Raw genomic sequence first — 72,089 nt, 5'->3', positions numbered from 1 at the left:
TCAAATTTAATTAAACTGAAATCGAATCACTACACACTAGACACTAGACTAAGGCCTGGAGGTAATCAATGTGTCTTGAGTAACAAACAGCCTAACCCGGCATTGTCTGTGGCCAGACCTCCTGCTCAGTATGTGGCAACAACGTGTTCCTTTGATTATATAAATAATATATTAATCTTGAATTCTAACAATTCTTATAGTATTGTTGTGGCAAATACTGCGCATACGCGCACAGTCAGAAAATAATAGTTGAATTAAACCAGTAAATAACACAATTTTGCATTAAAAATAAAAACCTGTAACAAAATCAAGAAAGTATACAGTTAAAAATTGCACCAAATTTTAAGAAATACGTATGTATAGAATTATATAAGTTAAGTTAATCATTATATAGAAATGTCTCCCAATTCCAGTTCTTTTAATAATAATATGTAATGTTCTATTAGCAACAAAAAGAAAACATTAACAATGTTTATTATTTTACGTCACGCCAATAACGAATTAGATAGTTGAATATCGATTAGTAAACTCCATCAATCGTTATTTAGTGAATATAAATTCAGTGGTATACTATGTGTTTATGTATTTAATAGAGTTTTAAGTAAAAATCATGATTGTCAATTTAATCTTCTGTGACAGCGGAATAACTCAAATGGCGGTATTTAGTTCTCAAGAACCTGGATAGTTGAAAATTGAATAGTTTTAAAACTGTTTTATCATAACTAGTATCTTTATATTATTACGTCCAATTTCTTTTGAATCACGTAGTCAATTAGTCTGTTTAAAATTTGGCACTTCATTCAAAAAGTGTATAATAACAGCTTTGAGGCAATTTCATTTTCTTAAATAAAAAATTGTATTTCTTACTATTTTGTTTCATGATTTTGTTACATGCTATTAACTCGGATTTTGAGTATTTTCAGTTTGTATTATTTTGTTAAATTTTAACCTCTAATATCCTGTACTCTCTCATGCGATTATTAATACATAATAAGATATACAGGAATAAGAACCTAACATTCACTCTAAATGATTTTTGGGTGCTAGAGACCCCGACTGGTCTTGCGAATATATTTGGAGTAATTGTTAATGAACTGCTGGGATTTTAATTCCTACTCTATTAATAATAAAGTTTGCGGACTCTACACGATTCTTATACAAGCTTGAAAACTAGACGGATCACCATATTACAGAACTGACCAATCGTGGAGCGCACCTGTAACATTCAAGAACAAATAATTGAGTTGTGAGCTTTGATGTTGTACACATCCCGTTATCAAACTACACCAATAAGCGCCATTATGATAAAAAAAGAGAATTTCAGATTATAAGCCTAGCTTGTCGAAGATTGGTCCTGAGAACTGAAGGTTGTCGATCATCACCCACTAGTGTTCTCTTCTGAGAATCAATATTCGTCAACTGTGAGGTAACTGAAAATAACATTTCTCACATATTTTCTATCCTATATTATTAATTGGAACAATGTTTAATTTTATAATACCGAGAGTATTAATCTGGGAACTAGGCATTATTACATTTAGGCATAAGCCTATCTGTATTTCAATAAACTATCTGGAGAAAGTTCAATATTTATTTCTATTAAATTTGTTTAGTAGAGTTATTATTCATTGGGATTAACACTTATAAATTAGGGTATGTACAAGGTAATCGTGTTATTTTTGTCCTTTACATTGATTAATTCTGTGCTTCAAAACAACAGTTTAGTGCCGTATCATTTATTTTATATTGCAATAATGAACAACTTGTAGTAAAAATGTTTATAAACCTTTACAGATTGGTAGCATTTTATTTTATTTTTCCTGAAGAATGCTATTAATATCAAACATAGGAATTTAGAATTAAGTTTTGCAGAGTCCTGGTTGATGGTGGAGTTTTTGCGTGGCCCCGGACACCAGCATCCTTATTGTATTACATGTACTGAAGACTAGAAAGGCTGAGTGGCGGTGCTGCTCCGCCATCACTGTAACGTCCATATTATCCTATTGTTTTGTAATTTACAGACGTTATACATTTATATAAATAATTTTTTAAGAGTATCATACTAAGGCTCTATACCTAGTATAATCTTTTTATAAAGCCTAATAGACATTGTAAACGTCAGTCTAGGCCAACATCAATCAGCTGTGAAGGACTTATTTACCATTCCACGTACACTAAACTGTCGTGAACTTTCTGAAACAGACGGGGATAATTTCTTAATTCTCAATCCGTGACGTAATGCAAATAAGGTGGCACCTTTTTTGGAAATAAATTCTTAGCAACATTCCAACCCCACCATTCTTTCAGTAGCACTTTTATTACCTAATGTGTAAGTTACATGTGGCACTTTAAGCGTGGGGCCTTGATTTTATAGTAATTTTAGTGGAAATTGGTTGAAAGGTTGCATCATGTCCTCAAAAACCTTAATCCTTACGTAAAAAAGAAACTATAAATTTTTAAATTAACAATGGAGAATCTTATAAAACTTGCCAGAAGGGCTGAGTTGGGTCGTTTAAGATCAGTCACACATCATCCGCATCAACACCCTCCTCAAGTTACTGAGTCTTATTTGACTTGGAAAGCAGCTGTATGGCAGACGACCAATCTTGATTCTTCCCTCAAGGTTTAGAACTATCCCAACTTAAGACATAGGTTCCTTTCTCTGAGGAAACACGTTTTTTGATATGGTTATGGATCTCCAGGTGTTTAAAACCAAATACAGAAGGAACAGTTCTCTTCGGCCCAAAACTTTCTAAGGATTATTCTAAATCTAGCTAATCTCCAGACCAGTCAAGCTGTTGTTGTGTTTTATTGTATTTTCTTTACCCTTGAAAAAAATATGATACATAAAAAATTATTAGGATTTTATTTGAAATTACGGTTTTATGGCGGTGTTTTAAAATAATTTCCAGCAACGTTTAAGAGAATGCACAGGTAAAGGTATTGAGAAAGTTGAGTTTTAAACCCCTAGTTAAAAATATTGTCACCTTTTCAATTATTTTAATGAGTAAAAACAAAGACGTAAATGAGTTCGTTCTTCCTATGCTGCCATATACATTCAATCTTTGAATTGCCTTTCAGAATAGGATGCAAATAGTAAATGACGTGTATTGTCGTAGATGTGATTTGGGTTCCGAAGACGATCAAGAAATGCGTTTCGCAATGGAGGGAATTGAAACTAAGAACTAGTCCACAAAATACTTTTCAGAATGAATCACCAGCTCTTGGAAGTTCATACAGGAGATGCGCAGTAGTGAAGAAATATACGTATTACTGGCTCTCACCAACCGACAATTTATCGATCATCCATATTATTATTGGATAAGCCTAATATCTCGCGACGATTGTGTGGTAACTTTTAAAATTTAATCAAATTTCCCCAAAAAGAATCGTTCCCCTTACCTATAGTCATTCATATTTTGGTCCGTCTCTGAGATGCTCGTTTAATCGAAAATTTGAACAACCAAAGTGCTTACTGTCAAATTCCTCTTGAAGAGTGTAGCATGGAGAAGACCCCAAGTCTAGCTCAAGCTGTAATACAGTAAGTTAAGTTTTCATGTGAATTAAAGCTATTAAATAATCCAATCTTTCACTGGATTGGACATAAATGGACATAACGTAAAACATACGTAAGTAACGTTTAGTCGCTTAGCGTCCAACTTATGCATACCTTGTCTCCCTCTCACCCACAGTTTGTATACATATTTTGTCTAATTCAGTTTCAATAGGCGAACAGTAAAAGTTTCGCTTATCCATATTATCAGTATTCCTCTTTTATGGATTATCGATAAGCCTCTAAATATTGTCTACTAATTGTTTCTGGTTCCTTTTAAAAAGACAATTTTAGAATATTATGGAAAATCTGCATACTTTTATATAATTCAGGTGATAGAGTTTGAGCCCAAACATGCACAAACATGCATTCTTAAGTTATGAAGATATTCAAATAAAAATAATGTGCACAACAAAACAATTCAACGTGAATACTTGTCATTGTTGTGATATTGTTTATTAATATTATTTTACGCTTCCATCCTAAGAGATGTCACGTGTCCTTTAACGAAGAAAGACTATAGAACTCGAGAAAAAATATTGGGTAAATATGATTTTCAAAAATCAATTCTTTGTTGAGTGGTAATTTAGATTGCAGAAATTAATAATATGACAAAAATTTAAAAATGCACCTAAAATAGTACCATTTGCCAAAATATTACCTCTATTGTTTGTTGTTGACAATCTCAGAAATTAATGGTTTAATAGCAGTTGTGCTGTTAAATAATATTTTACATGTACGACATCGTCTTGTTGGCAAACGTCCAAGTCTACCTTTGCTATTGTCATATTGATCCACAATTCAAGGTGACTTCTTTTACATTGCACTGTTCTGCTGCATTAAAATTTAGGAATGCAATACTTTACAGTACAATGCAGCTTTACAATGCTGAAGATATGTCTACACTTATGTATACTGGACGTTGCTGTCGTATTGATCGACTAGTCAAAGTTATTTCTTTAACATCGAACTGTTCTGCAGCTTTAAAATTTAGGAATGCGATACTTTACAATGCACCTTTACATTGCTGAAGATATGTCTACACTCATGTATACTGGACGTTGCTGTCATATTGATCCATAAGTCAAGCTGACTTCTTTAACATTCGGCTGTTCTGCAGCATTAACAATTAAGAATACGACACTTTACAATGCAGCTCATTAAACATTACTATACAATGGGATCCCGCTGATGGGTAGTGCTTTACAACTAATTAAAGATAAGTATATACATGAGAACATATAATTATGGTAAACCTCCTTTCTCGATTGCTACAGTAAAGCTATTTTCCTGATTGTTAAGGTAAAGCTGTTTATTTTCTTTGGATGCAATGTAAAGCAGTAAATCTTCTTGGAGGCTCCCTTTTTCATCTTCAAGATTTATCTCTGAAACCTTATATGGAGATAGATTTTTTTGCATGCAAATGACACGGAAATTCAAACCGATCTTTTATAGATGGTCAAGATTGCATCGAACAGAACTGGATATAGAGCGAAGTATAAGCGCATATATATTTTATAAGAAATACATTTTTTATTTCAAATTGTATAAACTTTATTTTTTCAAGAAGATAGATAAAAAGAACGAGTATCGGCTCGGACAAATTACCCATACAGACAATAAGCGATAAGACGTAAGATAACGCTGGCCGCGAAGATAGACTGTGCTGCCAATCCTGTAGATTCCGACTACAGCATTCTACCGCCGGCCACACTATACAACAGAGAAGGATTACACTACCACGACACTTCATTGTAACAATGTAGCGAGTTATGGTAAAGGCCAGTTGCCGGAACGTTACACCTCATCACGGCTCATGCTGTTGGTGCTTCGGAGTTTGATTTACCAGTATAGTACTTACTATTTAGTGGGAAAGTGTAAGAAAGTCGCTTTATCAGTTAAGAGGAGAAGAAATATAAAAGAGAATACACTTGGTTCATCCCAGTAACGAAACAAAGCTTATTTACAGTGCAATAGTCGACGAAGAAACAATTTTCAATTTACTATAAAATGTCAATCGGGACTTTTGGTGAACTTCTAGTCTGAGCTTAATGGAAAGATGAGATTTGTTTAAGATAATCAATTACATAATAAAACACTTTTCTATCTTTAGTAGTTATTTCTATGATTCATGTTATTGATTGTACACAGAAAATGATGAAATAGTGTAGATTAGAAATTAAAGACAGTTTTTAATTAATTCTGTAATTGCATAAATTAATAAATTGCAATGATTTGTTTCCCTTCTAAATTTTAGTATACAAGTCTTTTTACTTGAAACACTTGTCGTAATAAGCAACATAAATCATTAATCTTTATAAATACATTGCTAAACTATATCCAAAGGTAGACTAAGGTGTGAGAGCTTTAACTTAGAATTTATTTAAAATATGCTTAAGGATAAAGGACAGAAAAATGTGTTTTAAATATGTGGAAAATTAAAGTTTAGAATATAACTTATGACTAATTAAAGGCCATCAAAATAAGTAAAGCCCTCGTAATAGTATTTCGATTTTTGTGATGACGAATATGTTATGTATACTTACTAATAGAAAAACTCAGCATGTTAAATCTACATATTGTATCTAACTATGTATTGTAATGTTGTTTATCTAGATTTATCAAATTTACGTTAAAGTTATGTAAGTAGATTTATTTCAAATATTATTTAAAAATGTGTTTAATATTCTGAGATAACTAAGTTTCCATAGTGTCGAGTTTTAAGCAGATTTCCATTATATATACATACACATGTGACCTTGAGAACACGATAATTGCTGAATTTGTTAAATATCCAGACTAAACTTAGTACAAAGGCACTTGCACATAGCTTGGATGTGTTCGTTAGTCAGTTTTATCCAATGAAAAATTTCAAGATGGCGCTCATTCTATAAAATGCACAATGGATGATCGGTACAGCCTTTTCCATCAACAAGCTATATACCTGGCAAACGATAGGTTCCAGCTGAAATCCACTAGCAGTATTTTAAGAGTTTTAAAATTTTTGCATAAAAGATCCTGTAACTTTGTCTTACATCTCCCACTCGATTAAGACACGAAAACAACCTCAATCTCCCAACTTTGTTCCAAACTCCAGAAAATAAATAAACACTATGGTACCTTTACTCCCTGGAAAACCTCATCTCCGAGATCAAATTATCTTATGAATCCCCTTATCCTTGAATTTGTTAATATAAAATGAGCAATCGATAGTTTTTAGGCGTCTTCTAGAGGGTGCTCGGACTAAGGTAGAATTTTGCCACATTTCATGTTTCTAGCATAACAGGAAGTAGGCTCAAGTAAATCAGAAGAACCATAGAGGGTTTAAATATAAAAGTGTTTGGAATACCTGAAGAAAGCAACCAAATGCGATAATCTTTATTAGCTAAAAACAATAAAGATCAAGGTCAGGTTGTTTTATTTAATCTAGAAGATACTCCCAGGGCGACTAAGGTTACCGGGATTTAAAAGGTTCTTTCCTTGAGGGAGTCGAGTCATTTATGAGAATAAGTAGACCAGGCGTAATGGTTCTTCATAGGGCACAGTTTCCTGGGTATTTAATTAACCGAGGGTATAATCCTTTACCATAGGATTAAATCTGCTGAAGGTAACATTGTCAGAAGTCGACCAAATATTTTTAATGGATATTAGCTAGTTAACAAGGAACTTTTGTGGAGTAATATGATCCACACTTAGATACCAATTCCTCATCCATCACGTTTTGACCACAGGGTAAGTTAATAAACTAATAATGCATCTTTAAGTTGACAGCCTCAAGTGAAATATATGTTTCCACTGAGCCAGAAGGAATATTTTAAATTTGAAAGTACATTCATAATCGATTTTTAGTACGTATATAGTACTCAAACGTATCAAACGTAATTAGTACTTATGCGTCTAATAGATTCGCAACACTGTAGCTATAAATCGAATAACGGCAGTAGACTATAACTTGGTATTGTTAGAGTAGCACCAGGTTTAGTGTTTATTTCTAAATTTACGAGCTGTTTCAATCTATTGTTTATGGGCTTGACCTATTTGTGATTCTAATGAAACTTGTAGAAGATATAGTATAATATGTAACATACATCCTAATAATGTTATAAATGCGAAAGTGCTCTTGTTTGTTTGTTTGTTTTAAATTCACGTATAATCTATTCAAACTATTGTACTGAAATTTTACATGGACATTCCTAGGGTCCCTATCACGAAGAAAGCCTTCTAATTTTGTAAATCCATTCGAGCTCTGTCCCAATGGTCTTTAAAAAAGCAAATATCCTATCTTGGTCTCTAAAGTTAAGTAATGTGAATTCAAAGAGCCAGTTAAATGTATTCATCTGTTATGTGTAAACATTGTATTATGGCATCACAATCTTATGCTGAATTATTTTAACCAATATTTGAAATTTTTTTATATTTATAGAGCGAAAGTATGACAAAAGTAATAATATTTCTTACTTTCAAGATCTTGGCAACAAGGCAAACCGATCGATTTATTCTGGGTCACAAAGTAATGCACGAGGCACCAAATGAAATTTTTATGACATAAAATCGTCGAGGTGACATCGCATCCATTTCTCACTGATGAAGTATACAATACTGATATAATTCCTAGACTGGACCGAGGAAGTAGTGTGATATTGTGAACACAGGAAGAAAGAACTTTACTGTATCGTGTATTATCCTTACATATGATAATGGTAACTGTCATTATGTAAGTACTATCGTTAGTATTATCGATGTTGATTTTAATTTTAAATAACAATATCTATATCCATTCAATTTAGAAAAATAACTGTTTTTAACTGCAGCCTCATCACAATATTATGTAGGTCTATTAATATTGATTCTCGAGGTGAAATAGCAAACTTCAATTTTTCGTTGGAAATATGATTAATCAATCAAATTAACAACAACAGATAGAGGTGCAAAATCGGAAATAAGATTACACAAACTTTTGCTTAACTTCTGGTCCTCTTAATCACGAACACTGAAAATGGGTTACCTGATGCACGATATATGATTAATTCTACTTTTAAAATATCATAGAACCTTATCATATTACATCACAAGTGCTTTCACTAAGAAAACTATGAACTTCCATTTTGCAGTTCCTCTATAGTTATCTAAATAGTTTAAGTGTTAACAGAAATCGTGAGAGCTATTCAAACAAATACACAGATTGTTGCATAGAAATTGCGGGCAAAGCCATGTATGTGTGCTAGTTTAATATCGTATTTTTCTCCGAAGAGTACAAATGAATCTATCAGCTGTTAATTTAAACTAAACTAAATAAGATTTGATTGCATTAGTACATTGCGGACAGTTTGCAATAAAATCAATTAAAAACTTTCCACAAACTTACACAGTTTACAATACACGTTGTCATGGATCACACAGGTGTTTCTTACAATCATTTCGTTGTCCCTCTGTCTGTCTGTCTGTCTGTCTGTCTGTCTGGCTGTGCTTCCATGCGATAACTCTTTATATACATGTCCAAGAGACTGCAAATATAAAACAGCTCCCTCTCGTCCTTTTGGATTTCATTTTCTATTTCCTCTCGTATCTTTTAATTTCCTCTTGTCCCAAGAAGAACCCTATTGATTTTGGTGTCAAAAGGTCAAAATTAAAGATAAAAACGAACGTTTTAACATTGCTATTCTACGTAGATAACGGTTTATTATCTGAGTGATAGCGAAGCCTAATGCTCGAGGAGTTGGATACAAATATTTTCTCTCTGTCTATCCATACGATATCTCGAGAAAAACTTACATTTAGATTTGAATTTTTACATGAGATTTCAGGCTTATGTAAGGAACGTAGATTTGATGACTTTGCATGTCATTCTATGGGATTTTGCTGATAGTTAGTGAACATTTTTACATTGGTCTCATGGTTAATCAAGACGGCAACGAGAAAATCATAACGTAAACTTAATAATAAACAGACTGAGTACCATCAAATAACATATAAACATGTGATATTTGTAGATTAGTTGATAAGACTTTTATTACATTCTACTGTGTTCTTCGATATTCTGTAGTATCAGTTTATTTGTTAGGCAAGATCCAATACGACACACAGGCTTCGCTCATACCTACTGATCATTCTATTCTCGAAATATTCTGCGGACAGACAGGTGGACAGGCGAAATCAGAGAGGAAGAAGTTTTTACATCTTCCAGGACAGAAAGGTACTGGATAAACAGATACAAGATAAAATCCTCCAGCATTCTGAGTTATAGACTAGTTAGTGTATGTAAAGGCACATGCTCATATTAAAACATGACGTGACTTAGGTAAAAATGACGTTACATTCAGTCACGAAAGTCCATAGTACAAGTCGTCGTTGAGATATCGTCACAGATAGATAGAAGATATCTTTTGCTAGAATCATAAGTGATAGCTAAGCATAATATATGTTATTTTATCCTGGACGTTCAACATGTGATATAATGTAACATATAATATGAAATATTCTGAGATTGGATTGAACTATATAAATTTTTTTATAATTTTCAACGTATTTAGTTTTTTACATTTTCACGTATTTTTACTGAGTTTTTGTATCTTTCCACAATTGGAAAATGTCAGGAAAAAAAAGTTATCGTTCACAATCTTCATATTACGAGAAATAAACTGCACTATGCACATTATGTGCATTTCTGTCATGAAAGTTTCTTAATTTACTACTAATTCAGCATTTAAATTGGTGGTTGAGTGTTAGCAAAATTCTATTACTCTAACCTCTGGAAGCATTTTATTTCTGTATGTCTGTCTGGTCGCACGTTATCTCGAAAACGAATTGACACAAAGAACAGGCAAAAATGCATTTCATTATGGGGCACGAAAACTCCACGGGATTTTTGCTAATATTCTACTAATATTTTACGTTGGTCCTATGGATCAAATCTAGAAAATAGCATACCTCGAATAAATGTTACAGCAAACTGATTACAACCATATGAGATTTTAACATTTTAATTTATAGAGTGAAAAGTAAAAGTCGGTAAAAATACTTGATATGTCACCAGAAGTTTATTATTCAATACTTCTATGGAACTAAACTTTATGAACAAAAGTGTAAATGTATCATGAGCAAGATATCTCGGGGAAGTTTTCCTCTGTACACCTTATTAATTTTTTTTATAAAACCTAATTGATAAATATACAAACATGAGTTCTATGATGGAGCAAGTCCAACCATGGAATTAGACTCAGCACTATTGAAAAATTACACTCAATATGCTTACATTATTTATCTTTTTCATGTTTGGTGGTAGGAATAAAAAGTTCTGTTCTATGTGATTGTTTGTTCGTCTATATGTCCACAGGACATATAAAGAAATAAATACAGTAAGTTATAGACTTAAAATTTTGCCTGCAAACTCAGCGAAGAGCCTGTTTGCCACAAAATATGGTGTGGTTTACTCATTCCTTCTAAATAAAGTTTTCTGAAAATAGTTTAGTCCTTAAATAAAGTATAATATATAAACCTTTCCATTCGTTGCTTTTTCCAATGTAAATTCTATCTTTTTGTGTTATATCTGAGAAAGTTAAACCGAAATCAATACTTTCTTAACAAGATTTTATAATTTATTTCTTCTTTAATGGTTTGTTATTTTTAAGTTTTTCATAGTGTAAAGGAGAACCTGTTATTGCTTTATCAAGAGTAGCCATTTTAGATCTTAAATTCCCTATGCTATTACTTTCCTAATTTAGTAACTTCTTTTCAAATGACTCTTAAGCAAACAACGTACATGATAAATAAATACATATATTTTCATTTGCGTTTTGATTAAATAAGTTATAACACAATAAAGGGCAACTGAAGGGACGAGGCTCTAGTTACATTAATGAAGGTCCACTCTCCAGCAAAGGGACATAATCCTCCTAGTGGTGACGTCACAGCGTGTCTTGTTTAAACCATTTACACTTTCACATCAAACTCTCTCATATAACATTTGCATTTAAGGTACACTTATGTTCTCTAATATTTCAAATATGTGTATTTAAAAAAATATACTTTACATTGACATATTAATACAATCTTTAAATCATATCACTCTCACTACTTTTCTTTAATTATATTAAAAAAGAAATTGCCCTTACTGCGTGAATTATTTGCTAAAAAAAGTTGACTAGACAAGTGAGTGGTTCTCGAATTATACAACACGAGTACCGTTATTTGTAAACTACCAATAAGAATACAATGTCAGGAGGTAGATTATTTGTGATATAAATCTGATAAGCTTGTTGGATACAAGGCGAAATCAAAATAGATGAATACTATTGATCTTACTTTAAGATTAACAACTATCCAACGATGTTCTATGGCAGAGGTTTAGAATCAGTTTGCCATTATTATTCTGTTCTATTGGCTCAAAACTCGGTTGCATACTTTTCGTTATGTTGTATATCTATTCCATCACATTAACAACTATCCAACGATGATCTATGGCAGAAGTTTATAACTGGTTTGGCTCGGTTATTCCGTTCTACTGGCTCAAAACTAGGTTGCATACTTTTCGTTATGTTGTATATCTATTCCATCACATTAACAACTGCCCATCCATGATCTAAGGCAGAAGGTTATAACTGGTTTAGCACGGTTATTCCATTCTATTATCTCAAAACTCGGTTGCACACTTTTCGTTATGTTGTATATCTATTCCATCACATTAACAACTGCCCATCCATGATCTAAGGCAGAACGTTATAACTGGTTTGGCACGGTTATTCCGTTATATTGTTTCAAAACTCGGTTGCACACTTTTCGTTATGTTGTATATCTATTCCATCACATTAACAACTATCCAACCCATTAACAGCAGTCCAACGGCGATCTAAGGCAGAAGTTTATAACTGGTTTGGTACGGTTATTCCATTCTATTATCTCAAAACTCGGTTGCAGACTTTTCGTTATGTTCTATATCTATTCCATCACATTAACAACAGTCCATCGATGGTCTAAGGCAGAAGGTTATAACTGGTTTAGCACGGTTATTCCGTTCTATTGTCTCAAAACTCGGTTGCACAATTTTCGTTATGTTGTATATCTATTCCATCACATTAACAACAGTCCATCGATGGTCTAAGGCAGAAGGTTATAACTGGTTTAGCACGGTTATTCCGTTCTATTGTCTCAAAACTCGGTTGCACAATTTTCGTTATGTTGTATATCTATTCCATCACATTAACAACAGTCCATCGATGGTCTAAGGCAGAAGGTTATAACTGGTTTAGCACGGTTATTCCGTTCTATTGTCTCAAAACTCGGTTGGACACTTTTCGTTATGTTGTATATCTATTCCATCACATTAACAACTATCCAACCCATTAACAGCAGTCCAACGGCGATCTAAGGCAGAAGTTTATAACTGGTTTGGTACGGTTATTCCATTCTATTATCTCAAAACTCGGTTGCACACTTTTCGTTATGTTCTATATCTATTCCATCACATTAACAACAGTCCATCGATGGTCTAAGGCAGAAGGTTATAACTGGTTTAGCACGGTTATTCCGTTCTATTGTCTCAAAACTCGGTTGCACAATTTTCGTTATGTTGTATATCTATTCCATCACATTAACAACAGTCCATCGATGGTCTAAGGCAGAAGGTTATAACTGGTTTAGCACGGTTATTCCGTTCTATTGTCTCAAAACTCGGTTGCACAATTTTCGTTATGTTGTATATCTATTCCATCACATTAACAACAGTCCATCGATGGTCTAAGGCAGAAGGTTATAACTGGTTTAGCACGGTTATTCCGTTCTATTGTCTCAAAACTCGGTTGGACACTTTTCGTTATGTTGTATATCCATCTCATTAACCATTATTTAGGCATGTTTTAAGGTGTATCTCAGACCTAGGAAGCTATTTCAGTAGAGAAAAGTCTCTACAGCGAAAAGGCTCTATTTCGTGATAGCATTCTGACTATACTTCGCCATACAAAACGTTTCCGGTTCTACGAATCGTGCCATAGCTCCATTTCTCGCAAGCCTGTCCACCCTCAAACCCCCCTCGTGCCCCGGCTGCCACATCAGACTGACTTTGGGGGTAGATAGTATAAACAATGCCAAATATCCTAGGACAAATCGTGCCATAGCTCCAGTTCTCGCAAGCCTGTCCACCCTCAAACCCCCCTCGTGCCCTGGCTGCCGCACCAGACTGACTTTTGGGGTAGATATCATAAGTAATGCCAGATATCCTAGGTTACTTTAGACACAAAAGTGCAGCTTCTGAAAGATCTCAGTGCAGAGTTTATAGGACTGACTGATAGGATATGGATCTAAAACATTGTAGTACACTCATCGTGGATCTGACGAGACACTGTGAATACCTCTTTAACTAGATCACTCTATATTTTGCATTGTAAGGATCTATGATGGAAAGAGTTCATTTTGAGCTTCTTGGTCATCGACCTTTTTTGTTCATTCTCAGACGAACATGATCCAGCTTCCAGGCGTCAATTCAGTGTAAGCGTCAGATACCAGACGTTGCACTAAGACGAAGGTGACTGGAGATATACTGAACATTTACAAATACAGGATCGTTAAAACGATTTTTTAATCCTTAATTAATTTTTAATAAAGAACATTCTGATCTTTCACACATATATGCACTTCATCACTTGATATAGAACAGTCTGTCCCTTGTCCTAGGAAACACAAGTCTTTGAGGCTCGTATATCGAATAATCTGCCAGTTGTTCATTCACAGTTTGAAATAATAGGTCAATATAAACCAAGCGTAACACCATAAATCTCTCTCCGGCAAGTGTAACACCATAAATATCTTTCCGCTTTTATGCGGAGGTAAGGATATCGAGGCATATTTTCAGATTTTGTCAGCTGTTCATTGACATTTAAACAGAATAGGCCAATATAAACCAAGCGTGAAACCATAAATCTTCTCCACTTTTATATGGAGGCTCGGATATCGAGGCATATATTCAGATCAAGTCAGATGTTCATTCAAAGTTTGGAAGAAAAGGTCAAAATAAACCAAGCGCAACACAATATATCTCTTTCGGCTGTTAAGTGGAGGCTCGGATATCGAGGCATATATTCAGATAATGTCAGATGTTCATTCATAGTTTGGAACAATATGCCAATATAAACCAAGCGTAACACAATATATCTATTTCCGCTGTTACGCGAAGAGTCGGATATTGAGTTATACATTGAGATTATGTCAGTTGTTCAATCACAGTTTGGAAGAATAGTAGGTCAATATAAAGCACGCGTAACACAATAAATCTCTCTCCGCTGTGACAGAATATAAGCTTCTCATATCCTCTGACCGTCTCAGAGCTCAAACTGAACTGAATAATTCAGAACGCGAACCTTTACATTCTATGTTCCACCACTATATCAATCTCCTTTACATTTATTTTGTTTGGCCTATTGCAAAACTTTTTTCACTTAGATATATAATGAATAACAGCAACATACATTATGTGTACATTGATTTATTGCCTAGTAATGAGAACAACGCAATGAGCTTAATAATAAAGTGTTTCGTCCATTCGGTACACATGGGGCGGAGACGTCTCAGGCAGTAGTAAAAATATTGTAGATTGCAAAGTTCAAGTGCAAGTTTAATTGCGGCAAGAAAACGTGCAAGCAAAACTTCTAGATGTTAAGTAAAAATATAAACGAAGAATATAATATAGATGGCGTCGAAGGACACACTACGAAGTCAGATCTGGCCTAAATTATCAAAAAACTCCATGAGAAAGAAGAGAAAGGGGAAAAATATAAAACTAAAAGAAGAATCGTAGCAGAATCAAAATTGCAAAAGAAGAAGAACAGTCTCTTCAATTAGCCATTTATCGAGACAAATTATAATCACGACAACGTGATCTCGTCAGAAGGGCATTGCCACAATTTATATTTGCATTGATCTGGAAAATAAAACAACATTTTAGGTAAGGAAACATGATTTTTCCGGACATTTGCCATCGTTCAGTGAAACAAGAAATCAGTAACACTACGTTTCGAGATCTGCAATCTGATCTCTTCTTCAGGTAAATAACTAACTTAATTACAAACTAGGTTAAAATAAACATATCATACCAAAGCGTTGTGGCACGCCTAAATCAGGAATCAGAACCACCATGTTGTGTGTCAACTTCACTAACTCTAAAAGATGTTCTTAATAAACAACTATACTCTAATCATTAAACCTGACCTACAGAATACAGGTCACAATACGTCTGCATTCGTCTACCAACCACCTACGGCTGACCAGAGGGCACTAGCCAATAGCAATCGTCACGGCAGACAAAAAAAAGATGGCGGAATTAAAAAACATAGATCTCGAACGTAGTGTTACTGATTTTTTGTTTCACTGAACGATGGCAAATATCCGGAAAATCCTGTTTCCTTCACAATTCTTCCATCAAAAATAACCTTCAAACAAAGAATTTTAGGTAAGTTACTTTAGTATTTACAAAGTTACTTTATAATACATTTGAAACAGTTGCATTGTTTGAAAGGGCTAATTTAAACCACGAAAAATGTTAACTTTACTTACGGACAAGACACGCGAGGCAGTTCCCGGTAGGCGAGTTGTCGCTATGAAGTTTAATAGAGAAAAGACCATGTCTTAAACTTTAAGTTAATTGTACACGTACCAATTATAGCCAGATTGTAGTTCAATAAACATCGAAAAAATAATAATACAAACAAGCAATTAGTAACATAATGGTACGTACAAATATATATATATATCTAAATGAATGTTTGTGTGTTTGTCCTTTATGGAATCGTAAAACTAATTGACCGATCATTACGAAAATTTGTATGTACGAGTATATGTATTTTTCCACGAAGAAGGTTTCTATGTTATGTCTATTGATGTAACTATTGATGTACTGATACACTCCAGGTGGCGTTGCCAAAGATAATAGTTTTCAAAGTGCCTGCACATTATAAACTGCAATTACGAGACAGTTACGAATATTTAATAGCCAAACACTATGTGAAGGCGCTAAGTTATGATGTATATTTGTCTTGAAGATAAATTTCTGGTTGAACTTAAAGCTTGAGTGTTAGACCACTTTATAATAAACACATGTACGTGTACAACGGCTATAAAACATATACAGATTTTCTTGATCGTGGCAACAAAGCAAACTCTACATCGGCGTTGGAAATATAATTTACTTGAGCCAGAAGTGCACATACACGGGTAACGCTTACGAAAAGCGTGCGAAGCCGCGGGAAACATCTAGTTAAATATAAAATTAACATATAATACAATTAAAGCTATATGCTTAATAAGAAAAGTCTTTACTGACTGAATGATTGATTTATGCCTAACAAAAGCCACGAAAGATGTAGATTCATCTTATGCCTTAGAGGCTTACTAAGGATGGATTTTATTGTTAGAATTCAGAGCTTCACCCACCTGGCCTCTAAAGTTGTGAATCCTATAAGACATTCATTATAGCAAACAGGTTTAATGAATTGAAATAAACTGCAAAAATGTAATCAACTGTTCTATCTAAGCATTAATATATTAAAAACAGTAATATTTTAAATTAATTTAAGTTCCATTTTAAATTTCATTAAATTTGTAGTCTTAAAGGTATAGAGTGCGCTTGAAAATAATATCACTTCATATTTCACTCCCTATTGTAATCTTTGTGGGGGCATTGAAGGTTATTTTAATAATAAAATTGGAAGTTTTCTTAAAGATATAAAATATATAAGATAGTAAATATTAAGTTTGCAGTGCTTGATCTGTAGTTTGTAGTTCTAATATCAAAGATAAAGTTAATATCTACCTTTTATATAAAACCTAACTTAATTGTTATTTTTCAGAAGTAAGCCTCTCAGATCTGTGTAAGTATACAAAGTGTCTCACGAAGATGTTTATAAGTTTGATTTTATATTACTTGCCCATTTATGAATCTCCAATTACAGTTTAACTGATATTGAAGTTCGAGAAGTGGCTTCTAATGTTGAACAAAAAGTAAAGTGGTATACGTGGGCTATTGCTTTAGGCAACATTACAGAAGCAATTAGACAATTTCAGGTTGTTATCCAGGAGTTGAAATAGCTATAAATTTAGGGATATAGTACCTAATTAGTTTTGTGTTACAATTATTATTTAATTTATAATGAAGCAGAATAGGTGCAAGAAAATTTCGAATGGTCGTCATTTCGAATAATAAAATAAAAAGCTTATACATTTTACTATTTTAAGTCCGGTATTAATTATTAACCTTAAATTTATATTCCAAAAATCAAGATGAATAGACTTTATATGAATGTTTTGAAAATACAAATCGGATCTTTGTCTTTTCAATTCAATTTAAAGGCAAAGGAAGCGTTCGTTTCCTGTGATCATATATCTGCCAACCTTATAGCAGAAATATGATTAAAGGGATGATAGGGCTATAAAACCGTTGGCATAGGTCTGATGTAAGGGTGGAAACGGTAAGATGGCAGATTGTACATAGTTGAAATAAAAACGCAATTCATTAATTACGAATTCAATTAATATGAATTTCCCAAAATGGCCATTCAAGGTATTTTGAAATAATGTACCTTAGATTTACTCTATTGGCTATTGCATAAATTGCATTTAGTAACTATTTATACTTAAAATGTTTAATAACTAGTTTAATATTAGAATTTGATGTTCCTCTACGCTCGCTGTAGGACCAGACTTTCAAGATAACATGTCTCCTAAATAAATTCTATAATATGTTTTGTCTTTATTAAAATGGCCATTTCCAGCACGTAATCAGTAGTAAGCTTAAGTATTTACACAACTTCGACCCTCAACATGCATGATATGTATGAACAGTAAGTATGTACTCGTACTTACGAAATCCAAAACTATACTTTCTAATGACTCTTTCACATTATAGACAACGTAAGGTAATACATCACGATATTACAGGTCATCAATAATCTAGCTCGTTCTCGTAAAGATTAGAAATAGTTTTTAATCTGATTTCTAACATGAGACAACTTTCTTACTAAAACTATAGTCAACCAACACCAAAATGGACATTATAAGTTAGGTTACATAAATGCATTGAGTAAATAATGTATATTAGATCTTAGGATTTTAATAAACTGATACAACTAAAGATGGTTGGAAATTGTATCAGTGTCAGGGAACAATAGCGACAAGAATACATGTCAGAACCGGCACCGAATTTGTCTCTTCGCGGTATTGTTTATTGTTGGCATGCTTCTCTACCTTCTATGGCTCTCGAATGGAATATTCCGCAAGTATCTTACAACAATTTTACGACATGTCAGGACCAAAACCGAATCTGTCTTCTCCCGGTATTGTTTATTGTTGAGATGCTTTCTCTACCTACCATGGAACTCGAATGGAATATTCCTACAACAATTTTACTGCATGTCAGGAGCGGCATCGAACATTTCTCCGGTATTGTTTACTGTTTACATGCTTCTCTACCTTCCACGGAGCTCGAATGGATTATTCTGTTAGTATTCTCACAACTATTTTACTACTGTACATATCAGGTTCGGCACAGAAATTGTCCTTTTCTAATATTGTGTAAATTTGCCATGCATCAACCACTCACCATAATAAGTTGGTAATTCAGGTAATTTTCGGATTTAATTACTTATAACCAACACTAACAGCTAAAAAATTTTTAAAAAGGTGTAATAAAAGTATGATAATGTTTATATTTCAGACTTTCATTCTAGCAATGTTTATCGTAATATTATTATAATTTCACAGGAAGGATTATGACTGATAGTACTGATAGTTTTTAACAAATACGTATTCTATAAATAACCTAAAAAGAAATAAAATTATAAATGACAAAAAATCCTAAAACCATTTAATTATTTTTTATGCACAAACAAACCAAACCTTATAATAAATTAGTACGTGTATTATTTTGAACTGCAGCATCCTAGATCCAACGGGAAATCTATGTAAATTCTCTTTTTGAATGACCATAAATTAATATATGTAAATGTACAGAAAATATAACTATTAAAAACCGTCCTACTGGTGTAAAAAATGTTATAAACAAACAAATGTGTATTTTTTAATCAAATAAAATTTGTAAAATACTGTATTATCAACTTTCTTATGAATACAAATTCTGTCTAGAATGGAAAAGATTCTGTTTCAAACAAATAAAATGTTATAAACAAACAAATGAATATTTTTAAAATTAAATAACATTTGTAAAACATGAATACATTGTTTATGAATACAAATTCTGTCTCGAATGAAATCAATTTTGCTTTTTGTAGTTTTTTTGGTTAATTGTACTAACTGATGACGGTTTAAAACCGAAACACGTTATGTCAATAAAAAGATTTAATATAAAATCTGGATTATACATAATTAATTTTATTACATTAATAAATCTTTATATTTTATTATCATATTTCCAACAGAATATCAAATTATAGATGATCTTTTTTATTAATTCCTTAATCTTTTTATCGTTTATACATTTGAATAATCTATTAGATGAATTAAATTATATACCTTTTCACTCCACTCAAATTATTAAACCAAATTTACTTTTAATTTTCACTAAATTCAATATGCGTTCTTATTATATTTTCAAATTAATTTAAATTGTGTATTCTTTAAAATGTAACTCTCCAGTTTCTAATATCGTTGGATTTCAGTAAGTTCTTTCCTTTTTTTATATTTCGATTCTTTTTTGTTTATCTATTTTTCTCATGAATTTATTTCTAACTAACAAGTATTGTTTCACTCTGAGATTGCATAAGAATAATATTAATAAATTCTTGCTACAAGGCAATTTATCTCCGATCTGACTAGGTTTCAGAACAACTCCGATAACTGCAGTAACTTTGTAATGAGATTGAGGAAACAATGGAATTAAATTATTCGCCGCACCTTCGAAATTGAAGTTAATTTCGATTAACATGTTATACAGTTATAATTGTAAACACATATAAATATTGTATTTATAAGTATGAATAAATTTTGGTTATGAGAACCGTGAAATAAGATTTTAGAGGCTCGATTAAGAAGGACCACTTCACACTAGGCAGTGAAGACGCCGAACACACTGATTTTAACAAGGTTCACCAGGTTACACATAATGAGTTTATGAACAGTGCATATTCAAATAAAGTGCAGAAAATAAACAGTTACCTTTGTTTTCATGAGAGGTACCTAACCGTAGACTGCTGTTGTTGAGGGCCAGGTTGTGATCAGGAAGTGTGGAAATAGGCTGCTGTCTTGTAGGCAGGAGTGAAGACGGAAGATGTCCTTCACGGATTCACTCACGCACAATACGACCGCAAACGAATAGTTCATAACACTGTGGCCAGTCCTGTAGAGCACGGTAGACGCGGGTGTCCGGGAACAGAGACGTTCTGGTAGAGATTGCCAATCCAGAGCACTGACTTTAATGTTAATGTAAATGTACAACAAATAGAGATAAACTAATATTTAAGTGAGAGAGTAACACATGGGGCATAAAGTCACGTGTTGAGTAAGTATGGTCAGCTGTGGCTAGAGTGCTATATAAGTGCCCCAGGCGGGACTGAGCGTACACTGAGCAAAGCGTGCAGTCGCTTGCAAGGTGAGCAATTGATAAGTCAACCGTTGTGATTGGTTGGTGAGTGTATAGTAAACAGCTGATTCGTGAAACAATGGTTCATTGGTCTGTCACTGTACGTGAATATTTTAATCCAGTAAGGAATGGTATTGTAGGCACTAGGCCGCAGAAAGAGATATAGAATTAATGCAGTATATACAGTTTAGTAAAATAAAGGCAAATATAGAGTATAAATTGCCCAAAAAATATATACATAATTATTGTTCAATAAAAGTAGCCTTTTCATATTAGGCAATAAAAAACAAGTTATTTAAGGCAATAATACTTAACAGTTGTAGTATTATTATCAATTATTTATTATTAATACAATTACTATCCATAGTATTTCTATAGTAATATATTAGCACTTAGCAGTCTTATGCTTATGAGTTTTTTGTTCATGGTGAACAATACTCATATAACTGCATACTCACATTAATATGAGCAATTACAACTGGATCGATGAAATATTTTAACGACTTGAATTAAAACCAAAGCCAAACAACCCCTTGAAACATGTCAACCAGTTTATGAAAAATCTGTTTTTTGCTTCTAATAGTTCTTGTCTGGTTTATATAAGGCTAAAGTCAACTCAGTTTAATGTGGGCCTATATTTTGTTTACAGTTTAATGCTAACCAAAAGAGTTTAGCTGCGCTTTGATTGCTTTGTTTGGTTTTGATTTTTCGAAAATAGTACATATACATATACATATACATATATATATATATATATATATATATATATATATATATATATATATATATATATATGCGGTTGATATACGGTTATATATATTTAAAATGACAGTTAAACTAAACCTCGCATATATTTCAGTATAACCGTATATTCAATGGAATGATGTAAGAGGATTAGGATGAACTAGACTAGAAATGGACGTTTCCATGTATTACTGGTTATATATGACACCGCTTGTATTGTGAAGTAAACAGCTTCGATACACTTGCCCACTACGGACTTGGTATCCATCTGGTAGATTATTTAAGTAAATGTAGCCATACCGAACTTTTAATCAATGCTGATTTTACAAGGGGGAGTCAGCATCTGCAACCTCTACTCTCAAAGTTTAAGATGGCTGTACTTATCTACACTCTGTAGCTGCAACCTCTACTCTCAAAGTTTAAGATGGCTGTACTTATCTACACTCTGTAGCTGCAACCTCTACTCTCAAAGTTTAAGATGGCTGTACTTATCTACACTCTGTAGCTGCAACCTCTACTCTCAAAGTTTAAGATGGCTGTATTTATCTACACTCTGTAGCTGCAACCTCTACTCTCAAAGTTTAAGATGGCTGTACTTATCTACACTCTGTAGCTGCAACCTCTACTCTCAAAGTTTAAGATGGCTGTACTTATCTACACTCTGTAGCAGCAACCAACGTTTAAGATGGATACTCTTATTAAATATCGATACTATCGAAAACAAAATTTAACCTATAGATACTTATAATTAATCATTACCAGCTGTTGTTATTTCGTTTATGAAGGGGAAGGCTAGTGACAACGGCAAGAACAATAGCGATGAATTTGCAGATATTTGCTCAAAATGTTTTCATAAACAGTGAGAAATGTTTTAAATGGCTACAAGATAAGGAGCTAAAGGAAGCTAGCTCCTTTAAACCTGAGGTGTCCAGTTTGTAATGAGGGTTCAAGAGTACTTTAAATACAGTTTAGTTGTTTTATACAATTTAAAAAACAAATTCTTTTCTTTTACATTTAAAAATATAACTTCTCTATATTAACAATATTAAACCTAAAAATTAATTCAATTCGACATCATTGTTCAAAATTTATTCATACTAAAATCGAGTTTGGAAATAAATCTAAAATGAAAATCATATTTTTCGTTGTTGGTTAATGGCTGCAAGAACAGTGACGTACGTGTCTTCTTTGTTTCACAAGCAGTCACATTTATCCTTAAAAATACTTAAGGTTAGTATTATTAATGTTATTGTTTTGTTATAATTATATTAATTATATTTTAATTTGTACATTACACTAATATTCATATATTAATTTCTAAGATTGAACAATAGCCAAATCATATTTTTTTAAATATCTACTACGTTATTTGGTTCAACATTCTGCTTTCAGTTCTTTGGATGTTCATGAATATCGATGAATCGATATCATTCGATAATCACTATTCGATTGTATTGGTGGCTGCTTATTATACTGCAGTCTAAGTTACCTGTAACTGACTTGTTGCAACAGGTCAAACCGTAAGCACTTTGCCCAAAGTTTGGAAATGTAATAGCTCAGCAGTTTGAGTTCTGATAACATTATTAATCTCACTTCTTAAGTCTTAGTAGATTAAATTTTATAAATTAGTATTTAGTATAAAGTAATAGTAATTTGTAGTTCATTTGAATTTGGTTGAATATTAAATTTGTATCGCCAAGTAACCGTGGCGTAACCATTAAACCTTCTATGGGGAGTGTCCGGTACACCGGGGAGTCGGGAGTATGGAAACCCTCGATATCAATAGGGGGGGGGGGGTGCTCCTCCGAGAAAATTTTGAAATACTAGGTTATAGAAATATTAATATAGTACGTCTAAACTAATAAAAGGAGGACAAAAATCATGTCAGAGAGTATAGTTTAGAGTAAAACTACTCTTCTTCCTATCACCAAGAAATTTAAAGGATAGTTAAAACATTCTGAAACAAATAAATTTTATTACTTATATTTAACTAAAACTAAATTTAATTGTAACGTTAACAAAATATTGATACAATAATAGTTACTAGGAAAAGACAAACATGGTGGTTTGTTAAAGCTTTAATGTTACATCCTAATCTTTCATAAACAAATGTACAAAATTGATATCATTGTGTATACTTATTTCAACATTTAACAAATATAACTGGAAATCATATTGATAAAGCATTATATTTTTCATAATATTCCTTAATTATGGGTCAATTATTATTCCAATTATTTAAAAATTGCAATCTCTAGTTAGCCACTCATTTTTATGTAACCGTTACGGAATGTACGAGTGAATATAAGACAGTGAATAAGACAAGCTGTCACTACTCAAACTTTCGCATAGAGATAATCAGGACATTTCGCTTTGTAATAAAAATAAATTCTGATTTTATTTTTTATGTTGCGTAACTGAAATACAAAACAAAAACATTCAATTGACAAATCTGCTTATCAAGTCAAACACCACAATTTGCTAAGTACAATAAATTCAGTCTTCATTTCTCATGCAGCACATCGAAAAATATACATGAGCTGTCCCTCAAAAATTTCTATTTCGGGTTATTCTTCAAGTTCTGTTAAGTCCCATCAATTGTGTCCTTATTTTCTGTGTAGTGTAACCTAAAATAAACATGAATTATATGAAACTTTCTTTCTGAAATAATAAGTACTTGGGATTGTTTATGAAGCCCATCGGGTTCTGTCAGAGTGAATGACAATACCCTTCGGGTGTTTGTAAACGTAGCCAACTAATAATAGCGTTAATAGCTGCACTTTTTCCTGTATGGAGTCTAACGAAAAACCACTCTTTTAAATGAAGAGTGATGAGTCTGTTGTCTTCATGTACACTCGATACGATCTATATCATGTGCAAAAGTTTTTACAGATTTAATTAATAAATTATATGGAAGAAAATATATACGAAAGATATTTCATAGTGTAAGTGGCATTATTAAAGCATAGGTAAAAATGTAAAATGTAATTTCTCAAGAAAGCAACCGTTAAAATAAGTATGGTACATACAAACAGCTAATACGTAGGTTTAATAATCAGCCAAAGAAAAAATCAGTCTAATACAAACAAAAATTTTGCCTCATGATTCAATGCTGGTTCAAAAAACTTGTAAAGAAGGAAAGTTTGGAAAGATGTGAACAGAACACTGAATTCTTTCCAAGAAAATGTTATAACATGAACAATTAGGATAAAATTCCGAAAATCACCAACGAAGTCAGGTATGGTGAATCTTACTTGGGAGGAAGAAAAGTCTGAAAACGCAGTAGTTTATGAAGAGTGTGTGTAAATATTTGAATAAAATTTAAACGTGAATTTGTTACTGGACTCTGGCAATAACCTAAGTACGAGATATTGAGGGAGAAAATGTACAATTTATTATTACAAAAATAGACTAGTAATAAAATTAATCGGCTGAAACTCGAGTACAATGTGTTTTCGCCGGAAAAAAGTTGTTTGTACTAAGTGAATGCCGAGATAAGGTTAAGCTAGAAAATCTATCCTAGAAGATGTCAAATATTGTTATTCAAGATTTAAATTAGCGCGCATTATTAAGGGCAATTTTATTTAAAATATGTATATTCTCGTTCATTTAAAAAATAACTATTGTCGATTTGACTGTGAACATGGAAGAATAATAATTGAATAGCCAGAAACCAATTGTAATAGATACCGCATGAATCACAGGGTTTGAAGCTGTAACTAAAGAAGTAGTAACATGTTCAAGACAAATTAGGGAAGACTATTGTATATGTGTACGATATTAAGTTAAAATATGATGTAATTGTAAAATTAGGACCCTACCCTTCGAATCCAATAAAATTAGTAAACAAAGTGTAATTTATGAAATATTGGATCTCTAATTGGATCTGTAATTTAGTCTAGCCTAAACGAGTAAAAGAAACTTGTGGTAAGTAAAAATAAATAAATTACAGAATAGAAAATGTAACTGAACCTGCTAGGAACTTAAATACGAGGCACGGCATGCATCTGTCCCAGCGAGGCAAGAGAAAACTAGCTGGTTTGATACAGCGAAGCCTCGCCAAGATGCATAAGCTCACCTCGAGGCCTTCTCCTAAGGTGCCACCTCCATCCTCGGGTGAGCCGCCGTCATCAACTACGCAGTTCTCCGAGGCGTCACCACCGCAGAGCCGCGATGTCTGCTGATGCCGTCGCCGGGGTGCCGACACCGTGGTCCCTGTGTGCCGCCCAGCCCGCCTACACCCTGGACATCACCCCACAACAGCTACGCGGAGGGCAGTGAGATCTTCACCCTCATACGAACGCTCTACAGTTGTTGTTGATGAAAAATCAAACTCTGTTTTTTTAGGGACCCCCACTTGGAAACAGCGGACAAAATTGACAGGCAAAACCCAATTAAAACTAACAAACACTAAAAAACAAACTGAAGTAAGACTGCTTCATCAAAATTCTCAATTTGCAACCAACAAACTGGATCAAATCCAACTTATGTGCGAGGATCTGAAAAACCGATCTCCTTGTATTAACCGAAAGTGGTTTCAACATGGAGAAACGTCGCACTCTGCAAAATTCCAAATTACAAATTGGCTTCCGCGTTTTGTCGAACTCACTCCAAAGGAGGAGGCGTTAGTATTTTTCTTAAACAAAATTTCTTGTTTACCCCCTTTCCGATCCAAGAATTAATCGAAAAAGATTTTGAAGCAGTCGGGATCAAACTTCAAACGCATCAATCAAAATTAGTCGTGATCGGAATTTATAGGTCTCCTAGTGGGAATGTAGACATTTTTGTTTCTAAATTCGAAAAATTATTGACATGCCTGACTAACCAACGTCAGGAATTTGTCGTGATGGGGGATTTCAACATTGACGCGTTGGACAACACTCAACATTCCACAATTCGATTAGTCGATTTACTTAGGTCATTTGACCTGGAGTTACTAGTCAGAACTCCGACGAGAGTGACGGCTACAACACAATCTGCTATCGACAATATCATCACCCAACCACCTCAAGTGTCGCGGTGTCTGTAGTGAATACAGCTGTCTCAGACCACTATGGCCAAGAAGCCGTCGTTAGTGGGGTACAACTCAAAAGGGAGCCCAAAATTAAACAAACAGTAAGAGACATAAGGCCAGAAAACATCGCTCACCTCAACACTTTCTCTTTCTAAAGAAAGATGGGATTTTCTAAATTCATTCCAACCTGTAGAGCAGCAGTTTAGATTGTTTAACGATACTCTAAATTTCCACATTAACATTTGCTGCCCTACAAAAATGATTAATGTTTGCGAAAAAACTTCCAAAAAACAACTGGATCACAGCGGGTATCTTAGTTTCTAGAGAAAAACTAAAATTTTTCTCCGAAATTTACAAAACCACTTCAAACGAACAATTTAAAACTTTTTTTCAAGAATTACAAAAAAACATACAGGAAAGTGATCTAAGCTGCAAAAGCATATGATTGGTCTCAAAATCTATCTCTCTTCCAAAAATGTTTCAAAAAACAACTTGGGGCATCATTAATAATAAAACGAAAACTCATAAATCAGTCAAAATTAAAATTGGGGTCTAGGCTTGTGGACGATGAAACGGAGATTGCCGATCAGTTTAATAACTTTTTTGCATCCGTTGCTGATGGGCGGGGTCCCCGGCCATCTGAACCTCAAGTACGCCCCTTGCAAAGACAAAGCCCCACATCGTCAATGGTGTTGGCGCCCGTCGTTGAGGATGAGCTTCACCGAATTATTCAGCAGCTCCCAGCCAAAAAATCAAACGACCTAAATATAATGTCTCCATGGCTCATAAAAAATGCTGCAAGCATTTAGTGAGACCCTTAACCCAATTAGTAAATTATTCATTCCAAAAAGGAGTGTTTCCCTCTCTCCTGAAAATTGCTAAAGTTATTCCTATTTTTTAAGAAAGACGACCCCAGCTTCAATTACTAACTATCAACCTGTCTCAATTTTGCCAGTGATAAGCAAAATTTTTGAAAAAGCTATTTCTTATAAGAATGCTTCATTTTTTGGACAAATACAATCAGCTCTCAAGTGAACAATTTGGTTTCAGAAAGGGCAAATCGACAACAGACGCAGTTGTGAGTCTTTTCGATATGATTGTAGAGGGAATTGAATGTCGAAACCACACAATGAGTGTGTTTTTAGACCTGTCCAAAGCATTCGACTTGCGTAGATCACGGTACACTGCTCGACAAACTTGAGTCCCACGGCATTCGAGGCGTGCCTCTTAAATGGCTTAGCTCGTTCCTAAGTCAGAGATCCCAAGTTTTTGTCCAAATATCAAATAAATCATCCAAACCAATAGACCTGAGATATGGAGTCCCTCAAGGGTCTATACTCAGTCCTGTGCTTTTCCTGCTTTACGTGAACGATATAAAATCATCGCTTCTGCATGGAAAAATTGGTGCAGTTTGCCGATGATACGACTCTTTTTTTCAATGCAATGTCAAGCGAAGTTTTGGAACAACAGGCTTTTGTTGACATCAACAACTGTGTCCAATACTTCCACAGCCTCAATCTAACAACAAACACTTCAAAAACCAACGTTTTAAATTTTGCCTTGCGCACTGCAGGCAACCAGTGTGAGCCGGCCATTTTGTTAGATGACTCCACACTGGAAGAAGTCTGCTCTTCAAAATTCCTAGGAATGCACCTCGATCGAGGGCTGACTTGGAATGAGCACATTGACCATGTTTGCGCAAAAATCTGCTCAGGCATTTTTGTTTTAAGATCTTTAGCCAAATACTGTCCGAGTCAGGTACTGATTACGGCGTATTACGGCTTGATTTATCCCCATCTTGCCTACGGAGTGGTCCTTTGGGGAGCTTGCGCAAACACTCAGTTTCAAAGAGCATTCAGACTCCAAAAAAAAGCAATTAGAGTAATCGCCAAAATCAAATTTAGAGAGTCGTGCAGGGAAGCTTTCAGGAAATTGCAGCTGTTGACTCTGCCGTGCCTCTACATTTTGGAAACAACTTTGTTTTGTGTGAGTAAATGTGCCTTAACCAGAGGCCAAGACATACACATGTATGAGACGCGTGGCAGAGCAAACAACCGGACTGGGAGACACAGAACGGTAGTTTATGAACGCCTACCCTCGCAAGCGGGTGTGCAGTTCCTCAACAGACTGCCCAATTCAATTAAACATGCCCCAACGCCTAAGGCGTTAAAGACTCGCCTCAAACGCTTCTTGGTGTCTCAGGCATTCTATAATGCGGGTGAGTTTTTGGCATTTGACTGGGAGACCGCCCAATTAGAAGACTGACTCTGCTGTGCCAAGTGGGCTGCATTGGCGAAGAATGAAAGAGGCGTGATTGTAAAATTGTAAGTATGAATGTGTATTGTGTGTATGAATGCTTGGAATTTTAGAAACCCCGTATTGACGTTTGCCATACAATGTATATACAATGTCGCTGCAATAAAAAGATTTTGATTTTGAAATAGTTTGTACCAACAATTGCATGATTTTTTCAGTGTTTAGTGTTACAGAATAGTCAAAAAGCTATAACTATATTAGTGTTTCTGAAAGGCCAAAACATTTTACAGCATTTTCATTACCTTTTTGGAGTTAAAAGTTTAAAAGACTACCCTTTGGGCTATCTATGGTTCAAAGTGGGCTTTCAGCATGTTTTGAATATAGTATACAGAAATTAAAGTGCGTTCTGTATAAGAGGAACATTATTCACACCTACGTGAAGTGTTAAAGTGTTAGTCACTACAATGAATTTCCAATGTGGAAAAGGTAAAATTTTGTTATCGTGAGATTAAATTCCAAGGCCATATCGTAAACAAGGTTGAATTAAAGACTGACCCTGATAGAACTGCAAATACTCTATAAAGTCCTAGGATTAAGGTCAAAAAAGGTATTGGCAGGTTTATAGGAATGACTTCCTATTTTTCAAAAGTAATTCACAATTTTGCACAAATACCTGTTCCATCAAATGTGACAAGAAAGAAAAGTGCTGAATGTTTTTGGACTGGAGTATGAAAAGGCATTTCAAACTTTAATAAACTGTATTATAATCCACTAATTTTTCCATCCCCAACTTCAATAAGGATTTCTATTTGGAGTGTGACACCAGGAACATAGAGCTGACTCCTGCATACTAAAAAAAGATGATGACGGTGAGATGAAAGATAGGCTATAGACTATTATTTAAGGAAATTTAATAAAGGTTTAATAATCAGTTGTGTGTTCCAATAATAAATTCACGGGATATCTAGAAGTGCGTCGCTTCAAATATCATCACTGACAATAGTGCACTGAGCTGGGTATTGTCAAACCACAACAAACTTGGTACACTGGGGAGATGGGGAGAAACAATATTATCTTTAGTGTACAGCACATCAGAGTTGAATATAGTATGACGACAGATCTTTCAAAGTTGTTTTGATGGTGAAATTTTGCATAGTTTAGTGAAAGATCTGATAAAAACTGTGTGGTTAGTGGACTTGTAAATAAAGTACAGCACACATTTGATTGTAAGCTTGAATCATTGTTCCATGTGAGTGTAGCTGAACAACAATTAAACTACAGCTAGTGTCAAAAATAATCAAATGACTTCAACGTTGAGAGAAACTTAATCAATATTATCTAAAGAAGAATATCTTAGTTAAATTCCAAAAAAGAGAAAAGCAAGTTAGTTGTACCAAGAAACCTTTTCATAATTTTTTTAATTTTACCACGAATAACAGTTTGGATGTCATTTTTCCATAAATAAAACCACGTCCAATATAATGAAGAACTTTTAAAATCCCGAATCGAAAAACCTTATAGTTAAAAAAGTTGCCAAATTTGATGTTTGTTTGATAGGTGAAGCGGAATTAGAGGGACAAAGGATATCTACATTTCATCTTCAGCGAACGGCCGATGCAGAAGATAAACATCGACTTTTTTGGACTACTACTCAAGAGTTCGTGTTCAACGAGTAGTACATCCTGGTGGCCATGGATGACTACTCAAAATTCAATTGGACGCTTCCACTTCGAAAACTTTACTTCAAGTAAATTTTCCAAGCATTAGAAGACAATGTATTTAAAAACTTTGCTCTGTGTTAGACAATAGTTTCGGATATCGCGGAGTCTTTTACTAGTGAAGAACTTAGGAATAAACTATTTTAGTGGGGGAAAACAAATTCAGACTACCATACCATACAACCTCCAAGATTTAACAAATGTGAAAAATATATCCGAAATATGAGTAACATTTTACAGTGTGTGTATAATTAGGGTAATAAAAATAGAAAAAATGGTACAGAGAATTATACAAAATACAGCAAGGTATTAATTTATGTTTGAATAGTGCTACGGGTTACTCGAGTTGAACTTGTATTAAATTACAAACCCTGTAATAAAGTTGGTATAATAATGAGGGACTAAATTTCATTTACAACACGAACTTGGTGTTAATGAGTGCAAACTATTAGCTGATATGTTATTGAATTGAGGAAAGCAATATGAACGGAATTCTAAATTAAAATGGCAACTTAGGACTCATATAGTTTTTAAAGAGGGAGACTTTATCTATTGCAAGATTTCAGGTTACAACACTCAAACTTTAGAGCAAATATGAGAGACCATTTAATAGTGGTAATGATATCAAATATTTTACGCCTAATAAAACGTTACCATTTCCAGGATTTGAAAGAAATTTAATATTGAGCCAATACAATGGCATTTATACACTCAATTCAAGGAAGGAAGGAAAGTTATTTTCTCTTACAAGAATATTTCAGGTGGATTGAAAATTTAAATAACTTATCAAAAGAATCCATTATTATTAAGATATAAGCCCATTCCTGAGTATTTGTTATTATTGTTTTTCTCTTACAGAAAAGAATCCAAAATAAATAACACGAAATGGAAAATGATAAAACATGAAGAGGGCTTTGTTGTACAGGAAAACAGTTTTAATGTTAAAAAAATATTATACTGTTTCACTGATCGATGATTGAATATAATAAAAATCCCTTCCGTGTTTTATATTACAGTGTATATTTCACACAACTATGGACGTGATCTGAATATTAACTGAGTGCAAGTGATTGTTTATAAATAATGAAACTGTTTTTACTCTGTGTTCCATGTATTTATTTATGTTTGTAGAGTGAAGAATCCTCATGTTTTCCCTTCTTCTTGCAAAAACAAAAATAATTAAAAATTTCATTTACTGAACAATAAAATTGAAACAAAATCCTAAAAAAGTAGTGAATTTCATTGATAAAAAAATTAGAAACAAATTATTCTATAGATTTAAATCAATTTTCAGCGAAATAAAATTAATTCAAAATCTTTTATCCCTGACCAGGCAATAAATTTTAAAAGAATAGTGTTGTTGAATTTAGATTTAGTGTGGGAAAATGTTTTACGTAACAATAATGCTGGAGAACTACATAATGTATGAGATGACACGATAGCGAGGCTCACGGCATGCTGGACTTCACTACTGGACAAGGAACCACGTCTGTAATCGCCGGGGAATTTCTGTCAACTGATTAAGGAAAATCAATATTAGGTGACCTATATAGAACACACGTGATCACTCCTGAACTACCGGACGTGTCGCATCGGACATTAGAGGATTAAGTTTACTTACTAATTTCACTGCTTCGAGACAGATAAAGTTTACTTCCATTTTATTGGCATAGAGTTTTTTGGATTCTGGTTGTTATGGACAGATTAAAAGTTTTTTGCTAATGGATATTAAGTAAATGTTAAAGGTAGATGGTTCTATTAGCTCCTTAATACAACCAGTATGATATTTCAGTCCAATGAAATATCATACGCTAATTCAGTTTGTGAAGCTCTATTTGTGGAACTGAAGTTTGACAATTCTACTAGGCTCCTTGATTGTTGCGTCTACATACCTCCTCACTCATCCTCTCAAGATTATTTTAATTTCTCTGCTATGCTTGATGAGATCATTGCAACCTCTAGAGAATTTCAATCTATCCTTATAATTGGGGGACTTCAATCTTCCTGATTTCAACTGGATGTCGGACACTCCACAGGCTGCTTCTGCCTCACACAGAACCGTCTTGGATATGACCTCGTCGCTTGGCATTAGGCAGATGAGTGGAGTTCTGAATGTAAGAGGAGTTCAGTTAGACCTAGTGTTTGCCACTCGGCAAGATTTCTCTGTCACTTTCGCTAGTGATCCTCTTCTGCCATTCGAAGACTATCATCCTCCCCTTTGTTTCACAGGCACCATGGGCAGTATAAATCCCCTTATTTAACGCCCACAATATGTTCACGATACGAGGAAATGTAACCTAGAGAATGTCAAGAATGAAATCTTGGGCGGCGCAATTGTTATTGACTCCGACTGCAAAGATGTGAACTGTGTCTTTTCCAGTTTCTGCTCTCAACTCGGTAACTGTATAAAATTGAATTCCCCCTTGAAGAGAGTTGGGAGCTCCCCGTTTCCAAAATGGTTTATCAAGGAGTTAAAAGACATGGTTGTCCTCAAGAAAATATTGCATGCACAATATAAGAAAACCCTCACGGACTTCGACTACTGTGCATTTAGCAGTGTGCGTGATCAATGTAAGATCCTTTCTAGAGCTTCTAAGGCTAACTACGTCCACTTTGTTGACTCAGCTATCTCATCTAATGTAAAAGTCTTTTGGAGCTTTGTCAACGATTTAAGACGAAAATCTTCTGTTCCGAGTGAGATGAACTTCGGTGACTCAGTGTCTTCCCATCCAGGAACGATGTGTAATATGTTCAGCACATTCTTCTCTTCGGTGTATGCGCCTGCTGACAACAGTTCACCACCAACAAAGGCATATGAGACTCCTTTTACCTTTTCCGAGGTCTTAGTTACTGCTGAAGCAATCAATAAAAGGCTGAAAGCTCTCGACGCTTCTAAGGGACGCGGCCCAGATAACATTACTCCTGGAGTCCTGAAGCATTGCCGCGCCGAATTAGCCCCCATCCTTCTCTTTTTGTTTAACCTGAGCTTGGCCAATGGAGTTTTTCCTGAAATCCTGAAGGAGGGTTACGTCGTACCCATTTTCAAATCTGGTGACAGACAGAACACAACTAATTACCGGCCGATTGTGATCCTCTCAGTGTTGGGCAAGGTATTCGAGGGTTTGGTACTGGACATCCTTCAGCCGCACTTTAAGAACATCATCATTGAAGAACAGCATGGCTTCATGGCGGGGAGATCCACCGTGACTAATCTTCTCGTATTCCAAAGTTATGTTCTTGAGGCTTTCAGTCGTGGGCGCCAAGTTGATGCTGTTTACATTGATTTTAGCAAGGCGTTCGACAGGATCAGCCACAATCACCTACTTAATAAACTTGAGGGCTATGGTGTCTTGGGAACTATGCAGGCATGGTTCCGTAGCTATCTTACCGACCGCAAGCTGGTGGTTCGCTTTGCAAAATCAGACTTCTGACGCCTTTGTCCCATCTTCTGGTGTGCCTCAGGGCTCCCACCTTGGCCCGCTTTTATTTTCCATATTTATTAATGACATCAAGGAGGTCACCAAAGTTCCTTTCTTACTGTTTGCTGACGACATAAAACTTTTTCTTGAAGTGTCCTCCAGCGCAGACTGCGAACATCTTCAGCAAGCTCTAAACTGTATAACGAAATGGTGTTAGCGCAACGGGATGTCCATTAATGCCAGAAAGACCAAGCTTATGACATTCAAGAGAACCACCTCCTCAATTGATTTCAACTACTCCCTTGATGACAAGCTTCTTGATCATTGTACATCCATCAAAGATCTTGAAATAGTACTCGACTCCTCTTTTGGCTACGGTCTCCATGTTGACCAATTATGCTGCCGAGCGTCTGGTATGATGGGGCTGATTATGAGAACTGCTAGGCATGGCCTCGGCTCTAATGCTCTTGTACTCCTCTACAAGTCCCTTGTCCTCCAGCTGCTCGAGTACGCTTCAGTTGTTTGGTCTCCTTACCAAGTGGGCCTCATTGACAGACTGCAGTCCGTGCAAAATAAATTCCTTAGGTATTTGCATTGGAGAGAGCCTGATAGGCCTCTGAACTTGCTTCGGCTACATCCACTGGTCGTTAGAAGGGAGGTTGCAGGTGTTGTCTTTCTTTATAAAATTCTCAACTTTGTGGTAGTCTGCCCCCCTCTTTTGGAGCGAATTGCTTTTCGTGTCCCTTCTGGCACAAGGTCGCGCCGCCTCTTCGATCTGAGCCACTTAAACCGCAACTATCTCCAGTTCAGCTCTGTCCCAAGAATACTTCGGCTTGGCAACGAGGTGTGCAGTGAAGTAGACTTTTTCTGCAATCGACTGGGAGCTTTGAGACGTGCTGTGTTGACAGTGAGGCTGGAGACATTAGAGTCAGAGTGAGCTTGCCGAGTCCTGTACAGTATTATAATATTACAATAGTTACTCCATTGTTATCTTTGACGATTTAGTCTATTACTGTTATCATTATTGTTATTGTTGTATTATTATTTTTTATTACTTGTTATATCACTACTTGTTATTGTTATTGCACTATTGTTATTGGTACCACTTTCGTTATGTTTCACATTGTTTTAGTTTTATCTTGTTATATCTGTTTATTTCACTATGCCGTAGGCATGGTCAATTGCTGAACTTGATTTTTCATACTATACTTTTTTATGAGAATTTATTACTGTTTATTACTAGTCATCTTAAGTATTGTAATTTTGACAAATTGGTTACACCGTTGGAATTTAAATAAATAAATAAATAAATACGTGTTTTCCCGAACAAAGGGGACTAAGGGTAATTGTAAAACTTGTTAAATTTGTTACAGATTTATTTAATAAATAACTATGGGAGAAAATATATATAACAAGTATTTTTGAAATTTTGCATACTGTTTAAGCAAAGGCAATTTCTCCAGAAAGTTTCCGCGATCATATGTAATGGTACAGACATGGTCCAGCTGATTCTCTGGACGTAGACCACAATAACTGTCTACAGTAGGGTAGAACAGTTCACAAATAGTTTCTTCAACCTCGTGATTGGATCATAGGAGGCCAATCAGGGGCGTGGATAATGATGTAATTTAGGCTAGGGAAGGGGTGCTATTTAAGGTTCCAGCTTGCGATTTAGTGGCATTCTTCCGTCTTTTGGTGTATTATTTTGTCTTGTCAAGGAACCTTTCTGCGTGGGTTTTCGTTATACATTAATTTTATATTGAGATTACGACTTTAGTACAGAACATTTCTGTTAACAAATTAAGATTTTTTACAGGAAACCTTATATAATTTTAATAAAAGTTAAAAGAATTTGGAAATAAAAGATATTATTAAACTAAGATTACAAATAAAATCAAGATTTTGTTCAAGTAAAGTTTTCAATGTTAATATTATTTAAAAATTTTCTGCAATATAAATTTAATATTCAACTGTCAGAGTAAATTAGGTAAAACATCAAAATTTCAATGTTTAAAGTATACAGCTTTGAGGATATAGTTTAATTACAATTTTCACGTTGAATAAGTGACTACTGTAATAGGAGGAAGAAGTGCCCGAATATTCTTTCAATTAAGTTTTAATTTATTATTATTTTGCTTCATTTATAAAAAAGAGAATAAGTTGATTTATTTTGAATTACATTCAGAATGGTTTTATTTTTTTTCATTAATTGTAGAAGAAAGTTTCATTTTAGTTCGATTATTAATTTTTAGCTAAGAAGTTTTGAATTTCGTTTTAGTTTATTTCAAAACCCTTCACCTGGGTAAAAATAAATCTCTGGTTGAGAGCTATTTATTTATTTCAACGGTTCCACCATTTTTACAATATTTAATGACAAAATAATACAGTCAATATGACAAATATGTTTCAATGTAACTTGTTATAACCCGCTAGTTAATACTTAACATGAGAAAGAAAAAAAAATCATTTATGGAATACATTTTAACAATTAATTATTGATGAGCATAATAATATTGTGACACTGCAAAACAGGAAAACTAACAATTCGATAAAACTTCAAAAGAATAACAAATAACTAACATAATCAACAATAAATGAATAACAATAGATTAACAATAACGATAACAATAGTATGTAATGATATCAGGAACAATGCAATAATTTAGTACATGCTAAAAACAACAAAAATTATAATAAATTAATAACAATAGTAATGCTGAGAAGACTTTAAATTAAGTGATTATGTGAGAAAAGAAAGACTTAACTGGAAAAATTCATGTGTTATTGCCAGGTCTGTCATTTAATATGTGTGTGTCTGTGTGTTTGTGTGTGTTTTTTTGTTTAATGTTTATGTAAGAAGAAATTTAGTGTAATACAGTGTTCAGACTTTATTATTATTGTCTTTTGTTTCCCAAATGGCACTAAAAAGGATAATAAATCAGATACAGAGTTGAGTGGATGGAGAGGAGAGGTAATAGGACCACTATTTAAAATGCCATTATCCTCGTTTGAATAAAACATGAGAACAGCGTTGGTTGCTTTGGAAGTCTTTGCAATCATTTCAAAGTTTAGGCACAGCGTTTTGTTTATTGTGTTGATTTAATGCAGAAAATCAGAGAAAAGAAATTGTAAAACAGTTATCACGTGAAAATTGTATATGAAGTTGTATTAATGAATATTTATGTTTAATATGCAATATTTTCATATTCTTAATGTGCGTTTAATGGCATACACAATATTTTGATATTCTTTTATTTCCATATAGCATTGATAGTCAAAGATTTTCTTTAATTTTCTTTTTAGGATAATTTATTTTATAAACGCTAACACTTCCCCAATTGGTGTATCCATCTTGATTTTAAAACATTGAAACGTTTATACATGAATATCATTTACCTCAATTATTTGACTTATTTTACTAGAGGATTACTTCTGTTTTAGCAAATTAATTCATCAAATTTTCTGCTTTAGGAAATGTTTAATTCTAATAAAATGTCCTCAAAGAGAATTTACTACTAAAATATTGATAACTTCTTCATTAATAGTTACATGTTTTAACGATTTTCACAAATTTAATCTTCCAGTCAAAACTGTTTTAATTTATCCTACATCTAGTAACATATCCTTATTTGTTTATATATTTAATACTTGAAAATATGGGCTGTCCATAATGTCCACTCCTTAACTTCTGAAATGTTGAGAATTTCTTCTGTACAATAAATGTATAGCTATAATAAATGTAGCAAATCTCTTTGGAGAAAAGTGATAAAATGAAATAAATACGTTTTTAATCGGTTTAAAAACTATCATTCTCTACCACAAAATGAGTGGCGAGAGGCATCGTACTTGCGCTTGTAACGTGAAAACATTATAAGGGTAATTACTTTTTATTACTATTATAAATATTGCGATAAACGGTAAGAAATCTGGCCACTTAGTGTATTGTTACTCAACGCCAACATCAGTGGATCTGCGTTCCGAGAATCTCTTTTAAACGAACCCTCCGCTTCCAAGTAACGAGATGAGCATAACGCTGCCGAGACAGGTGCAAGCTCTGGCTACTCAGTCTATGGTTACTCCACACCATGCCTTATCGTGCCTTGCATGTCATTATTTCAAGTGCACAGCGTTCTTATAATCTCTGAAAAAACTAGCTATCCACCTCCAAGTAACGAGATGAGCATAACGATGCCGAGACAGGTGCAAGCTCTGGCTACTCAGTCTATGGTTACTTCACACCATGCCTTATCTTGCCTTGCATGTCATTATTTCAAGTGCACAGCGTTCTTATAATCTCTGAAAAAAACTAGCTATCCACCTCCAAGTAACGAGATGAGCATAACACTACCGAGACAGGTGCAAGCTCTGGCTACTCAGTCTATGGTTACTCCACACCATGCCTTATCGTGCATTGCATGTCATTATTTCAAGTGCACAGCGTTCTTATAATCTCTGAAAAAACTAGCTATCCACCTCCACGTAATTAGATTAGTATAACGCTGCCGAGACTTAATAAAATGTAGACGATGTCGAGCATTTTGCTTTAGGTAACGTTCAGTGTTGCAATTACTTTTAGTTTAGTCCATAACTACCATGGTAGGTTTGTTTAGTACAATTAAATTTAGCACTGAGGTAGCGCATCCTAGCTATTCGTAGTTGGCTTTGCACATAAATCATTCAGAGATAAATGAATGTCATAACTTTTTTTTATTTTAGTTTAGCAGTTATCAAGGCTCAGGGCTCCAAAAGACCCTACGATTGTATAAGTGTTTGTGTTATATTTGAAGTGCTAATTTTGTAATTTTATAGGTGTACATTTACATTTCTGGCATAATCGATAACATTTATTTTCCACGATTCATGGTAAAGTCTTTATGGTCAAGAGGACTTTATTAATGTTTTTTTTAATACTAGACTTTTGGTACTATATGACAGATATAAGTGCTGTCACAGCCTTGATTATCCTCCAAGCCTCCCAGCCAACTAAAAATGTGGATAGACAGAGTCTTATTTCGCTCGGCAAGACTCTAACACATGCGCAATCAAGCTGCAATTCCAAACTTACCTAGAGAACTTGAGGTATCGTAAGAAAATGTGTGGGAACAGAGGAACTAGAGCGTGAAGAACCTACCACCGTAATAAAGGAAGAAGTGACGAAAATGTTATATTTCCCCCAAAGATAAAGATATAAAATAATTTACTCAATGTTATAAATTCTATTATATTATATGCAAGGATTATAGAAGTCAAGTAGTATTGACTGATGCACATTTCAAGGATTAAAATCAGAGGTAAAAATATTTCTTCCAGTATACACAAATCTTTCCTTATCGAAATTCAGCTGCCTGGCTCAGTAAAATTTACAAATTTAATGTTTCTTTATTTTCAGATGGAAGGGACAGTCTTGGAAAGTAGGATTTTATGAAAACAAAATTAGGATGAGTTCAAAATATTTTATAAAATGATACAAACAATTTATGTTAATATTAATTTTTATACAAACATTGATATTTTAAAAGTTTTATTTTATGCTCTTTACATATTCTTTTGTATATACTAAACAACATAACAAATTGTTTTTACCAACAGGCGTACGTTTATTATTTTTTCAAATAATTTGAAATTTGAGGTCCTCGAGGACCCCACCATGGTATGAGTCTTACTAAATAATACCACGGTTGTTAAGGGTTAGGAGATCAAGCTCTTCTGAGGATACGAATATATTTATGAAAGATATGTAAAACGAGTAAATGGCTAGTGAATAAGCCTGGATCCCAGTTCTGTGTGAAAGAAAACTTTGTTATTAACATTGTAGTTCTAAATTTGTGTGAATGGTTGGCGAATTAGCTTGGTACTCACAATGATGGCATTGCCACGTAATTAGTTTTGTTTTTGTTGTTTTCATGTAAATCAGTTAATAGACCTGACACCCGTATCGGTGCGAACAGCAAATAAATAAATATTGTGTTAATTCTGATTTCGAGTAAATAGCAAACTAATTAGCCTGGCGCTCTCATTGGTGGAAATAATTACACACATAAAACTAGCAGATCAACCGCTAAGTCAAACTTCGTTTTAGTTTAGACCACTTTACGTACAAATATAAAAAAAATAACTATGAAACCTAAAAGGATTATACCATTTCAAGAAAACTCAACCAAGAATATTCGTACAAAACCATGACACTAAGGTCTGGACAAAAACATAGGACCGGAAGCGGCTTGCCTTTGCCCCAGCGATTCAGATGACACGACGAGGCACAAAGAAAGAGCCGACATCAGTTTTCGTGTTAGTAACCCACTTTCATCTGTGTCGGTGTGATTGTGTTTCTGGTACTCGTGACTTGTGCTCGGGACTGGGGTTCTCTGCAGTGACACGCATGGACTAGACTCCAAGCATTTTGTAGGTATGTTTGAACCCTTTTCCCCCCTTCGTTTCTTCTTTTATTCTTTGTTTTTGTATGTACTGATACCTCCCCCACCTGACGAAGAGGATGGTTTTCAACCTTCGAAACGTCGTGTTATACCTTTTGTAACCATAACGATGGCAAATGTCCGAAATAATGTTATCCTGTCAAACCCTCCATCGTCAATAACAAACTTTAAACATCCATTTACCTCACCGTCAAATTGCTTAAACGAAACTTATTTGCGCTAAGTCCCAAATTTCTGTGGTTCCCAGAGTGTAGTGTCGAAAACTATTCCGATCTTGATTTTCGACGCTTTTCTGAAAAAATACACTTGTTGACGACATCGTTGAACACTATAAAATAGCAGTATTGGATTTAAATAAATGGCGACACTTAAACAGAGAAAATACATTTAATCAATTACCCGAATCGTCACTATAACACCGCCCTGCTATCATTACACTTATACAGGAATAAAAAGGTATTAGTTCTAATATTGAGAAACAATAACTATAAAACTGTGAACTCAAACACCCACATCAAATCTGTTATTCTCAGAAGTAACAGCCCCAATCTGATATTGCGAAGCGTCATTATGAATAAATTTGCATATTTATTGTTTATTCTATGAATAGGGATATCTGGATTATTATTTTTGCATTTAAGATTAATGTCACTTTGGTTAAAAAATAATATTTTAGTTAAAGCCTTATATATTTATAACTAACACTTACACTTCTTTTATTTTATTTGAATAATCATTTATTGCATTTATTTCTTTTATCCAAAGCTGGAACATGATTACTATACTGGAATCATTATTCTGTTTTATTTATAATAGCGTTAGAATTAAAAAAATACAACAATATAAATATAACAATACTTGCAGATCTTGTAACATATAACAACGGTAAAATTTCCATATACTAATATCCATCACTTTTAATAAGATTTAAGAACTTCATTTTTTTATTTATAAGGTAATTTTTTTGCAATAATTCATGTAAGTTTGAACCATATCACCAATATAATATACCATTTATAACCATCCATACAGGTAATAATTTACCGCGGTATTTTGTAATAGGTATTGACAAACAACAGTATTTCCCGTCTCTAGCGGCCATTACTCAAACACCAAATACATGATTTAACTTTGTTTCAATTGCTTTGCAACAATAATGTCGAACTGAATTGTGTTATAAACTTTTAAGATTGCATCATAGTGAAGGTATAGTTTCATACGTCAATAAAATATATGAATTTGAGATAAGATAAGTTTATTTATACTAAGTTTGAGCAGTAATTACAACTAATTAACAGAGTAAACACGTCTGTCAGCATTTAATTCTTTCTAATTGATGATTCGATACTATCAATAATTCGAGTGATGGACGCTTATTATACTGCAGCCAAATATTTCACAAAACAAGAGTAAACAACAAACACTTATTTATACTTAATAGGCGAATATTTTAACGATTAAATCTTTCAATTGTAAAGTAAAAATTTTCCAAAACTAAGAGAATGAAATCAAATTCCCAGTCAAAAACCTTAAATACATCCTTTCATATGAAGGATGGAGAGATGTACGAATTCAGTCTGCTATACTACTATATATTTTTAAAATTTGTGTATACAGTTTGTATATATACATTTTTGTATATAAATGTACATTTATTTATTTACATGGTTACTTAACACAATTTCTATGAGATGTTTTTACACTCGCAGGCTACTGCACGGTCAGTAGACACTATGAGGAGTATTGAATATTTCCAGGCCAAGAAACAAGAATACATACAGTAGCTACGGCCCAACCTTGTTACACGTACTTCACTGCACACTGCACACTCTAGACGACCTCTAACTTGTATTGTTGTGTGAGCGTTACACTCGCTCTCGCAGGCTACAGTACGGTCAGTAGACACTACGAGGCGTATTGAATATTTCCAGGCCAAGAAACAAGAATACATACAGTAGCTACGGCCCACCTTGTTACACATACTTCACTGCACACTACACACTCTAGACGACCTCTAACTTGTATTGTTGTGAGAGCGTTACACTCGCTACTCGCAGGCTACAGTACGGTCAGTAGACACTACGAGGCGTATTGAATATTTCCAGGCCAAGAAACAAGAATACATACAGTAGCTACGGCCCAACCTTGTTACACATACTTCACTGCACCCTGCACACTCTAGACGACCTCTAACTTGTATTGTTGTGTGAGCGTTACACTCGCTACTCGCAGGCTACTGTACGGTCAGTAGACACTACGAGGCGTATTGAATATTTCCAGGCCAAGAAACAAGAATACATACAGTAGCTACGGCCCAACCCTTGTTACACATACTTCACTGCACACTGCACACTCTAGACGACCTCTAACTTGTATTGTTGTGTGAGCGTTACACTCGCTGCACGCAGGCTAGTGTACGGTCAGTAGACACTACGAGGCGTATTGAATATTTCCAGGCCAAGAAACAAGAATACATACAGTAGCTACGGCCCACCCTTGTTACACATACTTCACTGCACACTGCAGACTCTAGACGACCTCTAACTTGTATTGTTGTGTGAGCGTTACACTCGCTACTCGCAGGCTACAGTACGGTCAGTAGACACTACGAGGCGTATTGAATATTTCCAGGCCAAGAAACAAGAATACATACAGTAGCTATGACCCAACCTTGTTACACATACTTCACTGTACACTACACACTCTAGACGACCTCTAACTTGTATTGTTGTGTGAGCGTTACACTCGCTGCACGCAGGCTAGTGTACGGTCAGTATACACTACGAGGCTTATTGAATATTTCCAGGCTAAGAAACAAGAATACATACAGTAGCTACGGCCCACCCTTGTTACACATACTTCACTGCACACTACACACTCTAGAACGACCTCTAACCTGTATTGTTGTGAGGAGCGTTACACTCGCTACTAACAGGCTACAGTACGGTCAGTAGACACTACGAGGAGTATTGAATATTCCAGGCCAAGAAACAAGAATACATACAGTAGCTACGGCCCACCCTTGTTACACATACTTCACTGCACACTACACACTCTAGACGACCTCTAACTTGTATTGTTGTGGTGAGCGTTACACTCGCTACTCGCAGGCTACAGTACGGTCAGTAGACACTACGAGGGCGTATTGAATATTTCCAGGCCAAGAAACAAGAATACATACAGTAGCTACGGCCCACCCTTGTTACACATACTTCACTGCACCCTGCACACTCTAGACGACCTCTAACTTGTATTGTTGTGAGAGCGTTACACTCGCCACTCGCAGGCTACTGTACGGTCAGTAGACACTACGAGGCGTATTGAATATTTCCAGGCCCAAGAAACAAGAATACATACAGTAGCTACGGCCCACCCTTGTTACACATACTTCACTGCTCACTACACACTCTAGACGATCTCTAACTTGTATTGTTGTATGAGCGTTACACTCGCTGCACGCAGTCTAGTGTACGGTCAGTAGACACTATGAGGCGTATTGAATATTTCCAGGCCAAGAAACAAGAATACATACAGTAGCTACGGCCCACCCTTGTTACACATACTTCACTGCACACTACACACTCTAGACGACCCTCTAACTTGTATTGTTGTGTGAGCGTTACACTCGCTGCACGCAGGCTAGTGTACGGTCAGTAGACACTACGAGGCGTATTGAATATTTCCATGCCAAGAAAACAAGAATACATACAGTAGCTACGGCCCACCCTTGTTACACATACTTCACTGCACACTACACACTCTAGACGACCTCTAACTTGTATTGTTGTGTGAGCGTTACACTCGCTGCACGCAGGCTAGTGTACGGTCAGTAGACACTACGAGGCGTATTGAATATTTCCAGGCCAAGAAACAAGAATACATACAGTAGCTACGGCCCACCCTTGTTACACATACTTCACTGCACACTGCAGACTCTAGACGACCTCTAACTTGTATTGTTGTGTGAGCGTTACACTCGCTACTCGCAGGCTACAGTACGGTCAGTAGACACTACGAGGCGTATTGAATATTTCCAGGCCAAGAAACAAGAATACATAGAGTAGCTATGACCCAACCTTGTTACACATACTTCACTGTACACTACACACTCTAGACGACCTCTAACTTGTATTGTTGTGTGAGCGTTACACTCGCTGCACGCAGGCTAAGTGTACGGTCCAGTATACACTACGAGGCTTATTGAATATTTCCAGGCTAAGAAACAAGAATACATACAGTAGCTACGGCCCACCCTTGTTACACATACTTCACTGCACACTACACACTCTAGACGACCTCTAACCTGTATTGTTGTGAGAGCGTTACACTCGCTACTAACAGGCTACAGTACGGTCAGTAGACACTACGAGGAGTATTGAATATTTCCAGGCCAAGAAACAAGAATACATACAGTAGCTACGGCCACACCCTTGTTACACATACTTCACTGCACCCTGCAGACTCTAGACGACCTCTAACTTGTATTGTTGTGAGAGCGTTACACTCGCCACTCGCAGGCTACTCTACGGTCAGTAGACACTACGAGGCGTATTGAATATTTCCAGGCCAAGAAACAAGAATACATACAGTAGCTACGGCCCCACCCTTGTTACACATACTTCACTGCACACTGCACACTCTAGACGACCTCTAACTTGTATTGTTGTGTGAGCGTTTACACTCGCTACTCGCAGGCTACAGTACGGTCAGTAGACACTACGAGGCGTATTGAATATTTTCCAGGCCAAGGAAACAAGAATACATACAGTAGCTACGGTCCACCCTTGTTACACATACTTCACTGCACCCTGCACACTCTAGACGACCTCTAAACTTGTATTGTTGTGAGAGCGTTACACTCGCCACTCGCAGGCTACTGTACGGTCAGTAGACACTACGAGGCGTGTATTGAATATTTTCCAGGCCAAGAAACAAGAATACATACAATAGCTACGGCCCACCCTTGTTACACATACTACTTCACTGCACACTACACACTCTAGACGATCTCTAACTTGTATTGTTGTATGAGCGTTACACTCGCTGCACGCAGTCTAGTGTACGGTCAGTAGACACTACGAGGCGTATTGAATATTACCAGGCCAAGAAACAAGAATACATACAGTAGCTACGGCCCACCCTTGTTACACATACTTCACTGCACACTGCAGACTCTAGACGACCTCTAACTTGTATTGTCGTGTGAGCGTTACACTCGCTACTCGCAGGCTACAGTACGGTCAGTAGACACTACGAGGCGTATTGAATATTTCCAGGCCAAGAAACAAGAATACATACAGTAGCTACGGCCCCCACCCTTGTTACACATACTTCACTGCACACACTGCACACTCTAGACGATCTCTAACTTGTATTGTTGTATGAGCGTTACACTCGCTGCATGCAGTCTAGTGTACGGTCAAGTAGACACTACGAGGCGTATTGAATATTTCCAGGCCAAGAAACAAGAATACATACAGTAGCTACGGCCCACCCTTGTTATACATACTTCACTGCACACTGCAGACTCTAGACGACCTCTAACTTGTATTGTCGTGTGAGCGTTACAGTATTCCTACGTAGTTTGCAAGAGAGAAGAAGTGTTTATCTTAATACTGTAAAATAATATATTGTTTCTACCAGTAGTTTTGACCTTTCATGTATACAAGATACATTTATTAAAGTAAGCCAAAAGCGAGACAAAAGACCATTAAAGGTTAGGATTAAAGAAACCATAACAAAAGGGCTAGAAAATATCCAAAATTGTACATCACTGTTGACTCAGTGATCATCGAATAAACTGGATTGAATCTACATAATACATCAGCGACCTTATTTATTTAAATGAAAAATTGAGGCCTTATACGTTAAATAACATGTTTTGTTGTAGAAATTCTTGTTTAGGTTAAGTTGTTTATAAGTTAATTATCTGTATTTTGAATATAAAAATGGAGAAGTATGTCTGTTGGAAATAAATAAATTCACGGACTAACCGATCAGTCAACCATTTGCCTAAATTAGGCCACTTTGATTCTTAATTCTGAAAAATTAACTAACGAGAAACATTTACTATCAAACTGATTATCGATTTTTAATAAAACAATGCGAAATCACGGTATGGATTTAAGATATTAACCGTTTACTGATTTTTCCACCCTTTTGTTTTGACGTGACGATCGCTATTTGCTAATTGGTCTCTGATCAATTTACAGTGGTTGGTCGGACAGTGCAGATCTATTGTGATCTGTATTATTCAGAACATAATTAATGTTTTAGTTTTTGTTAAGTGCGCATTTTAGTAGTAGTGTTGGTGGAGTTGACTCGCAACTTATTTATTGTGTTTTATGAATTATGCTTCCCTGATATAACTTGTTTATTTTAATCTAGATGTTAGTTATGTAATAGGTTAGTTATTCTACTGAGAAAAATATCAGATTACAGATCTCGAAACCTAGTATTACTAATTCCTTGAATCGCTGAAGGATAGCACATTCAGTTTTAGTGGCAACTGCCCTGTTATGGTCTGTGATCATGTCAAGTTCTGAACCGTGGTCTTTGAGTGCAACCTATATTGGGATCAAGAAGATGATGCTGTTAGTCTTTTTGTGCTTTTGGTGTGTGTGTCAGACAATGTACTTGGAGCGATTAAAGATATTATTGTTTTGTTTTTTTCTCTTTTGCATTGTTAGCTTATTTTCTATATCTTTCATTAAGAATTATATTTTATTAAGTTCATGAGTTATTTTATGTGAATTAAGCAATTTCGTTTCCATTTTCTTATAAAGTATAAGTATGTTATCGGTTAACATATTTTTTATTGAATTGTTGTAAATTTACTGTAAATAGCATGAGGTTGATTGTCATTGTACGCATATTTCTTAATCCTTAAAAAAACCAATACTGTCGTCCGAGAAAAGAGAAAACATTTTATGCTAAAATCATTGCTATCTGGAAACTGCTACCAGTGAGAAATGAAGAACCATTAGTTACATTAGTGTCAAAGAGTTTCCAACTGCGAGTGCAGGAACCATCAACGCTTCAGTACCTCTTTGTTATCATTTAACTAACGACACTACTTCGTTATATTGTACATTGCGTTGCCAATAATAAACATGTCCTTCTAAAGAGAACGAACTGTTATCTACTTCGTTCAGTTTACTTTAAAGTATTTTAACGTTTTTTCCTCATACGTGTGATTATTAGGCCAAATTCTGGGTAAGCGTTTTGAATTCTTGAGCAAAGTACGATTGATTTTTACTTGCTCGCTATATTGAAACATTTAAACAGTCACTAGATACAAGGATCTTTTTATATGCAGCTTATGTTACGTGACTCATGCTCACTCCAAAATTTGCAGAGTGTAGTTTCAGTCTTTTTTTGGAAATCCTACACTGTCTTGTGTCTATGTTTATTCATATTTGTTTATTTAAATATTAGCGCAATTGCGAACAAAATTCATGAGACATTTAATCTTTGATGAGGAAAAATCAATCAGACATTACCATCATCACACTGCGTATGCCTACCACTGTACAGTTCTTGTTCTTAAGCGCTTCGAAAAATGCCTCTTAGCTGGAGTTCTTTGGACTGCCCCTCCAGACCTTCAGGAGGCAAACCCTCTCGATTGAATCTGAGTCTGATCATCTTACTTTCTTGGTCGTTATATCATTGCTTATAGTGTTGTACACCTTATCTTCTATATTCTGTTATTGCTATTTGAATAGATTACCTTATATAATGTTTATTAATGTTATTTATCATCACGAGCATTTTTGTTGCTTTATGTTCATGTAAGTTAATCTTACATTGCTACTGTTATGTTTGTTATTACTATTATTGTTAATACTGCTATTTTTGTTATTATTTATATGATTTTCCTCGTGTTACCACTATTTATTGAATAATGGTTTTAGTTTATTAAGTTTGATTTGGGTTATTGGTTGGCGTGCTTCCATGTTACTGTCGTGTTCCTTGTTGGCACTCTTGTATTTTTTTTTTTTTATAATTTAACACATTGACTGCGAAATTTTCGCCTATAAGGATCACTGGATACTGAAAATACTGAGCAATCTTGCATTCCTAGGCAACGCGTCGCGCCGGCGATCCACCCGCACTGAAAGGGTTAATTGCCATCTTAATATCCATATCAGTAAAATGGTGTATTACCGTTGATAAATAAATAAATCAGTAAAGCACAACCTAGTGAGGAATAAGAAGGAGGGATACTGTGATTGGCTGGAGTTTTACCACTTAGTGAAAAGTTAATTTTGTATTGCTGCTCTATTATTATTTACAATATTAAACTGTTTTCTTTGATGAAACTAATTACATGTAACGTCTGTCTGTAAATGTACTGATAGATAAAACATATGTCAACTATGAGTTCAGAATTAATATTATCTATCGCTATTGGTCACATAATTATTACAGTTTACAAGAAACAAAGTTTCTCAATATTAATAGTTAAAGTGACTTGTAACCAAACAAGCAATTTCAGGTTTTTAAGCCCAGAATCAGGATCGAATATTATTAAAATAACAATGGTACAAAGTTATAAAGCTGGAGTTGGGCAGATAGCCTCGTGCACTGCTGATACAAATTGTTTATTCCAGGACTAGCTAGCCTCTCACACAGGCCCTAGTTCTTTTTGATTAGTCACGGCCGCTGAGCAGACAGTCGCCGTTCGATCTTCTAAGCCGTTTGTCGTCAGTAGCATTCAAAATTATAGGTAGGTAACACCTCGGTCCGCACTCCCTCTCTTTATATCTAATGAACCTTTGTTAAGATTAGCTTCTAAATTTAATTAATTCTAAATTACTTGGTATATTATTTTTATAAAACCAGTTTAAAGGTTGTGTAAGCGAGTAAAGTCATTATTAATATCATCTACTCAAACGCTACGTGAGCAATTTTCATTTAACTGTGTCAAAACCATAACAAATTTCTAATTAATTATTTAAGTGGTTTTAGTGAAGTTCACAAACACAATCTCTAACATTTAGGCCAACTAGGAGTAAACAACCGGAGGCGAGTAAAGTGAGGAGGAGCAAAACTGAAATATGCTGGAACTCAACCAAACAGCCTCAGAGTGATGATGTCCATACTGCTGCTTCCCAATATACAATCTAAAGCTAGAGGCTAGAACCAACCAACTTTATGTGACTTCATGTGGACTAGAATGAACTCAACCAAACAGCCTCAGAGTGATGTCCATACTGCTGCTTCCCAATATACAATCTAAAGCTAGAGGCTAGAACCAACCAACTTTATGTGACTTCATGTGGACTAGAATGAACTCAACCAAACAGCCTCAGAGTGATGTCCATACTGCTGCTTCCCAATATACAATCTAAAGCTAGAGGCTAGAACCAACCAACTTTATGTGACTTCATGTGGACTAGAATGAACTCAACCAAACAGCCTCAGAGTGATGTCCATACTGCTGCTTCCCAATATACAATCTAAAGCTAGAGGCTAGAACCAACCAACTTTATGTGACTTCATGTGGACTAGAATGACTGAACCTTAGAATGGACTAGAAACCATTAAAAGGTTCTTGCGTGTGTTTTTTACACATATACTTCAACCCCCTATCTTAGGGGAGGTTGTTGACAATAACACTACTTGTACAAAAACTTAGTGGCACATATTATAACAAATACTCTTCTGGACAAAGCCAATAAATAAAGTTAATTTATTGGCTCAAAAAGACCTTATATTATTGTGAGCTTCTACTAGTGCAAATGAGCATCCCCATTCATGCATGTCTCACTGTGGGTCTCACATGTCTCATGGGTCTCACATGCATGTCTCTCATCAATACTGACTTCACTAACACTTGTAGTCTCATCTTCATCAATTTGCATAACTTCATACTGGTTCCTTTAACTCAATGCGATGTCGGTTTACATCACGCATCTCAGATATAAGGTTAAATCTGTTTTTATTTTCCGAACCCATTGAGAGTCTTTGCTCAGTTTACCACGTAATATTTTTACTATTCCTTTAGCGGTATAATTATTTCGTCCTTTTTATCTCTAAAGTTCCAGTTATGTATTATGAGTTTTAAGAATTATAATTTCTTTTCTTGTATAGGTGATGTCAATATTAAGTAAACTATTTATTTGTTTTTGAGTTAAATTTAGCATTTAAGTGTATTTTGTTAGTAACTTAATGCTTGGGAAATATTTTAAATTAACACAAATCAAGAAAAATTTAGGCCTATCAATAATGAAGACGGACCAATTCAAAATTCAATTCTACTCTCATCTCAATTCATAAGGAAATTAAAATGTAATTCTGATCAAATATTTTATACTTGCTAACTATACATCCAAATCGTGTATCATATGTTATTAAAATATTTATTATTTAAAAAAATGTAAATATTTGTTAATTTGTGAAGTGCTTGATGATGGAATCTTTGATTCCGAAAGGCCTTGCACAAAATAAAAGTTATATTGGAAATTGCTGTATTCATTTATACTAATGATAGTACAATAAACCTTTTTTCCAATGTTCCAAGATTCTACAGCCATTTTCTTGTTTACTGAATGTTCTTATATATTCGTCTAGAGTTAGAGAAGTTTATTTTCTGTGGAACCATTTAGAACGTGAACTTGTACAATTTACGGCATGACAGCTTTTGGCTATATTTTTGGAACATTTATGACATGGATATTATTGTTTTTACTTATTTATTTCATAAAATTATTATAAATTAATACAAAACATTGTATAAATTTAAGAATAAATAAATGTAATGCACTCAAATGTAATAAAATGTATTAAAAAAATAAAAATACATATTTTATGAAGCAAAACATTTTATTGACGTCAGTGGATTTGATCCCAGATTGTTCAGCATAGAAATCCTCAACTATAGCTTTAAACTACCAGATTATATCTGTTACAAGTGAGACCAGACCTACCCTACTCTGTTACACGTGCATAATGAAACTCACTACAATTACATATAAGATAACAAGTTGACATTAAACAATGCAAATGTGATTTCTGATCAATGCACTTATCAGTTCCTCAGGCCTTATCTCTAGATCCTTCTTATTTGGTTTTTAGGAAAAAGACTAAATAAAAATGTGAAAATAATAATTTAAAAACTAAAATTTTTTACCTTCTTGTGACATATCCGCAAAAATATGCTATACAAAAATGTTGAAGATTACTTACCGATCACTGTAATATAAAATTTACACCTTAATATACAACAAAACACAGTTACTGAAAATGAAAGAGCAGATCCTGCATAAACCCTGCACTCACTGTTATAATCTTACAGGAAGCGTATCTACTTTAAGTCCAGATGGTTTAAGTTTTTAAATTTGTTAACTTTATGTTTGATTGCGTGAGGATGATTGTAATTTATATTGTTATGAGATATAAAAGTACAGATTTTTCATCATTAAAAATTTATTATTACACGTTCTCATAAATGTAAAATGTGGTTTTTATTGGGAACCGAGATCTCACCCCATTTTAGTGTGTACTGTAATTTTAGTTTTAGTTTTTGATTTAAAGTTTACTTTGAGTTTATAATCCGAGTGTTAAGGGAGTTCGTGGTCTCAGACCATGTTACTGTGTACTAGACTTTTATATTTAGTGTTTGTTTCAAGTTTACTTTGAGTTTATAATCCGAGTGTTAAGACAGTTCGTGGTCTCAGACCATGTTACTGTGTACCAGACTTTTATATTTAGTGTTTGCTTCAAGTTTACTTTGAGTTTATAATCCGAGTGTTAAGAGAGTTCGTGGTCTCAGACCATGTTACTGTGTACCAGACTTTTATATTTAGTGTTTGCTTCAAGTTTACTTTGAGTTTATAATCCGAGTGTTAAGAGAGTTCGTGGTCTCAGACCATGTTACTGTGTACCAGACTTTTATATTTAGTGTTTGTTTCAAGTTTACTTTGAGTTTATAATCCGAGTGTTAAGAGAGTTCGTGGTCTCAGACCATGTTACTGTGTACTAGACTTTTATATTTAGTGTTTGTTTCAAGTTTACTTTGAGTTTATAATCCGAGTGTTAAGGGAGTTCGTGGTCTCAGACCTTGTTACTGTGTACTAGACGTTTATATTTAGTGTTTGTTTCAAGTTTACTTTGAGTTTATAATCCGAGTGTTAAGGGAGTTCGTGGTCTCAGACCATGTTACTGTGTACTAGACTTTTATATTTAGTGTTTGTCTCAAGTTTACTTTGAGATTCTAATTGGAGTGTTAAGGTTCTGACAAATCTCTACATTTGTTTTGCCTATTTATTTTGGTCTGCTAAGCTTCGTTAATTTCATGGTAACATGTTGGTAACTGACTGTGACGTATTGATGTCAAACTGTAGATTTTCCTATTTATAAAGTTTTGGCAATAATGGGAGTCCAGGAACGTCAATATACTATTTAATAATAAAATTAAATCGAGAAGGTATTTTAGAATTGCGCTAAATATAACAGTTTAATAAAATTTCAAGACTAGGTCATTTTAACACTAGGTAATATTTGATTCACGTTTGAAGGACTGATTCAAAGTTAGAAATTTGTATATCATACACTAAAATAAGTTATTTTAATTCGACATGAAGGTTTTGAATTTAGTACAAATTTTACGTTCTTAGATTTACAAGTAATATAATATAGTTTTACGTTTTAACCGTTGTATTACTGATTGGTAAATGATGCTTTCAACCACTAATAATATTAATATCGACATATTGATTCATAATTTATACTTAATTATAATTTATTGGTATCATTCACATCTAGATGGAATGAGGAGTTCTTATTCAGGATAGTAATTGGGTTTAAAGGATAACTGATGTTAATTGTCGTCCAAGCAAAACATCTCAAGTCCCATTATTCTACTCGAAGATTTCCGCGAAGATAGTGGATTCAGTATTCATTTGGTCCCACTTCACGAAATTCCGGTTTGTCTGGGAGAGTTCATTAAAGCGTTCAGCTCCAATACACTTCACTCGGTAATCAGAACTGATCGCCAAGAGTTGCGCGTTATCTTGTACCTTCCGTCCCGCACAGTGCTTTGTCAGGAGATGTAGAGCGTGACTTGTCAGGGTTAGCGAGTAAACAACACCAAAGTTTGCTCTTATCTATCGTACAATAGGTAAACTTCGAGTAGTATTTGTACACGGCACTAATGACACAACTTTCCAAGAAGATTCGGTGATGGTTTGCCTCGGAAAAATTTACTTATTAATCTATTAAAAGTAAAAAAGATATAGTAATGCAACATTACAGATATCATAGAAATAAGTTTATAACGTGAAACCAATCACCAAACCTGCTTTCACAAGTCATTATAATGAGCTTACAAGAATCTTGTACCTTAATCGTTTCAGATCTTAAATCATGATAAAACAAGTTGTTGAAATATGTTCAGGCCCGTACTGAGACCGGTTGTTTTCCAACAATTTTACCGGGGCCAGAACCTTAAACGAAAATAAGAAACTCTGACTGCTCAGGAATGAGTGATTCGAACTGAGCTGAGGGCCACAGCAAAAACCGATATGTTAATTATATCTGGACTACCTTATGGATATCCAGGAGTGGCACATCACTAACGGCAAATGTCGAGATTCTGGGGTGCAAGGGCGATTCGGTAGGTCTAGTCTCAGAGAGATGACTGTTAGGGTAGGTGGGTTTCGTTCTCTATGAGTCAAAGTTTCTTGCTAGCCTAGACATAAGAGTGTGCCGCCCCCTGCCTGCTTTGACTGGAGATGCTAGTTTAGATCTGACTTCCTCTTAATACTCTAGGTCCTTCCTCATAGATCTCCATTGGAGAAGGCCCCTACCCCCAAACTTACCATCCAGAATATCCTGTCACTCTAGAAGCAGCCAGCGCAAAAGTATTTGTTGACGAGGTGCAATTTTCTAACCTTCTTGTCCTAAGGGAATAAAAAATTACAAGAAAAATGTTGTTATTGGGACCCTCCTTAGATAATAAAATTTAAGATTTAAATTTATTTTAAATCTTAATTTAAAATAAATTTTAAAGTACGTTTTTTAAAGCTCAAGTAGTATTAATGCCTTCATACTGGTCTTCTATGTACACCGAAATGAAAGTTAAACTACAAATTATAACATTAACCACTAGTACTAGTAATATAATTAACTTTTGTAGCCCGTAAAATGTGCCGTACTAGACACAAATGTGAATTTTAAATACATAACTTTTGAATTCAATGACACATTGTACAAAACTTTGATTGTTATAATTCTAGATAAATAGACGTAATAAAACTTTAAGAAAGAATAAAAGTCTATGGCGCATTGGTCTACATGTAATACTTTTTTCAGTTTAAAAAGAAAATTGTGTACAATAGGGCAGTACAAGTTATCATGTATTATCATTTATTAGGGAAACAACACGAAAAAATCACAGTTATATGAAAGAATCCGCTTCCTCTGACGTACACAGCGACCAAGCGAACATGAGCCGTGATATATTATTGAAACTGAATCCCATACGTGGACCAATAGTTCTGTTTTATTCACCACATATCCACAGACTTGGCCAGATGCATCACCGACATTTATATCAATGCAACATTTACTAGCAAGCGTGGTACAAACGTCAGTTAGTCTTCAATAATAGCGTACTTTTGGGCGGTGTTTGTTAACAAAAAACTGCAATTAAGGCAGTTTTGCATGTTATTTTAGTTAGGTTTATAATTAGTATTTACAAGCTTAAAGAATTTAACTTGTACTGCCTTACCTGTAAGTGAGACACTCTGGCTGCATTACAGGAACGCTCGTGAATGCCATCAACAGAAATCAGAATTAAAAATCGTTATTACAGTGATATAATCCGAATCTGATTATTAGTTAGGTGCCCTCATAAGTCAAAAGTGGGCATGAACGGGTTATAAAATATGTTACATTTTTGTGTCACAACTGTGTACATAGTACCATACATGAATGTAAGTTAGTAATGAGTAAAATTACATTAATTCTAAGTTATAACCTTTTTTTACAAAAATAAAATAAATCTTGTATGCATTGACAGACCTGGTACACTTAACTAAGAAGTAGTCTTCTTTGCTAATATTGAAACCTTTTCAATAAATAATTTTCAACTTGCCATGATCTTCCGCACAAGGAAATGGTTCTTCTCGGCATTTCTATGAGGTATTTCTGGAATGTTTATGTACTACCTTCACATTTTAGGTTGTTTGGCAGAGAGTAAACAACCTCACTCCACTGCTACTCACCTGTCCTTAAAAGAAGGATATGTTGTGGGGAAGAGAATCAATGAAGCTGTCTTGAGGATTGTGTGTTATCTTGAGTCAGTGTTATTAGGAGAGAAAGGAATTAGTATGGTGTAACACGTCACTAATGATTTATTTCCTCCCGAAAACTACTTGGTTTTGGCAAAACTCTTCACAACTAATATATTCAGAGAGGTCACAGAATGTAATACCTTTTGGTAATAATTTTGGGTCTGTGTTGTGAATTAGCTGAGTTAAAATTTGTGCTTAAATGTGAATAACTGCCATCTGGAAACCTTGAATTGTTCATGACTGATTACCGAACTCATCCAAGTTAAGTGTGGATATTTTAACAATTACGACACTCACGTTATATTGCACAAACACACATGTTATACACATTACCGGTGCGTGTTTTGCATTATATTTCAGTGATTCCAGCATGGTATTATTAAACTAGTTGTATATATATATATATATATATATATATATATATATATATATATATGGTAGTAGAGGTTTTGTTCCTTGTGTGGTAAAAATACAAGGGACAATCCTCCACACACATTAATCACCGAAAAGGAGTGATAAAGCCTATAATCACTCCCTGCGGGACAATTGAGTCCACTATCAGGAACAACTTTCAACATAAATCACTCAAGAGATGACCTTTCCTGTCCTGACAACTCTCACTTAGTTTGGCATTCGTATTGACAAGTTTAACTCTTACTTAAAACACTATTTATTACTTGTTACAATGAGGAAATAATAAGGATTTTTTTTTAAATTTACAAGTAGACATACATTTTATTCCACGGACGTTGCCATTACCTTATAAATATGATCAACAGAGTGAGAATAAATTTACATGTTTCACCTAGTAACAGACCAGAATCGATAATGTACAAAATGGTTCTAAATGGTAATAGTTAGCAATATGTTATAGAAGCACAGAGTACTACAAATACATTTTCCTTTTGTAATCTACCCGGACAGAATCACACACTATTTTGATATTTACCTTGGAATTTTGCAATTTAAACACAAACAGGAAGCTTCCTTGTTAACAACTGCTAAAAATAATGGTTTATATTTACCATATCATTAGAAATGGCAAACTATAGGACTTACAAACAAGCAATAAAGTATTTCTCGATTACTTAAGTTAAACCAATAAAAGTACACTGTTATCATATAGTTCGTACGTTTCTGCTGAGGTCAACGTGTTAACTAATTTACAATAACTGTATTGCTATAATAGGACATGTAGTATAATAACTGTTTAGCTTTAATACATGTAGGCAAGCTATTGTACAATGACATATAATATATGTAGGTAAAGTAAGATATATTAACTATTTACGGTTAACTGATGTATAATAACTAAATTTAATACATATAGGTAAACTATTGTACAGTGACCTATAATATAATTATGTAGGTAAAGCATGGTACAATAACTGTGTAGCTATAATACATGTAGGTAGACTGATGTATAATAACTGTTTAGCTTTAATACATGTAGGTAGACTGATGTATAATAACGGTTTAGCTTTAATACATGTAGGTAGACTGATGTATAATAACTGTTTAGCTTCAATACATGTAGGTAGACTGATGTATAATAACTGTTTAGCTTTAATACATGTAGGTAAACTGATGTATAATAACTGTGTAGCTTTAATACATGTAGGTAGACTGATGTATAATAACTGTTTAGCTTTAATACATGTAGGTAGACTGATGTATAATAACTGTGTAGCTATAATACATGTAGGTAGACTGATGTATAATAACTGTTTAGCTTTAATACATGTAGGTAGACTGATGTATAATAACTGTTTAGCTATAATACATGTAGGTAGACTGATGTATAATAACTGTTTAGCTTTAATACATGTAGGTAGACTGATGTATAATAACTGTTTAGCTTTAATACATGTAGGTAGACTGATGTATAATAACTGTGTAGCTATAATACATGTAGGTAGACTGATGTATAATAACTGTTTAGCTTTAATACATGTAGGTAGACTGATGTATAATAACTGTGTAGCTATAATACATGTAGGTAGACTGATGTATAATAACTGTGTAGCTTTAATACATGTAGGTAGACTGATGTATAATAACTGTTTAGCTTTAATACATGTAGGTAGACTGATGTATAATAACTGTTTAGCTTTAATACATGTAGGTAGACTGATGTATAATAACTGTGTAGCTATAATACATGTAGGTAGACTGATGTATAATAACTGTTTAGCTTTAATACATGTAGGTAGACTGATGTATAATAACTGTTTAGCTTTAATACATGTAGGTAGACTGATGTATAATAACTGTGTAGCTATAATACATGTAGGTAGACTGATGTATAATAACTGTTTAGCTTTAATACATGTAGGTAGACTGATGTATAATAACTGTTTAGCTTTAATACATGTAGGTAGACTGATGAATAATAACTGTATAGCTATAATACATGTAGGTAGACTGATGTATAATAACTGTGTAGCTATAATACATGTAGGTAGACTGATGTATAATAACGGTTTAGCTTTAATACATGTAGGTAGACTGTTGTATAATAACTGTTTAGCTTTAATACATGTAGGTAGACTGATGTATAATAACTGTGTAGCTATAATACATGTAGGTAGACTGATGTATAATAACTGTTTAGCTTTAATACATGTAGGTAGACTGATGTATAATAACTGTTTAGCTTTAATACATGTAGGTAGACTGATGTATAATAACTGTATAGCTATAATACATGTAGGTAGACTGATGTATAATAACGGTTTAGCTTTAATACATGTAGGTAGACTGATGTATAATAACTGTTTAGCTTTAATACATGTAGGTAGACTGATGTATAATAACTGTGTAGCTATAATACATGTAGGTAGACTGATGTATAATAACTGTTTAGCTTTAATACATGTAGGTAGACTGATGAATAATAACTGTATAGCTATAATACATGTAGGTAGACTGATGTATAATAACTGTTTAGCTTTAATACATGTAGGTAGACTGTTGTATAATAACTGTTTAGCTTTAATACATGTAGGTAGACTGATGTATAATAACTGTTTAGCTTTAATACATGTAGGTAAACTACTTTAAAATTACTATCTAGCTATAAAATATATGTTCAAAATAATTCATATAAAACCGTCTAGCTATAATAAATGGTCATACACCCATTACAGAAGTATGGTATGTAGCCACGGCACAACAAGTTAAATGGATATTGTAATTTACTTGGTATAATTAGTGTTCTAATGTACATTACTCTATGTATAGCTCTATTGGTGGTTTCCCACCATGCACTTGTAGACTTCCGCCAGAGCGTCCTTTTGTCCGTTTCCGCCCGAACCACGTCAATCAGCCTCAGACTCCCGTACCCAACATCATACTTAATAGTGCCGATACATAACCGATAGTTTGTGTGGGTTGTATATCTCTAGACACTATCAATACTGTTGTAATACGTACTTACAGCAATACATGTTGCGCACTTCCAACTTGATTTGGATTTTTCGAGGTAACAGTGCAAATTGATATTAGTCAATGTTTATTGAATTGGATGTTGACTTTTCATAGGCATTTTTAGTATTACTTCATGTACAAGAATGTGTAAGATGAAATATAAAACCGCTCAGAGAACGCTCTCGCTGTTTACTGGGCTGAAAATAACATGTATTTAGCTAAGGTGCCCGTTCTTGTATTGTTGTTTCTTCAGGAAGAAATATCCAATATTCCTTGCGATGTTTAACGGCCAACCTTGCGGAGCACTCTCGGCAAATATAAACAGAGTTCTGGAAACTCGTTTTCTTTACATAACACGACCTCAACATTTTTGTTAGTTTAGTTTTCGGTGATATTAAAATTCTTACCCAAATGGAGGTTAACTTATAAATTCTCTATTACTTTTTAAAAATATTTCTTTTTCGATTTTCTTATTTATTGTCGATGAAATTCTATAAAATTCAAAGTGAAGTTAAGATGTCTTATTTTAACAGGCAAAGTTAGGGCTGAGAAGCCCTCTCTAACACTTAACCTGAGGACCAACTGCTTAAAGGTGACTTCCGAACCACCACCAACGACCGGGCAGGCGAGCTGCTTGCAAAGACAGGATCGCTCAGCGATCACCCTTCCAAGCAGCAGCCACGCTCGACGTTGCATGATCTGGTTATCTTGCGATAACCGTTGTATCCGCTACACTGCTCTATTGATACCTTTAAAAGAACTGGTGTTGAGTTTGGTTTTTTCATAGCGAGACTGTGTGAATCAGTGACTTCCCGTAATTCTTGTAGAAAAACTAAAATCACTTATCAAAATACTACTAACAATACTAATTGAAAACGTATATATATATATATATATATATATATATAGTATTTTCAGTGGTATATACATGAACAAACTGATTTAGTTTCCAATCTTATTTCAGCTTGCAAGAGTAGAAAATAGATATGAATCTTTAAATATAAATAATGAATACTTAGTAATGACTTTTATTACTTCAAAGAATTAGCAGGATAGTGTAATTTAGTCCTATTAGGATGTGAGATTCTAATGTCATCTCCCACCATCAACAAAATGACACGGCCAAACACATATATCATATATTTACCAATTAACTGCTATAACTATAACTATAATTCGGTGAATTGTACAGTATATTATTTACCAGATAAGAACAAAATATATTGCTTTTCATACAGTATGCATTTTAGTGACTGGTTAAACGCAAGGCATAGATAACTGATTTCTGATTTCTGCTTTTCTTCCTGACGGGAATAGAGCAATTTAAATATAATACAAACACACTTGTTTAAAAAAGAATTATGTAATAACCTGTTGGTGCTCCTATCTCAAAGCTTCAGTGAACTGAACTTTCCAATATCAAGTTCAGTTAAGTCATATGTAGTATAAACAAATACAAGTTTTCTGTATGGCTAGTGTATATGAATTTACTTCTAAACTATTAATAAAGAGTTACATTTACGATGGCTGATCTAAGTTATTTGTTTGTACATAAACAAACGACTGTTTTTATATGGGGAAAACGAGTTGACATATTACATTTTGTGATTAGTTGTTAGAAGTGGGGATTGAAAATCAACAAATAAACTATTGTCCAAACTAATGCATTGTCAATTTTGTAGTAACGAGTATTTAAGAGTTCAGGTGGATTGAATGTGTTCAAGTTCAAGTTCGAAAACTTGTAATAAAAAAAAACATAACATATACATATTCCATGAATCCTGTTGAAACTCGATTGGAATATTTGCTGCAATAATGAATTGCTTATGAATCAGTGATACAAACACAATCACTGGTTAGAATATGATTTATAGCTAATACAATTTACAAATATTCTTAAATTACTTTTTTTTATAATCATAACATATAGTAAAGGATAACAAGGAAACCAGGTAATATAAACAACAATAGTATACAATATTGTATAATATGTAAAACAGTTATTAGCTAATAAGAAAAATTAAAACATACGAATGAACAAATAAATAAATAAAAATAACCATACAAATAACTTAAAACTCAATAAATTCTAACAGTACATAGACCTAGTTACCGGTTTGGGCAAACCCACGAGCAAATGTCCAATCACAAATTAGACTAACTGCAGATACAATATATATAAATATATATATATAAGAAGTTTATATATTGTTTAGAATTTTTGGAAATTAATTTGTGTTCATCATTAGCTAGTGTAAAACAAATATGCCTGAACAATACAACAACAAAATCTTAAAAAGTCACATAAAAACAACAATAATATGAACAATAATACATTTGCCACTTAGTTGTTACAGTAACAATTAAGTGTGTGTGTGTGTGTGTGTGTATTTTGCCATCAACCGTAACTGTAAGCATTTTCTTTAAAGTTAAAATACTATAATTATTATGAAATGTGAAGTATTATAATGAAGAATATAAAATTATATAATATCGATGAAGTACAAGACATATGAGATATTTTTAATAACCACAAAAATCTTCAATGAAGACGTTAAATAATTACATCACTGCAAGTCCATGCACTGGAATGGATTCGCCGGAGCTTCCAATGTCCAAGTTCAATCCACTTTTCATCTTATTTTGGCAAAAGGTCGAATGTCCATAAGAGAGAAATTACTATTTGGTTCTTCTCAAAATCTTGAAAAGCTTGAAACACTTGAAAAATAGTTACATATTATGTTAAAGCAATAAAATAGCAGTAACCAATCTGACCATAAATTTAAGAAAGAAACGTTTAATATGAAAATTGAACGAATAATTATTAATTAAAATTATTAAATTTAGAAAATAAAACATTTTATAGAATTAAACAACTATTAAAAAGGGAAGTAGGTATCAAAATATATGGTAACAAAGGAATGAAAATATAAAAGAGAGTAGAATATGATTTAGAATTTGTTAATCTAAGACATAGAGTAAGACATTGAATTTAGAAATGTTTGAATAGAGTTAAATGGTCTGACGTTGCAGAATAAAAATGTGATTTTCAAACTGCAACCGTAATAATCTTGTTTATAATATGCTATCAAATTAATTTAGGTAACTCTGTAATTCTAAATATGCAGTATACAATAATACACCTTTTCACACTTTTTGGTTGCTTTTATTGTGTACAATGTACATTTCGAATTCGATGAATTCTTCAGGTACTTGTAGGTTAAGGTAATGAATTCGTCGAATTCGAAATGTACATGGTACATGTGGTGTACATATCTGAATCCAATATAAATAGTCAGCTATCTAAAATATATTTGTTAAGATAGGAATGTTGATTGTCAATCTGGCCGTTGGCGGTTACATGTATGTGACGTCATATGAGACCATACTTGTTGAAATAAATCCTATTGGCTACTGAGGTCACGCCACTTCTCCCCGCCAACGTTCCTTACCGTTCCAGCAGCGAGTGTTCTCTCCCAGTCCAGTTTTACCCACGGTCCGTGAAACCCGCGTCCTCCCGACCAAGATGTAGTCCAATAGTTTTCCTTAATTGGTGTAATTTTATTACCCAGTTTTATTACCACCGGCCACGAACATCACAGTACACAATACAATACATCAACAAGTATTATTGTATATTATATATCTAACTAAATGTGCAGTTTCTATCGAAAAAATCTACTACCTTTGACCCTCACGCAGCAGTCACATGATACAATCTCCAGTGCTAAAGCAGGTATAACATAGAATGTTTAACATCTAAACATTGCGTTCTTTTACATTAAATTTATTGTTATCCATCACGGTAGTTGGCGTGTATAGTTTTGTTGACGTGCAGAATGCATTGAACATTGCACAAGCTATCACTTCCGGTCCAGTATCCAATATCCGGTCACGACATGCCGACTACCGGAAGTGGTCGTGAAAGGTAACACATGCCAGGGGTTACAAATCACCTTGATTTACGTAAGCGATGCTACACTGCTGTAAATATTCTAGGAAGTTATTGCAGTAAACATGACATAGTACTACACGTACTAGTAGATGTACTGTAATTGAATATTTATTGTGATATGATATTTATAAGTCCTCTCGAAATTAATGGTTATTACTTCTAAGAAAGCGAGTTGATAACTGAAAAATCCTTCTAAGATTTGGTAAGTATGTAGGAAAGGAAAATAGCTAATATTTAAGAACTGCTAGAAGACCTTTAAATACTGGTATTTTAACTTTCTAGTAAGTGTAATAAAATCAAATTAAGCAACATAGAGTTAAATATAGCATCTTAAAAATGTCCACTCATTATGTCTGGAACATTTTATTAATATCCCATAATTAGTATTAGTATTCCATATCATTAAAAAAATTCTATAATCTTTCAATCTCTGTCAAATACCAGCATGAAGAGAAGAGTCATGTCAGTCCCATCCCAATTCCTTTTAGTACTATCCAACTATGGACCTACGATTGCAAACTTTTGTTGAACAACCCATATGTTCTTATATATATAATTATTATTTTTATAATTATATATAAGTTAATTATATCATTATAATATATACATACTATACTATGATATAGTTTCTTATAATCGATAGCGTAAAATATTATCAGCAAACCGTGCTTATGTTTAAAATTTAAAGTTAATTATTAAATAGTTATCACAATAAATATGCTTTATTTCAGTTTCATAACAGTTGTAGCACAATGATCATACAATGTTTCCTATAGTGATAAATGTTCTAAAATTTGATGTTGAGTTTGAAAAGTGGTCAGAAAAGGAATGAAGCACCAATCCCACTGTTCTGAACAAATTCTTCACCCTGACCGACCGTGGTGTAACAAAATTTTGTATATCTTAGAGCATAAATTATTGCAATTCAATGAATAGATTTAATTTCTAGTATAACCTTTCGCGAGTTTGATTGTCCCCATTAGATTCGTCAGACCTGACGAGATCGAGGGATGATTGAGATAGGACGACCTGGATAAGACACCGCTCCGGGAGTTAATTTACACTTTGTTACATTTGTATGTTATAGTGCCGGATACTCAGTTACTAATAAAGCCAAATTACACTTTGCTCAGGTTCAGACATGACGAGATCGGGGGATGATTGAGACAGACGACCTGGATAAGACACCGCTCCGAGAGTTAATTTACACTTTGTGACATTTGTATGTGCTAAATGCCGGATACTCAGTTACTAATAAAGCCAAATTATTTGCTCAGACATGACGAGATCGGGGGATGATTGAGACAGAGCGACCTGGATAAGACACGCTCCGGGAGTTAATTTACACTTTGTGACATTTGTATGTGCTATAATGCCGGATTCTCAGTTAGTAATAAAGCCAAATATTTTGTGCTCAGACATGACGAGATCGGGGGATGATTGAGACAGGAGCGACCTGGATAAGACACCGCTCCGGGAGTTAATTTACCCTTTGTGACATTTGTATGTGCTATAATGCCGGATACTCAGTTACTAATAAAGCTAAATTATTTGCTCAGACATGACGAGATCGGGGGATGATTGAGACAGGACGACCTGGATAAGACACCGCTCCGGGAGTTAATTTACACTTTGTGACATTTGTATGTAATAATGCCGGATACTCAGTTAGTAATAAAGCTAAATTATTTGCTCAGACATGACGAGATCGAGGGATGATTGAGATAGGACGACCTGGATAAGACGACGCTCCGGGAGTTAATTTACATTTCGTAACAGTTGTATGTGCTAAATGCCGGATACTAAGTTACTAATAAAGCCAAATTATTTGCTCGGGCATGACGAGATCGGGGGATGATTGAGACAGGACGACCTGGATAAGACACCGCTCCGGGAGTTAATTTACCCTTTGTGACATTTGTATGTTATAATGCCGGATACTCAGTTACTAATAAAGCCAAATTATTTGCTCAGACATGACGAGATCGGGGGATGATTGAGCCAGGACGACCTGGATAAGACACCGCTCCGGGAGTTAATTTACACTTTGTAACAGTTATATGTTATAATACCGGATACTTAGTTAGTATTAAAGCTAAATTATTTGTTCAGACATGACGAGATCGAGGGATGATTGAGATAGGAAGACCTGGATAAGACACCGCGCTCCGGGAGTTAATTTACACTTTGTGACATTTGTATGTTATAATGCCGGAACTCAGTTAGTAATAAAGATAAATGATATGTTCAGACATGACGAGATCGAGGGATGATTGAGATAGGAAGACCTGGATAAGACACCGCTCCGGGAGTTAATTTACACTTTGTGACATTTGTATGTTATAATGCCGGAAACTCAGTAGTAATAAAGATAAATGATATGTTCAGACATGACGAGATCGAGGGATGATGATTGAGATAGGGCGACGACCTGGATAAGACCCAGCTCCGGGAGTTAATTTACACTTTGTGACAGTTGTATGTTCTAATGCCGGATACTCAGTTAGTAATAAAGCTAAATTATTTGCTCAGACACTAGGAGGTAGAGAATGATTGAGACAGGGCGACCTGGGTAATTACCAATCTGGGGACATAGATAATACTTTGTGCCAGTTACATGTGGAAACTGACGGGCACTAAATTAGTAAATAAGTTTAATTATTTGTTCAGATCTGACGAGACGGAAGGGTTGATTGATACAGTACAATATGGATGAGATACCGATCTGGGACATTAATAATACTTTGTGCCAGTTACATGTGGAAACTGACGGACACTCAGTTAGTAACTAAGCTCAATTATTTGTTCAGACCTGACGAGACGGAGGGTTGATTGAGACAGTACAATATGGATGAGATACCGATCTGGGACATAGATAATACTTTTTGTCAGTCATATGTGAAAGATTTAACATTGTCCTTCACTCTTTTGTTTATTTCTGTATGAATAATTTAAATGTGATATTTTGTCACATGTTAAAATCTCATATGCTTTACTAAGCTTGTTTACTATATTTTGCTAGTATTTATGCTAATTTCCTTTGTCGTAACGGTTAGCTGTATGCATAATGTAAAAATTTGTACTAATGCTCATCAAATTACGTGGAGTGACATGTACCACCATCGAAGTTAGTGTTGCTAATATATAAATAAAGCTTAATGCGAACATTTCTAGTCTATAGGTCAGTTCGTCCTATAACGTGCAAACTGACGTAGGCTCTGAGCCAACTAGAGGTCATATATCAATTTACCATTATATTAAAATGATACAGTCAAAAAGTGCTCATTTAAGTATTTATAAAACAATAAAAGCTGTGGAAAGGCGCCAAACTAAGATAAGCAGATTGGGAGTTGAGCCAAATACCATAACAACTGACCGCAAACTCGGAGCCTCTACCCTTCCATAATATTATTCTGCTGTAATTAACTAAAAACAAAACTTTGATTCAAATAACATTAAAATAAAGCAATATTGGTGTTACAGAAATAAGTTAACAGAAGAAATACGTACCCCTTTTAAGGATTTCATTTCCATAAATTCCTATTCCGCACATTTCATATTTAATTTAATGCTGTATAAATATTTAATTGCAACTTTGGGTCCAAAAGAAAGGTGAAAAATAAAAGTAAAGAATGTCTTATTTTACCAGGCGAAGTTAGAGCTAAGAACCCCTCTCTAACACTTAACCTGGGGACCAACGGCGTAAAGGTGATTTCCGAACCACCCCCTTAAGATTTGGTGTAACAATTTTGGTTTAATTTTTTTATGATTTGGAATAAACTAAGAAAATAATTGGTTATATAAATTAAAATACGTGATTAGACCAAATAATATATTTATTAATTAAGAGGTTTGACACAGAGCCCAACCACAATCTACACTTCAAACTAAATTGTCATCTGTGTTTCTTAAAGTTTCCGGCCAAACAAGGATTTCTATGTCTAAATTTGATTTCTAGTCGTCATAGTTCAGGTCTCTGAATTTCATCCCCAGCGTTGGGCTTAGGCAGAACAAACCTGATTTTTTGTTTAACTAAACTATGAGTTTTAAATTTAATCCTTATGACACTTTATATTCTTGTTCGGTTAGCTTACTAGAAAAACCAAATATTGCAATGCATCACTTCAAGTCTGTTATGTTTACCTTCTCGATGGAAATTGTCATCAAGAAGCCGTTAGTCGGAAGTTTTAAAGCTTACATTCATCTGCGTACGTCACCCGTGTGCCTTCTGTGTTTAATTAGCTGAACTTACAACAATATTCCTTTGCACTATATTCAGGTAAGAATTTACTCTTATTTTATAGTAAGAAGGTATAAGTACACCACACCACTTATTACGTTACAGGATTCGCTAAAGCGAAAAAGTATTCACTAACGCTCAGACAAATCCCATGGAGTGATATGCGCCATCATCGAATCCAGTGTTGCTCATAATAAAATGAGGCTTCGTTGAAACTTTCAAGTCTATAGGACAGTTTGTTTTTTTAGATATCGTACGGGCAGACCAATAGACAGATAGGAATTAAATGTTTGTAGCCTCTAGAGTGATAGGCTTCACTAATACTCAGCCAATTATAATGTAAGGATTTGCTTCAAAATAATATGTACCTTTAAAACAGTACTATCCGTGTCTAACTGGATTTGTACTGTTAATTGCTGTTACTTCGATACATTTTACATACACGTTGCATTATATTTGATATATTTGTTAACATACACGTTGCATGTAATTGATTTAGATACAACATAGTGATATAGTGACTGTTTTTCTCATTTCGTGATTTATCCTTTAAAACAGTAGTATCCGTGTCTGAACTGGATTTGTACTGTAATTGATGTTACTTAGATACATTTTACATACACGTTGCAATATATTTGATATTATAGTGACTGTGTTCTCATTTCGTGATTTATCATTTAAAACAGTACTATCCGTGTATAACTGGATTTGTACTGTTATTGATGTTACTTAGATACATTTTACATACATGTTGCAATATATTTGATATTAGAGTGACTGTTTTCTCATTCCGTGATTTATCCTTTAAAACAGTACTATCCGTGTATAACTGGATTTGTACTGTGTAATTGATGTTACTTAGATACATTTTGACATACATGTTGCAATTATATTTGATATTAGAGTGACTGTTTTCTCATTCCGTGATTTATCCTTTAAAACAGTACTATCCGTGTCTAACTGGATTTGCAGTGTAATTGATGTTAAGTAGATACACTTGACATACATGTTGCATTATATTTGATATTATAGTGACTGTGTTCTCATTCCGTGATTTATCCTTTAAAACAGTACTATCCGTGTCTAACTGGATTTGCAGTGTAATTGATATTAAGTAGATACACTTGACATACATGTTGCATTATATTTGATATTATAGTGATGTGTTCTCATTTTGTAATATATCCTTTAAAACAGTACTATCCGTGTCTAACTGGATTTGCAGTGTAATTGATGTTAAGTAGATACACTTGACATACATGTTGCATTATATTTGATATTATAGTGACTGTGTTCTCATTCCGTGATTTATCCTTTAAAACAGTACTATCCGTGTCTAACTGGATTTGCAGTGTAATTGATATTAAGTAGATACACTTGACATACATGTTGCATTATATTTGATATTATAGTGATGTGTTCTCATTTTGTAATATATCCTTTAAAACAGTACTATCCGTGTCTAACTGGATTTGCAGTGTAATTGATATTAAGTAGATACACTTGACATACATGTTGCATTATATTTGATATTATAGTGATGTGTTCTCATTTTGTAATATATCCTTTAAAACAGTACTATCCGTGTCTAACTGGATTTGCAGTGTAATTGATATTAAGTAGATACACTTGACATACATGTTGCATTATATTTGATATTATAGTGACTGTGTTCTCATTTTGTGATATATCCTTTAAAACAGTACTATCCGTGTCTAACTGGATTTGCAGTGTAATTGATATTAAGTAGATACACTTGACATACATGTTGCATTATATTTGATATTATAGTGACTGTGTTCTCATTCCGTGATTTATCCTTTAAAACAGTAGTGTTCGCGTCTGACTGGATTTGCACTGTAGTTGATAAAAGTAGATAAACTTGTAATACATTTTCATTATAAAACTATCTTCACACATATGAAGTTTACTCCTTATACGCTGTAATGCATGTATAGAAATATGTCTGTACATTTAGACATTAAATATGTATCTAATGTATTAAAATTAAACCTCAAATGCAATCTTCGACATCTGTATATAAGATTGCCTTAGATATCACTTCACTGATTTATGTACATCAACTAACTGTGCCTGTGAGAATCCAAGACAATAAAAATGTCATTAAGTAGCAATACACAATGCCGAGCCTTAATCTTGGTAATAAAGCAACCAATGGAGTGGAAAGTTTTGAAACCACCCTTTTCTCTCATGCACTGGTTTGATATTTAACAGATTTCATCGTTCAAGTTCTACAGGGATCTCGCTTTATTACCTTTATAGATTAACTAGATATTATGGTTTAAGTAATGGATGGTATTCAAAATTTAAAAATATTGCGCTTGAAGCTTTCACGTATATTATGACCGATATTTAGCCTGTATGATTCTAGACTGCCTCTAATATTAACGCTTTAATTGTAACACTTTTATGCAGAAGTCACATGTTGAGTTTGCCATAATTCCGGTTTCTAGAACTGGACTACAGTCAAAGTTGGGGAGCTTGCCAAGTCACTTATAGTGTACGCCATTACTTGCAGCCTTCTCCAAACATTTTCTGCTAACAGACAAACTGTCCCCTATTACAAATTAATCCCGTGTATTAATATTAATATCAGTTTTAATATGGTTCGTTATTTTCACTATCCCAATGGTTATTATAGATTTTTTCGGTTATATTACTAGTGTATAGTTATAAATTAGTAAAGCAGACAATTACTTTTAATTTAGTTACGACATAGAGCATTTTAAATGTACGTGGTTATTTAATACAGTTTATATAAATTGCTGTCAATTGTTTTACTTTACGAAATATTTTCACCAGCCAAATGGTTATTATAGAGTATTTTTGTTATATTACCTGTGTATAGTTAAAAATTTGTAAAGCACACAATTACTTTTAATTTAATTACGATATGGTGCATTTTAAATGTACGTGATCGAGTAATACAGTGCATATAAATTACTGTCGATTGTTCATTTAGGATAAAATGAGGAAACTCCTCTTGGTATTGCACTTTGCGCTGCTTCCGGAGTGACAGGATATTCAGGATTGGTGATCCTGCCGAGTTGCGGGGTAGGCTCTGTTCCCGCCTATTATGTTTTGCTGCTAACGGAATCGGTTACTGTCACAGTATGAGGATTGAAGTATGACTATGAGGACAATTTTGTTGAGGTATGAGGATTGATACAGATTTGATGTTGTAGTATACTTGCTTATACTGTATCTGTCTGGTTGTTCAGTTTTCTCAGAAAACAGAATTTTAAAAATCTGTAACTGTCTTATAATCATGTAATTAATTAAGTTAGCACGCATTATATCAGTGCTTTAAATGTTATTTCGTTAATTCGAATTACCTCAGTTATCGGTTAGTGTTGATTAATTTTTTAACTACCTCACTCGGTAGTAATGTATTTGTAGTGCCTGCCCTAAACCATTTGTCTGTCATAAGAGTTATAAATATATATGACGAAGCAATAATACGTTATTTATTATATAAGAAAATTAACTCATGTTTCTTACTTAATATGTTATTAATGTACCTCACCAACAAATTTTGTTAAACTTGGTCAGGCCATAATTGTAAAATTATTGTTAATGAAATGAAATAATAAAAAGGGCCATATCAAGGTTGCATTCAGATTCAACATACATTGAATGCAGCACATAAACTGAAATGATCTGACCTGTATAGGAATCAATTAGGTAATGTTTTAGAGACAATATAAGTTATTTTAGAATACGCACTTCAGACCAAATTAGGGTTTCCTTAGTTCAATAGACCGGTAGTATTTCATTGTAGCGTTTGTTAACGTACCGAGTATCTATTTGGGGAGCATCTAAGTGAACTGGGGCTGGTGTGGAAGGAACAAATGATTATTGCAATTTATTGTAATTTTAGACATTTAAGCCATGAGTGATACTTACAATGTTATTGCTTTATACAATTTTATGTATTGTAAATACGAGTATTTTACTTCATTTATTATAATGACTCTCACCATTAATATATTTTACTCAAAATCTGACCAACAGATAAACTGTATGAAAAGGAGTGTAATAAAATCGTGAAAGGGAAGAAGAAAAGTAAAGATTAATTGGTGTAGTTGTTGAGAAGAAAAGGGTTGACGAAGCGGCGGCAGAGCGCCAATCCTAGATAAGAGGGAATGGCAGTCGTGCCAACACTACAACTGTCATTCACAAACCCGTAGTTCACTATTTTATAAGTTAATTATAACTTTTAATTACTTAACTTTCATAAAATTATTAATTTATTTGCATTAAAATTGTATGTATATATATATATATATATATATCAATACTTTGATATCACAGGATATAAATGTCTTTGTATCCGACTTCAAAAAGGAGGAAGTTATAAAATGTTACCAGTTTCTATGTTAGTTTTTTATCTATATCAGTCAATGTTTTTCGAAACTACTGAGCTGATTCT

The sequence above is a fragment of the Homalodisca vitripennis genome, chromosome 2 (assembly GCF_021130785.1).
Source record: "Homalodisca vitripennis isolate AUS2020 chromosome 2, UT_GWSS_2.1, whole genome shotgun sequence".
NCBI classification, from domain to species: domain Eukaryota; kingdom Metazoa; phylum Arthropoda; class Insecta; order Hemiptera; family Cicadellidae; genus Homalodisca; species Homalodisca vitripennis.
The sequence above is the reverse complement of the archived record's forward strand: the minus strand, read 5'-3'. Positions refer to the sequence as shown.